Genomic DNA, 71,037 nt, shown 5'->3' with positions numbered 1-71,037 from the left:
TAATGATGTCCTAGTTAGATTATAGCTTGGGGTTCCTCTTATTTTAGACTAAAGATAAAATAAAAATCAAAATGAAATGGATGTTAAAGGGGTTTTCCACCCCTATCGGCAAGTCGAATAGTGCTTTATGCACACAGGATTCTTCCCTTCTGGCTGTTCTCAGTAGTTGTCACGTCATCACAAGGTTGCAATTTGTATACTTCTGGCCACCTTCCGACTAGACGTCTCTGGTGTGGCTCAATGCACTTGTATTAAGTGAGCCTGCATATGTCTAGTCGACACTTCATCACATACAAATGCAAATCACATACATCCAGTGACGCATCCAGTGCCAGCACCCGAGAATCGTGGCAGTGCACGTGATGTGAGGATTCACAAATTTAAAGTTGAAAAAAAAAATGTAGTATACAAAATACTTTAGCACACTCCAGTGAGACTGATGCAAAGAGGGTGTTTAATACAATACATACAGTAGTCACAAACGTTTCAGTCTGCAAGGACCTTCATCAGTGTGCTGTAAATAAGCAAGGTAGGGTATATGTGGTTAACCCTTAAGGGTATGTGCACATGTCAGGATTTCTTGCAGAAATTTACCTGACAAAAACCGGACATTTGTGCCAGAAATCCGCATGCGTTTTTTTCGCGGTTTTTCATGCGTTTTGATGCGTTTTTTGTGCGGTTTTCCCAAATGCATAGAATAGCGGGAAAAAACGCAGAAAATCCGCAATATTAATGGAACATGCTGCTTTTTTTTTACCGTGATGTGTTTTTTTCGCAGGAAAAAAACGCATCATGTACACAAAACATGCAGACTGCTTTCTAAATGATAGGATGCATAATTTATGCGTTTTTATAGAGTTTTTATCGCGAAAAAATGTGAAAAAACCTGAACGTGTGCACATAGCCTAAGAGAATTTGCATCAATAGATAAAGTAAATGGGAGATCATGTTAAGATGGTGGGCCAGACGCTGGCCAGTCTGAAGATATACATGCAAGCCAGGGACGGCTACGAGGTGTGAGAGAGACGTGGAATCCACCGGACTTGTGGTGGATTCCGCGTCTCTCTCTCTCTCTCACCTCTTAGCCTTCCCTGGCTTGCATGAATATCTTCAGACTTGCCAGCATCTGGCCCACGATCTTAACAAGATCTCCCATTTACTTTATTGATGCTAATTCTCTTAAGGCTTAACCCACATATACGGTACCCTACCTCGCTTATTTATAGCACACTGATGAAGGTTCATGCAGACCGAAACGTTTGTGACTACTGTATGTATTAAACACCCTCTTTGCATCAGACTCACTGGAGTGTGCTAAAGTATTTTGTATACCACTATTTAAGGTTTGGGAACCTACTTCGAGGCACCTCCACCCTAGGCTGTGCTGAACATTTTCTTTTCTGAAAAAAAAAATGTAGACACATGGCGCATTTTATAATGGCCATAAGCACCTTACCAATTATGAGCGTCTTCATGCAATTTCATGTCACCTCAAAATATTTTGTAAGAAATGCATAAAATGTATTTTTGTGGTTAAACGTCTATTTCAAGCAGAGCTTAAACGGCACAGACCCTACTTAAAAAAAAAAAGGCTCATGAAGTGGAAAGTTCATACATGCCACTATGTAGATCTAATTGCAAATACCGTATATACTTGAGTATAAGCGGACCCCAGTTATAAACAGAGACCCCTAATTATGCCACAAAAAAACGGGAAAACTTAATGACTCGAGTATAAGCCTAGGGTAGGAAATGCAGCAGCTACTGGTAAATTTCAAAAATAAAAATAGATACCAATAAAAGTACCGTATATACTTGAGTATAAGCCGAGATTTTCAGCCCAAATTTTTGGGCTGAAAGTGCCCCTCTCGGCTTATACTCGAGTCAAGGTGGGTGGCAGGGTCGGCGGGTGAGGGGGAGAGGGCGCTGAGGCATACTTACCTGCTTCCAGCGATCCTGGCGCTCCCCCTGCCGTCCCACGGTCTTCGTTGCTGCAGTTCTTCCCCTCTTCAGCGGTCACGTGGGACCGCTCATAAGAGAAATGAGTAAGCGTCTCCACCTCCCATAGGGGTGGAGCCACATAGTCATTTCTCTAATCAGCGGTGCCGGTGACCGCTGATAGAGAAAGAGGCTGCGGCACCGAAGACAGCTGTCCGGGAGAAGGAGCCGGACGCCGGGAGCAGGTAAGTATCGCATATTTACCTGTCCCCGTTCCAGCCGCCGGGCGCCGCTCTGTCTTCCCGGCGTCGCTCTGTCTTCCCGGCGTCTCTCCCCTCTGACTGTTCAGGTCAGAGGGCGCGATGACGCATATAGTGTGCGTGGCGCCCTCTGCCTGATCAGTCAGTGTGGAGAGACGCTGGGACCGGACGCCGGGAGCTGCAAGCAAGAGAGGTGAGTATGTGTTTTTGTTTTTTTTTATTGCAGCAGCAATGGCAGAGCTTTCAATGGAGCATCTATGGGGAAATATGAACGGTGCAGAGCACTATATGGGGCACAGCTATGGGGAGATATGGACGGTGCAGAGCACTATATGGCACAGCCATGGGGAGATATGAACGGTGCAGAGCACTATATGGCAGCTATGGGGAGATATGAACGGTGCAGAGCACTATATGGCAGCTATGGGGAGATATGAAAGGTGCAGAGCACTACATGGCACAGCTATGGGGAGATATGAACGGTGCAGAGCACTATATGGCACAGCTATGGGGAGATATGAACGGTGCAGAGCACTATATGGCACAGCTATGGGGAGATATGAACGGTGCAGAGCACTATATGGCACAGCTATGGGGAGATATGAACGGTGCAGAGCACTATATGGCACAGCTATGGGGAGATATGAACGGTGCAGAGCACTATATGGCAGCTATGGGGAGATATGAACGGTGCAGAGCACTATATGGCACAGCTATGGAGAGATATGAACGGTGCAGAGCACTATATGGCACAGCTATGGGGAGATATGAACGGTGCAGAGCACTATATGGCACAGCTATGGGGAGATATGAACGGTGCAGAGCACTATATGGCACAGCTATGGGGAGATATGAACGGTGCAGAGCACTATATGGCACAGCTATGGGGAGATATGAACGGTGCAGAGCACTATATGGCACAGATATGGGGAAATATGAACGGTGCAGAGCACTATATGGCACAGCTATGGGGAGATATGAATGGTGCAGAGCACTATATGGCAGCTATGGGGAGATATGAATGGTGCAGAGCACTATATGGCACAGCTATGGGGAGATATGAACGGTGCAGAGCACTATATGGCACAGCTATGGGGAGATATGAACGGTGCAGAGCACTATATGGCACAGCTATGGGGAAATAATGAACGGTGCAGAGCACTATATGGCACAGCTATGGGGAAATAATGATTTATTTTTGAAATTCACCGGTAAATGCTGCATTTCCACCCTAGGCTTATACTCGAGTCAATAAGTTTTCCCAGTTTTTTGTGGCAAAATTAGGGGGGTCTGCTTATACTCGAGTATATACGGTAAAATAAATTGAGACATCAGTAGGTTGTGTTTTTGAATATCCATATTGAATCAGGAGCCCCATATAATGCTCCAGTTTATGATGGGCCCCATAAGATGCTCCATTCAAAATATGCCCCATATAATGATCCATACAGTTTAAGATGGGTCCCATAAGATGCTCCATATTAAAATATACCCCATATAATGCTGCATAAAGGTTAATAATGGCCCCATAAGATGCTCCATAGAAACATTTGCCCCATACAATGCTGCATAAAGGTTGATTATGACCCCATAAGATGCTCCATAGAAACATTTGCTCCATACAATGCTGCATAAAGGTTGATGGCCCCATAACATGCTCCATAGATTATCCCCCATACAATGCTGCATAATGGTTGATGGCCCCATAAGATGCTCCATAAATTATGCCCCATAGGCTGTTGCTGCGATAAAAAAAAAATCACATACTCCCCTCTCATCGCTCAGGCCCCCGGCACTTGCACTATTCACCTGCCGCCGTGCGCCGCTGTGTCCTCCGCAGTGACTGTTCAGGCAGAGGGTGGCGCGCACTAACACGTCATCGTGCCCTCTGACCTGAACAGTCACAGCCAGAGGACGCGGAAGACGGAGTGGCGCCCGGCGATGGAACGGGGAGAGGTAAATATTGTGCAATGCTCACCCTCCCCGTTATACTCACCGGCTCCTGGCGCGGTCCCTGCATCTCCAATGGTCTCCGGCAGCTTGTTCTGGTGTTCAGCGGTCACTGGTTCCACTCATTAACGTAATGAATATGCGCCTCCACCCCTATGGAAGTGGAGTCCATATTCATTACTTTAATGAGCGGTACCACGTGACCGCTGAACACAGGAAGAGCTGCCGGCGCCCAGAGACCATTGGAGATGCCTGCTCAAGAAAACGGTCCCTGGGAATCTGCTCGGGGGCCTGATAAAAGGTCATTGAGGGCCGTAAATGGCCCTGGGGCCTGAGGTTCCCCACCTCTGGTTGAGATGGCTGTCTCATTGAAGAGTAGTTCCACATCATCTGGTAGTTTGTGCGGTATGATGAAGGGCACCTGTTCCCCGAAACGCGTCACTGAAACTCCAAATAAAGTATAATATTTCACTGCAGCTGTTCAATTAATCTTCTGTGTGCCGTGCAGAATTAACATCTCAAATGTATATCCATCATTAGTGCCTTCAAGGTTTTTTTTAACTATATACCATAGCACTGCTGTCGCATTGAAAACATCAGTGGGGCTCAGTAGATCCCATTGACTTACCATAGGGTCCTTGGATTCTATTATGGTTTGCATGACTGAAGCTCCCGAAAGGGATGAAAATAATTGCCTAATGCATTAACTTCTGCTGGCAGATTACTTCTAAATATGAAGTCGTTTTGATCTGTTCTGATTATTAAAGGGAACCTGTCCCCCCCCCCCCTTCCCCTCCTGGCATTTGTAACTAAAAGAGCCACCTTGTGCAGCACTAATGCACACGCCGTAATAAACAATTTTAAAATGTGCCCCCTCATACCGTGAATCCGTCCGGGAGGCAGGACTTTCCTTTATAATCAGACGCATCACATCGGTCATTCATACCCCCTTGGCGCCGGGCGCCGCCTCCTCGGTGTTGTTTGAATCTGTCCCGGAGCCTGCGCTGTTATGTTATCCCTTGGGCATGTGCAGTTAGCACTGCCTGTCTTCTGACATCATTTGATGTCAGGCTGACTGTGCCTGTGCGGCCGCACTGCCCGAGATCCCGCCTTGCAGTGTCTTCTGATTTATTCACACTGCGGGGCTGGGATTCATGGGCATGCGCAGTGCATATCTTCGCCTCTCACTCATCTCCCTCCACCTTCTTCAGACTGTGCGGCGTCAGCTGATCCCTAATCGCCGCTGTGCTGCGTCTGATTAGGAAGGAAGTCCCGCCTCCTGGACGGTTTCACGGTATGAGGGGGCACATTTTATAAGTGTTTGTTTATTTTGGCGTGTGCAAGGAACATAACTAAAAGAGCCACCTTCTCCAAATGTAGCATTAGTGCTGCACAAGGTGGCTCTTTTAGTTACAAACACTGGGGGAGTGGGGGGGCGATTGTGACAGGTTCCCTTTAAAGGAAAACCAATACATGAGTATATGACAGATATATAATCGTACTCTTTTGCTCTTTCGCAGGTTGGCTTGCGGAATCATTGCCCGCTCCGCAGGCCTTTTTGAGAATGCAAAAAAAATTTGTTCTTGTGATGGCATAACCATATGGGAAGAACGAGACCGTCCTATAGCTGGCCCAGAACGGAAAAAAGACCATGCTAATTACGCACACTTGTAGTGCCATCTGCAGTACCTAGCTAGCTGGAAGTCTAATCACATTGGCCTCAGTTTATTTTTGCCTTTCCACCTGTTTTTGTTTACTTTTGTGTTTTTTCTTTTTTTTTTTTCTCTCTTTTTGTACCCAATTTTCTTATACTATTTGTGCTTTTTTTTAAAGTCTGTTATATGTGCTCACGGGTTTTTTTTTGGTTTTTTTTCTTGTTTTACTTGTTTTGTTTTTCTCCCTATGGGTGAAGTTTAGCAATTCCATCATTTTTTTTTCTTTTTGCCTGGTTCATCAGTAACAACTTTTTAAAAAGTTGCAAAATTTGATGCAACTCCACTCCAGTCCCCGCTCTCCTTCCCGATGCATTTTTTATGATTTTGCCAGTATTTTGGCTCAATTTTTGTAAAACGTGCCACTTTTTTGCATGAAGTCGGAAAAACAGTTCAAGACAAAAAAGAACATTTTTGCTTTTGTGCTAAACTAATGAGCCATTATGCCATTTTAAAAGGTATAAAAAATTTTGACTTTAAAAAAAGAAACAAAAAAAAACACAATTGATGAATCAGGGCCATCATGATCCTTCTATTTCTTTCCAAAAAATCAGAATCTAGCACACATGGTAGCCATTAAACAAGTTTCCCCACCAGCTTATTTTGTACTTGCTAATTACATCTGTGCCTTTTTTTATCTGCACTTGTGGCATAAAAAAGAGAGTTTGCTTTAAGACTTGTTTTCATGGGACGTATTTGCATCTGATAGGCTACGTTCACATTTGCGTTGTGCAATGTTGCGTCGGAGACGCAACGCACAACGCAAACAAAAACGCAACAAAACGCACGCTAAAACGCAGCGTTTTGCGACGCATGCGTCCTTTTTTGCCGAAATTTGGACGCAAAAAAATGCAATTTGCTGCGTTTTCTGCGCCAACGCTTGCGGCAAAAAACCCCGCATGCGTCGCAGAACGCAGCACAACACATGTCCATGCGCCCCCCATGTTAAATATAGGGGCGCATGACGCATGCGTCGCCGCTGCTGCGCCCGACGCAACCACGCAAAACGTTAATGTGAACGTAGCCTTATCCAGTTGGTAAATCTACTGTCTTTTTCCGGAACTGGAGTAACATATGAAGTAATCTCTCATTCACACGCTGCAGGGAAAAGTTGTAATGAACCAGCGCTGCCGATTTGACATTTGCAATATGTCAATTTACGCTGCGGTTGTTTCCTGTGGATTTCGTCAGTATATCTGCACAACAGTAACCACAGCGATGACTGAACAATTTCATGCTGGTGTAGTTGCTGAAATAGTCCTAAATTTTCATTGCAAAAGTCCGACATCAATTACTCTGTGAAAAAAAAAAAGGCAACTAGGTAAATGGGGACCAACAGAAGGATCTATGAATCTAATGTACTTTTAGGTTATTTTTTTTTCCGCTGGTAATTTACTGCTTATTTTATGCCTCAGAAAATCTAGTAAGTGAGCTAGAAAATCTGTCATCAGAGATCATGAAGTTTATAGCTTTTCTGTGCTGTAAGCACTCAGATCTTGTTTTATGTTTTTTTGCTTTAAAACCAAAGAGTAACACTGATCTGAAGACGATTTGCTCATTTCTTAGGATGGGTCTCTACATTTGAGATTATTATTAATGCAGTGCATTCATATTTGAATCTAAAAAATATTGATTTGTAAATTTATAAGAAATTCTAAGCGAGTATATTTCTTGAAAATTTGTAATAAACATTATGAAAATACCTTTCAGAGTGAATGTTATCAACAGCCACTGAAGAGAACCATGTAACAAATAAATTCTTCAAAATTTGATTGTGATATTTAGAAATGCAAAGAAGGCACAAAAGACAATGCAAGAAAGAGTCCAGTAGGGGGGACCCTACCCTAATGCCTAAATAATTTATGTCACTTTAAGGGTATATCATTAAATATCCTAAATCTACATGTGTGGTCACAGCAACATTTCTGGTAAAAAGAAGAAATGGCCAATTCTCATAGTACATACAGAGAGTAATGCATAGTAATGTTAAAACCTCATGGCCGTATGTTGTAGTAAATAAGGTGGTAGAGGTAAAAAAGGAATATGAACTATATACATATATGTAGGTTAGAACCTGAATGAAAAGAAAGAATCCTTAATAATGTGAGTAATGACACTGCTCAAAGCATATGTGTCTTTAGAAATATAATATGCAGCCAGGTCAAGGTGATAACATAAAGAATTATGGCAAATTACCTCAATATCCTTTCCAGACCATGTAAAGAGGGAATAGGGAAGGCAAGGAGTTCCCCCTCCACTCCAATGCACGTTTCGCCCACAGCTTCGTCCGGTGTACACACCCGATTTTTGTTTGGAAGTAATGGTCAGTGTTTTGGTATTTGTATACATAGGCTCTCTGACTGAGCGCTCCACCCCTCAGCCTCTGGCAGTTGTAAATACAGCAGGATTTTACCTTTCCATATCAATAAAGACACAAAAGAGAATAGTAAAACCAAAAACACTCAGTTTGAAAAAATGTTGCAGTAATCCGCAAGTGCTAGTAAAAGATGTAAAAAACAGGGTATTTGGTTGATACGTTTTTTGCAAAAAATGTATACTAAGCTGCTCTACCAATCTTCACGGTATACCCTTATCAGAGCAGTCCTAACTAATGTATGCAATCCCTATCTGATGTATTTAAAAACCTGATCATCTGTATATAACCTGTGTGAACAGGGTTCAGAGAGGAAAAATCCATGTGTGCATACAGGGTAGAACAGCTTTTGTGCAGATAGCCCAAGAGGAGTGGTGGAACTCCCCAGTCTTGTAGACACAAGAGAACAATTATGGAAACAGGAACACATGGGCTACTTGCACAGTGAACAAGTCTGTATGATCATGTTCACACACCACCAAGAAACCTGAAGACACAAAAGAGAATAGTAAAACCAAAAACACTCAGTTTGAAAAAATGTTGCAGTAATCCGCAAGTGCTAGTAAAAGATGTAAAAAACAGGGTATTTGGTTGATACGTTTTTTGCAAAAAATGTATACTAAGCTGCTCTACCAATCTTCACGGTATACCCTTATCAGAGCAGTCCTAACTAATGTATGCAATCCCTATCTGATGTATTTAAAAACCTGATCATCTGTATATAACCTGTGTGAACAGGGTTCAGAGAGGAAAAATCCATGTGTGCATACAGGGTAGAACAGCTTTTGTGCAGATAGCCCAAGAGGAGTGGTGGAACTCCCCAGTCTTGTAGACACAAGAGAACAATTATGGAAACAGGAACACATGGGCTACTTGCACAGTGAACAAGTCTGTATGATCATGTTCACACACCACCAAGAAACCTGAAGACACAAAAGAGAATAGTAAAACCAAAAACACTCAGTTTGAAAAAATGTTGCAGTAATCCGCAAGTGCTAGTAAAAGATGTAAAAAACAGGGTATTTGGTTGATACGTTTTTTGCAAAAAATGTATACTAAGCTGCTCTACCAATCTTCACGGTATACCCTTATCAGAGCAGTCCTAACTAATGTATGCAATCCCTATCTGATGTATTTAAAAACCTGACTGGGTTATATACAGATGATCAGGTTTTTAAATACATCAGATAGGGATTGCATACATTAGTTAGGACTGCTCTGATAAGGGTATACCGTGAAGATTGGTAGAGCAGCTTAGTATACATTTTTTGCAAAAAACGTATCAACCAAATACCCTGTTTTTTACATCTTTTACTAGCACTTGCGGATTACTGCAACATTTTTTCAAACTGAGTGTTTTTGGTTTTACTATTCTCTTTTGTGTCTTCAGGTTTCTTGGTGGTGTGTGAACATGATCATACAGACTTGTTCACTGTGCAAGTAGCCCATGTGTTCCTCTTTCCATATCAATGTAGGCTATCAGTCCATCAGAAGAGTCCCTATAGAATAGATCCCAGCAACGAGAATCGTCTTATTGCGGTGCCTAGGATACATGAATTGGCCAATTTATGCGCTAAGTATTCTCATTTTTTTCTAGAGCAGTAATACAATTCAAATTTCATGTTTGCATGCTACAGCGGTACACCATGCTACTTTATTTTGTTAGAAATGTATCAGTGACTGACATAGCCGCCCTTCTTTTCAATAATGGTCATAAGCCCCAGCCATACAGTCTCTTTCTTAATCTGTTGACCATCAACTTTTTGGGCATCACCAACCACATCCTTCCAAACACAGAGGGGACTGAATGGCTTTATCATAAGTCTTCCATTTAAGAAGGGCCCACTAGTTCTCAATAAGGTTTAGGTCTTCACCATACGGGGCAATATCATTATTCTTTCATCTTTAAGGCCTTGATTGGCACTAAGTAGCGGAGCCATTGATGCGGAGATGGAGCATTGTCCTGCATAAAGATCATGGTTTTCTTGAAAGATTATTATTTATTTATATAGCACCATTGATTCCATGGTGCTGTACATGGAGTGGTTACATACAAATTACAGACATCACTTACAGTAAGGCTGCTTTCACACTAGCGTCGGCACGGAGCCGTCGCTATGCGTCGGCCCGACGAGCGTTGTGAAAATAATGCCCGACGTGGGCAGTGGAAGCAGTCTTACGACGCTTCCGCTGCCCCATTGTAAGGTCCAGGGAGGAGGGGGCGGAGTTTCGGCCGCGCATGCACGGATGAAAATGGCGGACACGATGCGCAAAAAAAGTTACATGTAACATTTTTTTGTGCCGACGGTCCGCCAAAACACGGTGCAACTGTCGCACGACTATTGCGACGTGTGGCCATACGTTGCAATGTGTCACTAATGTTAGTCTATGGGGAAAAAACGCATCCTGCAGACAACTTTGCAGGATGCGTTTTTTCTCCTAAACGACGCATTGTGACGTATAGCCAAAAACCAGGGCTGTGGAGTCGGTAAGCCACAGTTGCAACTCCGACTCCTGGATTTTATCAGGTTCCGACTCCGGCTCCTTCATAAATGGCCAATTCGTAACAATAAATTTACTGTTGTCAAATATTAACATCGTGCTTATTCAGTTTCTCACCATCATATAAGTAATCAGACCACTTAGAGCAAAAACTATATTTATTAGAATACAATTAGAATATAGCAAATAACTTTTATAAACTCTTGTAAGTAAATATGCAATAAACACTGTTATGCAGTTAATAAGAAGAAATCTATAAATTTGTCCTCAGAAAAAGTATTGCCTCTGTCAGATCCTCCTTCATGGATGCCCTCAAATCTGATCTAATTATTTTGAGAGCGGAGAACACCCTCTCTACACTAACTTGGGTTGGTGGCAAAGCAGTAACCACTCGGGCAACATCTGACAATGTCAGGATACAGAGGAATCGCATGTTGCACTGTTATTTTTGATGAACGGTCAAATTTCTCAATTTCTTTTAGTGCACATGAGAAATTCTGCTGAAATGTACTGGCTGTGTTCTTTGATTGGGATGACTCTTCTATGCGGGAATTTTTCTAAATTAAATTCTTCATCAGTTGATGAGGGTGAAGATGTGGCAGGACGACCAAATTCTTCTTGTTCCTCCTGACTGTTCTGCAACCATTTCATCCTTACTATTTCAAACAAAGCTTCTTTTCCTTTAGTTAGCTGTTGATCATCTAGAAGAATCCGATGCATTGGGTCTACATAAACAGCTGCCAAAAGAATGTTATTTTGTAATAGTACCTCCTCTCTCCGTTTCATTGATGTAGCAATGCCACTTGCAATTAACCCTCCTCTTTGGGACAGGCAAAACATCAGGTTCTTCCACTCCTTTAAGAAAATACCTGGAGTTAAGTCCTCTGCTTGTAATTTTTTAGTCACTGTAAATGGGTGCTCTAGCAATTTTTCCAGAGCTGGGCACGGGTTCATTGGTTTGGATGTAGTCATTCTCATCCACTGCTTTCAATACTTCTGGATGAAAGCGCTCTAAATGTCTCTTTAGATTAGAAGCTCTGGTAGGAGCATTTTTATCTTTGCCTGAATATGCACTGATCTTGGCTTCACAGCATTTGTTTTCGTCTGGATCATTTGTCATACACTGACAGACATAATGTTTTCTATCTTGAGTGATGGTGAAATGTTCAAATACAGCTGACTTAATGTGATGCTTCTTTGACATTCTCAGGTTTTTAATTCTGCATTCACAATCCAAATGACAATTGTTTTTCCTAAAAACAATTGTACAAAATTATTGCCAGGTCGTACAACTGATATAGTGATCAGTAATACTGTTATTCCTCATGTACTCACAGTTAACTGATGCAAAGTTTGTCGAAAGGATAATACTTCTTACAGTCTTCCTCTTCTGAGTAGCAGCTGTGAGATGCTTGGAAGACGCACTGTTCTGTCCTCACTAGATGAGGCAGGCTCATACGTAGCTATACAGTCAGCTAAACCGCTATACCGGGATCCAATAAGGAGACTGTGGTTGAGTCTGTGCTTTATTAAACGTAGTGGTATATTGATGCGGTGAAACTGAACAATGATATACATAGTATCAGTGCATGGTATAAAACAGATACATACTACACATGATATACATTATGCATAACATTTAGAAGGCTAGTAACTGAACTGGGAGTACAACTGGCTAGGCTAGGCTAGGCTAATATGGAGCAGAAATATCTATAGGAAGCATAAAGACATACCGGCAATGCAATCGCAAGGGGGATGAAGTGAAGCGTCTTTCCTTGAAGGCAGACTGAGGAAAGTGAAAGGAAAAAATGTAGGGAAATGGAGGCTGAGCTACCATAATGCATTGCAAAGGAGGATGAGAATCAGACATGGATAATACAAACACAGAAGATTGAACTGTCAACATAACTCTGACCGCTAGAGGGAGCCAAAGCACTAAAAACAAATAAAGATATGAACATCTATACTGAGAAACCTGCAATTATGCAAACAGATAATCAGGGTAACAATATTAGATGGCGGAGACAGAACACTCCCCGTCTGGCATCAACGGATGTCACTACTCCTTTCTTCCGAAGGCAACAATAGGACCAGTTCAGATACCGGTCTGGAAAATGTCTTAGGTTCATTCCCTTTGGTCATCCTTAGCTCAACTTTGCGGATGTTGCCGTCCTTGCTCGGGAACGTTGCGGTAACTAGGCCAAGTGGCCACTGGTTCCGGTGAATCTGACAGTCTTTCACAAGAACAAGGTCACCTATGTTCAGATTAGGTTTAGTAGATTGCCACTTCGTCCGTGGCTGCAGGGTAGACAAATATTGTTTGCGCCACCTGTCCCAGAAAGTATTTGCAAGACTTTGCACCTGTCTCCATTGGCGCTTGTAGAGGTCCTTCGCGTCGAATCCTCCTGGAGGGGCACTGGACAGTCCTGTTTTCTGGGTAAGTAAAGTAGCTGGAGTCAATAACAAAGGCTCCTCAGGGTCGTTAGGAACTGGAACTAGGGGTCTTGCATTGATTATAGCTGCAGCTTCAGCCATGAAGGTGATTAGGCTTTCGTGGGTAAGCCTCGCTGCTCCTTTACATTTTTCCATGTCACGAGTTCTGGTGGTCCTGAATGAGCGAGCTATACGAGTCAGGCAGGTAATGGCTGGAGTAAGTGACTTCCAACTTGAGAATCTGTTGAACCTGCAAGATCCAAGCTGGATAACAGAGGTCATTGTATGTAGTATAGACACCTGAGGGCGGATTTCAGCATCTGAGTCCTCTCCTACAAGTTCGAAGGTGTCTGGAAAACATTCCTCAATGTACAATAGTTTTGGTCCAGAGAGCCACGTTGTGTTTCCTAGTCGACTTGCGTCAACTGCTCTAGTTGCATGATCTGCGGGATTCTGGTCTGTGGGTATGTAATGCCACTGCTGTGGGTGAACTGATCTCCTGATTCGTAGCACTCTGTTATTGACAAACGTAGAATCGCCTGGTTTCGTTGTGGATATATCCCAGGACTACTTTGCTGTCTGAGTAGAACTTGGCCTGTGTCAGGTCGATATCCATTTCGGATGCAATGAACTCCGCTAACTCAACGGCTAAGACTGCGGCACAAAGCTCTAACCTGGGTATAGTGTTCTCTGGTTGTGGTGCGAGTTTGGCCTTTCCCATAATGAAACCAATGTGGCACTGACATTTGGAGTCTACAGTTTTGAGGTAGGCAACAGCGGCAATTGCTTTGACAGAAGCATCTGCAAATATGTACAGTCTTTGGCTCTGTATCTCAGTAGAAGGCACAGGGGTGTATGGTCTTGGCACATGCAGGTTGGAGAGTGCTGCTAACGAGTTCTTCCACTCTTCCCACTGGATCCTCTTGTCAGGTGGCAGAGGTGCATCCCAGTCAGATGTTTCCCTAGTTAAGTCTCTTAGTAGGGCCTTGCCTTGTATAGTAACAGGAGCTGCAAAACCCAAGGGATCGTACAGACTGTTGATGGTAGACAGGACGCCTCTACGTGTGAAAGGCCTTTCTTCCTGGCTGACCTGAAAGGTGAAAGTGTCTGATTGTAGATTCCAGAGAAGCCCGAGGCTACGTTGCATTGGTGCGGGGTCTGACCCCAGGTCCAGGTCTAAGACCATTACATAGGTCCTGAGAAGGGAACGCTTCCATGAGTTCTTGGCTGTTTGAGGCTATTTTATGAAGCCTAAGGTTCGAGCAGGCAAGCATGTCCTGGGCTCTCCTGAGAAGACTGATGGCAGTCTCATTTGAAGCCATGGCTTTTAGACAGTCGTCGACATAAAAGTCATTTTCTATGAATTGTCTGACATCTGCTCCGTATTCTGGTTCTCCTTCCTGAGCTGACCTTTTGAGTCCGTAAATGGCGACTGCAGGTGAAGGACTGTTGCCAAAGATGTGCACTCTCATGCGATACTCCGTGACTTCTTTAGTAGGATCATTGTCTCTGTACCAGAAGAATCTTAGGAAGTTCCTGTCTCTCTCTCTCACAAGGAAACAATGGAACATTTGCTGGATGTCAGCGATGAAGGCAATGGAATCCTTACGGAAGCGCATAAGTACACCCAATAGTTTGTTATTGAGGTCTGGTCCTGTCAGTAGAACGTCATTCAGGGAGACATCATTAAATTTAGCACTGGACTCAAACACGACTCTGATCTGGCCTGGTTTCTTAGGGTGGTATACTCCGAACATGGGTAGGAACCAGCATTCTTCAGAGTCTTTGAGAGTGGGAGCTAGTTCTGCGTGACAGTTTTCAAAAATCTTTGACATGAAGGAGAAAAAGTGATCTTTCATCTCTGGTTTCTTTTGCAGATTACGTTTGAGAGAGGAGAAACGTTGTAATGCCTGATTTCTGTTGTTCGGTAGACGTGGTCTGTGGGTTTTGAAGGGAAGAGGTGCGACCCAGCTGTTGGTCTCATCTTTAACGAGTCCCTTGTCCATTACCGACATTGCCACTTGGTTGTCCTGCTTAGTTCTCTGGAAGACTGTGCACCCTAACTGATCCTCATAGCTTCTCGACACTATATTGCTGTCGTGAGTAAAGTCTAATAAATGATCAGGTAGTTGGATGCTGTGTGGCAGTTCCCTGACAAGGAACTCATTGTTACAAGGTTGAAACAGAGATGGACGTCCTTTCTCCAATGTATTTGTCAGCATGCTTGTCACAGAAGATGGGGCGTGCATGCGTCCCAAGCATACATTGCCAATTATGACCCATCCTAGGTCTATGCCTATGCCTTTGGGCATAGGGAGCATTGTGAAGTCCATTGATATGACGTCTCACTTTATGAACCTGTAGGATATCTCTCCCCAACAGCAGAATTATCTGGGCCTGATGGTCGAGTTCCGGTATAAGGTGTGCTATTCGTTTTAAGTGAGCGTGATGGATTGCTACATCTGGTGCAGGGATTTCAGATCTGTTGTCTGGGATCTGGTTACATTCGATGATCGTAGGTAGCGGTAGGCAGAATTGTCCGTCTAAAGACTCGATCTGGTAGTCAGTAGCTTTCTTGCCTGCTGTTGTCACTGTACCTGCACACGTCTTTAAGGAGTAGGGAGTGCTTGGCCCTTTGATGTTGAATAGGTCAAAGAACGTTGATCTAGCCAAGGATCGATTACTTTGATCATCCAAGATAGCATACAGTCTTACAGCTTGGTCTCTATGGCCCTTCGGGTATACTTTGACGAGGCATATATTTGAACAGGACCTACTGTCTATTGTCCCTTTGCAGACCTCGGTACATTGTGAAGTGATCTCTGGCGTAGCTGTATCAGTGCTCCTTTCCTCCCCGCCATGTTCACTGTCAGCTGGCGTGTTTTGTGTACTCCATGGAGCTGGGCCAGGGTGTAGAGCGGTGTTATGATCTGTGGTGCCACATTCTGTGCATTTTACACTGACCTTGCAATCCTTGGCGAGATGAGCTGTGGACGAGCAGCACTTGTAGCAGATACCGTTTTCTTTCAGGAAGCTTCTGCGATCTGGCATAGATTTTCCTCTGAAGGCTTTGCATTTCAGGAGAGGATGAGGCTTCTGATGAAGTGGGCACTGCTTGTCAGGGTCCTGCACCTTTGTCTCTGATTGGGAGCAGCCAGCAGACCTGTAATTAGAATCTGGAGGAGAAACATAAGTCTTGTGTACTGCCACAGATGTTCTGCGTGGATTTGCAGGTGGTGATGGTGTGGCATATGGTATTGCAAAGTCAAAGCTGGGATCGTTTCTAATTCTTGCTTGTTGGTGTATGAAGTCTACAAAAACGGAGAAGGGAGGGAATGGAACGCTGTGTTTGTATTTGTACGTGGAACCATGTGTGAGCCACCTCTCCTGTAGATTGTAGGGCAACTTCTGGACTATAGGGTTAACACCTCTGGCTGTGTCGAGAAATGCAAGTCCCTGTAGGTCGTCCTCGTATTTGGGAACTTGGACTTCCTTAGCAGGTCGCTTAGCTCTCTAAGTTTCTGGAGACCTTTGTTAGATATTTTAGGAAAGTCATCGATTCTTTTGAACAAGGCTCTTTCTATTACTTCTGCTGAGCCGTAACACTCATCCAGCCTTTTCCAGATCTCTTTGAGGCCAGTCTCAGGGCGGTTTATATTAATGTCTCTGATCCTTACTGCGTGTTTGACTGACTCTTCTCCCAGGTATTTGACTAACAGGTCTATCTCTTCCCTGTGTTGTAGCCCCAAGTCTCTAATGACATTTTGGAAGGAAGCTTTCCAAGCTCTGTAGCCTTCAGCTCGGTCAGTGAATTTCATGAGTCCCTTGGCAACCAGTTCACGTCGTGTGAAGAACTTGGCAAATTCTGTCGTGAACCGGTTGTCAGCAGAGTATACTGGTGATGGGTCGCCCTGATAGTGATGTGAGGTGCGTTCGTACCTGTTAGTGTCCTCAGGGTGGCGCCAGCCGGTGTCGTATTGCTTCGGCCTGATGTACGGTGTCAGCAGGGTGATCCACGTTGGTTACCTGATGAGGGGCAAGGTAGTCATTAGCAGAGTTGTTTTGCCTCACATTTTCGAGTTTGTTTCTGTCCTGAGCCTCGTGACGACTCTCGCTCACTTCACTGGAGGTGTCGTATTCTGGTTTTGGTACAGGTTCAGGGTTAGTTTAGATCAGGAAGTTCATTAACATACTGAGATGTGCGTTGTGGTGAGTCTTGCAGTGGAAACTCCAGACTCGACGTACTGCTTTGGCTATGCAGCTTGGGATTTTGCGCGGTTTCTAGCGATTCTGCTTCGGCGAGGGCTGCGGCAGCTTCCCTTTTTGCTGCTAGGCTTTCTAAGGCGGCATCCACAAGTGCCTTCTCTAACTGCGACCTTCTCTCTTGATCGGCTCTCTCTAAGCGCGACCTTCTCTCTTCGTCATCTAGGCGTGCTTTTTCTAATTTAAGTTGCATCTCTTGGTCAGCAAAGCTCGCTAGTATTTTGGCGGCTTCAGCATTTGCGCGGGCAATGGCGACAGCGCTGCTGATGGATGTTGTCTTTGAGGAGACGGAAGTAACAGATCTTGTCCTATACGATTTGTGAGACATGGTGTCTTGGAAAGTGCTTGGCTGTGCAGAGATTGCTGTAGCTGTATTTAGTCTCTGAGTAGCCGGTGACTTGAATCCCACTAGTTGGATGGTTGCTGTTTCACTGTTCTATCCTCACTAGATGAGGCAGGCTCATACGTAGCTATACAGTCAGCTAAACCGCTATACCGGGATCCAATAAGGAGACTGTGGTTGAGTCTGTGCTTTATTAAACGTAGTGGTATATTGATGCGGTGAAACTGAACAATGATATACATAGTATCAGTGCATGGTATAAAACAGATACATACTACACATGATATACATTATGCATAACATTTAGAAGGCTAGTAACTGAACTGGGAGTACAACTGGCTAGGCTAGGCTAATATGGAGCAGAAATATCTATAGGAAGCATAAAGACATACCAGCAATGCAATCGCAAGGGGGATGAAGTGAAGCGTCTTTCCTTGAAGGCAGACTGAGGAAAGTGAAAGGAAAAAATGGAGGGAAATGGAGGCTGAGCTACCATAATGCATTGCAAAGGAGGAGGAGAATCAGACATGGATAATACAAACACAGAAGATTTAACTGTCAACATAACTCTGACCGCTAGAGGGAGCCAAAGCACTAAAAACAAATAAAGATATGAACATCTATACTGAGAAACCTGCAATTACGCAAACAGATAATCAGGGTAACAATATTAGATGGCGGGAGACAGAACACGCACACCAAACATCTAGTCTAGAGAGTCTACTAAGAATTTGTAACACATTTTCACTTTCATACATTGTAAGTAGGGGGGTTGGGGCAGCATGAGGTTAACCAAGTATAAGATTAGATAAGGGCAGTGGAGAACAGTGACACACAAGAAGAAATGTCTCTATCTCCAGCAGAACTGCTTATCACTGTTGTTCATAGTTTGATAGAACATATATATTTGAGTAACATTTATAAAATTCATATGAAAGTTCAGTTATGAAATATTAATAATTTTTTATTAAAGTCGGAGTCGGTACATTTCTACTGACTCCGACTCCAACCAAAACTAACTCCGACTCCACAGCCCTGCCAAAAACGCTAGTGTGAAAGTAGCCTAAGCAAACTAACAATGACAGACTGATACAGAGGGAGGAGGACCCTGCCCTTACGGGCTTACATTCTACAGGATGGTGAAGGAGACAATAGGTTGGGGGGGTTGCAGCAGCTCTGGTGTTGGCGAGGGGGTAGCTCCAGTGGTGGTGAGGAAGCAGCAGTGTAATCGCAGGTTATTATTATAGCGCCATTTATTCCATGGCGCTTCACATGTGAGGAGGGGTATGCATAATAAAAACAAGTACAATAATCTTGAACAATACAAGTCACAACTGGTACAGGAGGAGAGAGGACCCTGCCCGCGAGGGCTCACAATCTACAAGGCATGGGTGAGGATAGAGCTGGTCGTGCAGTGGTTTGGTCGATCGGTGGTTACTGCAGGTTGTAAGCTTGCTGGAAGAGGTAGGTGTTCAGGTTCTTTTTGAAGGTTTCAATGGTAGTTGAGAGTCTGATATGTTGTGGTAGAGAGTTCAAGAGTAGGGGTGATGCGCGAGAGAAATCTTGTATGTGATTGTGGGAAGAGGAGATAAGAGGGGAGTAGAGAAGGAGATCTTGTGAGGATCGGAGGTTGCGTGCAGGAAAGTACCGGGACACGAGGTCACAGATGTATGGAGGAGCCAGGTTGTGGATGGCTTTGTATGTCATGGTTAGGCTTTTGTACTGGAGTCTCTGGGTAATGGGGAGCCAGTGAAGAGATTGACAGAGGGGAGAGGCCGGGGAATAGCGGGGGACAGGTGGATTTGTCGGGCAGCTGAGTTTAGAATAGATTGGAGGGGTGCGAGAGTGTTAGAGGGGAGGCCACAGAGCAGGAGGTTACAGTAGTCGAGGTGGGAGATGATGAGGGCATGGACTAGGGTTTTTGCAGATTCTTGGTTTAGGAATGTACGGATCCGTGAAATATTGTTGAATTGAAGGGGGCAAGAAGTGGAAAGGGCTTGGATATGCGGTTTGAAGGAGAGATCAGCATCAAGGATTACCCCGAGGCAGCGAGCTTGTGGGACTGGGGAAAGTGGGCAGCCGTTGTAGGCTTTCTTGAAGCGGTGGGTTTTCAGGTTCCGTCTGAAGGATCCGAATGTGGTTGATAGTCGGACGTGTTGGGGCACAGAATTCCAGAGGATGGGGGATATTCAGGAGAAGCCTTGGAGGCGATTAGGTGAGGATCGAATACGTGTGGAGGAGACAAGGAGGTCTTAGGAGGACCGAAGATTACGTGAGGGGAGATTAGGTCAGAGATATATGGAGGAGACCGGTTATAGATGGCTTTGTAGGTCATTATTAGTCATTTGAACTGGATACGCTGAAGAAATGGGAGCCAGTGAAGAGATTTGCAGAGGGGAGAAGCAGTGGAGTAGGAGAGAGATGAATTAGTTGGGCAGCACAGTTAAGGATGTACTGGAGAGGTGCGAGAGTGTTAGCAGGGAGGAAAACAGAAAAGGATGTTGCAGTAGTCGAGGTGGGAAATGATGAGGGCATGCACAAGCATTTTTTAGTAGATTGAGGGTTGAGGACAGATTCTGGAGATATTTTTGAAGCTGGAGGCGACAAGAGGTGGAAAGAGCTTGGATGTTCAATTTTAAGGACAGGACAGAGTCAAGGGTTACTCCGAGGCAGCGGACTTCCGGTACGGGGGAAAGCGCAATGTCGTTATTGCGATTGATCAGGTAAGGAAGATCTGTGAGATGGAGGAAAGATGATGAGTTCAGATTTGTGCACATTGAGTTTGAGGAAGCGAGAGGAGAAGGAGCATATGGCTGTTAGACACTCCGGAATTCTGGACAGCAGAGAGGTGACGTCTGGGCCAGAGAGGTAGATCTGAGTGTCATCAGCATACAGGTCCTTCTCAAAAAATTAGCATATAGTGTTAAATTTCATTATTTACCATAATGTAATGATTACAATTAAACTTTCATATATTATAGATTCATTATCCACCAACTGAAATTTGTCAGGTCTTTTATTGTTTTAATACTGATGATTTTGGCATACAACTCCTGATAACCCAAAAAACCTGTCTCAATAAATTAGCATATTTCACCCCTCCAATCAAATAAAAGTGTTTTTTTAATAACAAACAAAAAAAACATCAAATAATAATGTTCAGTTATGCACTCAATACTTGGTCGGGAATCCTTTGGCAGAAATGACTGCTCAATGCGGCGTGGCATGGAGGCAATCAGCCTGTGACACTGCTGAGATGTTATGGAGGCCCAGGATGCTTCAATAGCGGCCTTAAGCTCATCCAGAGTGTTGGGTCTTGCGTCTCTCAACTTTCTCTTCACAATATCCCACAGATTCTCTATGGGGTTCAGGTCAGGAGAGTTGGCAGGCCAATTGAGCACAGTAATACCATGGTCAGTAAACCATTTACCAGTGGTTTTGGCACTGTGAGCAGGTGCCAGGTCGTGCTGAAAAATGAAATCTTCATCTCCATAAAGCATTTCAGCCGATGGAAGCATGAAGTGCTCCAAAATCTCCTGATAGCTAGCTTCATTGACTCTGCCCTTGATGAAACACAGTGGACCAACACCAGCAGCTGACATGGCACCCCACACCATCACTGACTGTGGGTACTTGACACTGGACTTCAGGCATTTTGGCATTTCCTTCTCCCCAGTCTTCCTCCAGACTCTGGCACCTTGATTTCCGAATGACATGCAAAATTTGCTTTCATCAGAAAAAAGTACTTGGGACCACTTAGCAACAGTCCAGTGCTGCTTCTCTGTAGCCCAGGTCAGGCGCCTCTGCCGCTGTTTATGGTTCAAAAGTGGCTTTACCTGGGGAATGCGGCACCTGTAGCCCATTTCCTGCACACGCCTGTGCATGGTGGCTCTGGATGTTTCCACACCAGACTCAGTCCACTGCTTCCTCAGGTTCCCCAAGGTCTGGAATTGGTCCTTCTCCACAATCTTCCTCAGGGTCCGGTCTCCTCTTCTCGTTGTACAGCGTTTTCTGCCACATTGTTTCCTTCCAACAGACTTACCATTGAGGTGCCTTGATACAGCACTCTGGGAACAGCCTATTTGTTGAGAAATTTCTTTCTGGGTCTTACCCTCTTGCTTGAGGGTGTCAATGATGGCCTTCTTGACATCTGTCAGGTTGCTAGTCTTACCCATGATGGGGGTATTGAGTAATGAACCAGGCAGGGAGTTTATAAAAGCCTCAGGTATCTTTTGCATGTGTTTAGAGTTAATTAGTTGATTCAGAAGATTAGGGTAATAGGTCGTTTAGAGAACCTTTTCTTGATATGCTAATTTATTGAGACAGGTTTTTTGGGTTATCAGGAGTTGTATGCCAAAATCATCAGTATTAAAACAATAAAAGACCTGACAAATTTCAGTTGGTGGATAATGAATCTATAATATATGAAAGTTTAATTGTAATCATTACATTATGGTAAATAATGAAATTTAACACTATATGCTAATTTTTTGAGAAGGACCTGTACAGGTGGTACTGGAATCCATGGGACTTTGAGTTGTCCCAGGCCAAATGTATAGATTCAGAAGAGTAAGGGTCCTAGAACAGAGCCTTGGGGGACTTCAACAGAGAGAGGGTGGGATGAGGAGGTAGTTGTGGGAGACGCTGAATGTGCTGTTGGAAAGGTATGAGGAGATCCAGGATAGGGCGAGGTCTTTGAATCCAAAGGAGGAGAGGATCTATAGTAGGAGGCAGTGGTCAACTGTGTCGAAAGCAGAAGACAGGTCTAGAAAGAGGAGTATAGCGTATTGTCCGTTAGCTTTGGCTGTAAGTAAGTCATTGGTAATTTTGGTCAGGGCAGTCTCAGTGGAATGATGGGGATGGAAACCAGATTGTAGATTGTCAAAGGGCAAGTTAGATGAGAGGTAGTAGGAAAGTTCAGCGTGGACACGCTGCTCCAGGAGTTTGGAAGCGAAAGGGAGCAGCGATATTGGGCGATAGCTGGACATAGCGGTTGGGTCTAGGGTTGGCTTTTTAAGGATATGTGTGATTGTGGCATGTTTGAAAGCAGAAAGGAAGGTATCAGAAGTTAGTGATAGGTTGAAGAGATGGGTTAGGGATGGGTTAAGTGTTGGTGAGGTTGGGGAGGAGATGGGATGGGGTCTAGTGCACAAGTGGTGATTTGTGATTTGGAGAGGAGGCAATTAAGCTCCCCTTCAGTAATGTTGGACAGGGAGGTTATGGGGTTTGGGCATTGGTCTGGTATACAAAGGGGTTGTGGTGGTTGAACAATAAAGACTTGCCTTGGTTGGTCGATTTTTATTTTTGAAGTGTATGGCAAAGTACTCAGCAGGGATGTGGGAGGTTGGAAGGGACAGTAGTGGGCGGAGGAGTGAGTTAAAAGTTTTGAATAACTTTGTGGTTGGAGGATAGGGAAGATACAAGGGTTGTGAAGTAAGCCTATTTAGCAGAGGTGAGTGCAGATTTGAAAGAGAGCGTTGCCTGTTTGAATGCAGTGAATTCATCTTGCAAATTTTTCTTCCAACACCGCTCTGCAACCCTGGACACTTGCTAAAGATGCAGGCTTTGTTCTGTACCACTGCTGGAATAAGTCTTCTAAAAACTAGCAATAGGTTTTAACTGGGGAGGGTCCACGCTCTCATTGGCGTACCCGTGACTTGATCGCAGGGCTCTGATGAGTTTTCATGACAGCCTGGGATCTGCCAATGATTCCTTGGCGTGTCCTTGTGATCTTCCGTGAATGCTGGCGTTCTTGGGGGATTGTGAGTTTTCCCTATCGCAGCTTCAAGTCCCCTAGGGAGGGATTATTAAATACAGGAAAAAGTTTTAAAAGATAAAAAAATAAAACCACAATTTAATTACCCTATTCTGCCCCATTAAAAAAAATAAAAACACTTGGCATCACTGCATCTGTGAAAGTCAGATCTATCAAAATATAAAGTAATCCAATTGGTAAACAAAAAATGAAATCAAAATTATGTTTTTTGGCCACTGCAACATTGCAATAAAAAGCGAGAAAAGCATTGTATCTACCCCAAAATGGTATCACTATAAACAGCGACTCAGGGTGCAATAATTAAGCCCTCACACAGACCCATAACCCCAAAAATGAAAATGTTACAGGCCTTGGAAAATGGTGACAAAAGCACAAAAAAAAAAGTTTTCTTACAAATTTTTTTTCCACCACTTACATAAAAAAACAACCTATACAGGTTTGTTATATGTATTCGTACTGACCTGGAGAATCACATTGCCTGGTCAGGTTTACAGTATAGCGAAAAAGGTAAATAAAAAAAATCTTTTAATGGTTTCAAAAGCTGTAAATCAGCCAGAAATGACCTGACCGTTCTTCAGGCTGCTTCCGCTTTCGAGCCGCCATTATTTTATACATAACTTGTAGTTTTTATTTTAGAAAAACACGGTTGGAATTTTCATGAAGCGTCTTCAAATCGCAAAAGCTCAGCCGGTCCACTGGCACCCAAACGTATGTTAGGTTACGTTCACATTAGCGTTCCGCTAATGTGCGTCGCTGTTGCGTCGGCGACGCAGCGGCGACGCGCCCCTATGTTTAACATAGGGGACGCGTGCGTTTTTTTGGTTGCGTTTTTCGACACGTGCGTTGTTTCCGACGCTAGCGTCGGACGCAAGAAAATGCAACAAGTTGCATTTTTCGTGCGTCCGATTTTCGTCAAAAAACGACGCACGCGTCACAAAACGCAGCGTTTTTTGTGCGTCGAGCGTTGCGTCGCCGGCGCGCAACGCTAATGTGAACGTAGCCTAAGGCTATGTGCACACGTTCAGGATTTTTCGCAGAAAATTCCTGAGAAAAAACGGACATTTTCTTCCAAGAAATCCGCAATAAATCTGCATGCGGTTTTGCCACGGTTTTTTACGGACATTTCCCAATGCATTTTGTAGCGGGAAATCCGCAAAAAATCCCGCAAAATTAATGAACATGCTGCGTTTTTTACCGCGATGCGCTTTTTTTGTGGGAAAACGCATCATGTGCACAAAACATGCGGAATTCATTCTAAATAATGGGATGCTTATTGTATGCTTTTTTTTTTTTTTGCGGTTTTACAGCGTTTTTATCGGGGAAAAAACAGCAACGTGTGCACACAGCCTAAGGGTTCGTGCAGACACCCGTACATATCTGACGAGTGACAGCCGTGGTTTTGACGGATAGCACCGGTATCCATGTTATTCTGTGAGGCCGTGCATATCCATTTTTGTTTTTTTCCTTGAAGTGGTCTAAAGGGGGAAAAAAAAGTCGCAGCATGCGCGATTTACCTCAGAAAATTGGATGGCGCTCGCCATTCTCTGGGTCTGTAAAAAAAAAAAAAAATTCACGGACTGACAACGCAGCCACTATCACTACTTACACATTAATATGAACCTTTTTGTGTGAAAAAAATTACAGAAAACTATTTATTTTTTATCCTATTTTACCTCAAAAAAATGAAGTGAACAAAGTCTCCCTGAGCTTCCACGCAGCACCAACAACTGAGAGACGAAAACTGAGGAGACAAATTAGTTCACGGATGATTTTTTGTTTTTTTTGTCCCACCGCAAGTGTGAGGTAACAAATGTGCCGTCACGGGGCCGAGACGAGACGAGACGAGACGAGCGAGTATCGCGATAACACACAGCAAGCATTTCCTCTTCCTGACATTTGCGCGTGCGCGGACGTCATCCTGCACTGAGTACATCGGACTCTCTGCCGCCATCTTTTCCTCAAGTCAGCTACGAAAATGAGGGACGCCATTAAGATTTTCGTCGGTAATGTGGATGACAGGACCACGCAGGAGGAGCTGACTGAGCTCTTCCAGAAGTACGGCGCAGTGGTGAGCTGCGCCGTCATGAAGCAATACGCCTTCGTTCACATGCGGGCGTTGGACAGCGCCACAAAGGCGATCGAAGAGCTGAACGGTCGCGAGCTCCACGGCAAGAAATTGGTGGTCGAGCTATCGAAGCCCCGACCCCAGAACACCTGGAAGATATTCATAGGCAATGTCGGCAGCGACTGCGAAGCCTCCACACTCCGAGCTTTGTTCGAAACGTATGGGAAAGTGGTAGAGTGCGATGTGGTGAAAGGTAATAACGGCCGGAGGAGGAGGAAGGAGTGTGTGTGAGGAAAGTAAAATGGCCGCCCGCGCGCTGGGTGACATAAGATGGCGGCCGCTTGTCTGACTGAATCGTTCGTCGTTTGTAGTCGCCTTCTCCCCGCGTTTCTGTGATGCTGCGTCTATTTAACCCCTTCTAGTTTGGACCGTGCCCAGAAGAAGATGGCTGAGGGACACACGAGCCCTGTTGTTTACCGTATTCCTCGATCGACAAACGTTTAGTCGTCGAGGCGCGCGTAACGTCATCCTGTGAGGAATTGACGTTCCGCCGTTGTGTAGTGCGTCTGACTCAAATTATCGCTGTTAATAGTTTCTGGAGATGCGTGTAACGGCATCCTGTGCGTAAGGATATATTTCGAGGTCATGTAATGCGTCCTTATCGCCGTTAATCCACTTTGTGCTTTATGTGGGGACATCGCGGGGTGTCGTCGCAGTCACCTCTGCTTTTCGTTCCTGCAATGTGGGGAGCTGCGCCGTTAATTTCCCCATTCACTTCGATCAGTGCCGTTTATGCGTTACTTTTGCTCCCTGTGAAGTGCGATGGATCCGGAGGTTTCCCCGAAATAATGTTCCCGTCTAGTGCGGGGCAAGTAGTAGTCCGTTGGTGTAGTGTTAGTGTGGTCCGAAGGCCGGCTTAGGCTACTTTCACACTAGCGTCGTACGACGTACGTCGCAATGCGTCGTTTTGGTGAAAAAAAAACGCATCCTGCAAAGTTGGCTGCAGGATGCGTTTTTTTTCCCCATAGACTAATATTAGCGACGCGTTGCCACACGTCGTGTTGTGGCGGACCGTCGGAACAAAAAAAGTTACATGTAACTTTTTTTTTTTGTGCGTCGTGTCCGCCATTTTCGACCACGCATGCGTGGCCAGAACTCCGCCCCCTCCTTCCCGCTGCTCACAATGGGGCAGCGAATGCGTTGTTATAATGCATCCGCTGCCCCCGTTGTGCTGTGTTGTCACAGGATGCGTCGGTACGTCGGCCCAACGCACTGCGACGGGCCGACGCTAGTGTGAAAGTAGCCTTATACACATCAGGCAATGTTCATATGGAGTTTTTTTATTTTTGGAGTAATAAAACGTTTTATTTCAGGGTAAGTTCATACTAGGCATTTTTTCAGTGAACTTACCCTTAGAAGTTTGCTATTTTTTAAGGGTTTTTTAAATTATTGGACAAATTTCATAGTGATCCATTTAAAGGGTATCTGTCACCCCCACCCACCCCCAGGACATACTTGACCTATTAATATGGGCATACAGGTAGTAGAAACGTTACATTAGTCCTACTTGTAATGCCTCATATTAATGGTCTTATGCAGAAATGTTATATTCAGTCTTTATGCTACCTATTTCTTCCAGGCTCTAGGGCCTCCTTTCCTTATTGTAATACTACCTTTCCTCCCATGCATATCAGTTATGGCCCCGTAATCCTGCACTTCCTCAGAATTAGCTGTCATCCTCCCTTCTATGGGTGCTACATTCAGGGATCTTCTGTGTAGGTGAGTTTGTGACCTCCGCTCCAATGAGCATGCCAATAAGATGCTCTCCCCACTTCCTCCCTACATAGTCATCGCTAGGAACCATGTGTACATACATAGCGATGACTATGCAGGGAGCAAGTGCATAGGAGAGCATCCTATCAATACGCACACCAGAGGTCACTGGAGCAGAGGTAAGACTAGATTAACATTTCTACTACCTGCCCATAGTAATAGCTGAAAAGTGTCCCAGGGGGTAACAGATTCCCTTTAATGCAAGTATATTGGTAATTAGTTCTAGATTATGGCACTAAATATATAGGGATGTAGAATTAAATTTACTTTGACTTTAGACTGCCTCTTTAATAATAATAATCGTCACCTAAACAGTAGGATTTTGGAACAGAACATCTCCAGAAACTTGAGTGAAAATGGCCTTAGGCTGTTTATTGTATGTGAACACTTCAAAAATTCTTGGAAAACTTTTTTCTATTTTTGTCTATGGTAAATCATTTCTCCGTTAATTACTTAATTTTTTCCTAAAAAAAATAAATAAAAAAAATGTACGTATCACTGAGGCAGATTAATCTTGAAATCTGTTTAAAAAAAGCCTACTAGGAAAAATGCAAAGTTTTGTCCACCTTTTAAACCCCCCTCCCCCCCCCCCCCTTCCCATTTGAACACAGCCTAATAGGATGAGTAAAGAATAGAACTGAGCAGATCGATTCGCATAACCCTGCTTTGGTGCCTAGTTCAGTAGTCCATGGCTTTTGGGTGGGAGCCATGAGAACCTCATCTTACTGCTGGCGTTCATGGCTCCTCCTTTGATTAGCCGGCCTGGCCCCATGTCTTCTGTGTGTGTATTGCTGTAGTTATGACTTTGTGCCATTCCTACTAACCAGAAGTGGAGCTGGGGATGCTGGCAGATTGGAGCCCTGGGACCCAGCTCCTGTCCAGTTGCCAAAGACTACTCACATTGCCACTGAACCAGGGTCCAGCGAATCGATTTGCTTATCTTTAGTAAATACTTTTACGATACCTGCATTTTGCGATACATACTCTGCATACGTATTTGTATGGTTGGAGTGTCATCTCTATTAAGAGCGCCACTGTCTTTGCAGGCTCTTGTTCAATATTGCATCTTGTGTGGAGAGATGTGGTTTGCATGTCAGGGAAGGGAGGGTACAGTTTTCTAGTTAACCATTCAGTGCCCAAATATTTATTAGAACGCATGCATGCAACATCTTTGGGCCTGTACAATAGCCTCGATAATTGCCTTCCCGATGTGCAATCAGCTGCATATCCCCACGCCAGATGTTGGCGTTTTAGCGCAAAGTGGCACATTTTATTGGTTTTCTCAGCTATTCATGGCATGTCTACAGGATGTTTATAAATGACTCATAGGTGAACATCACAGACGTTTGAGCTGCAGCGACATTATCTCGAGCCATTGGAAATGGATAGTTGGCTTCACATGCGCAGCTTTCTATTCATTCTGTGGGATTTCTGAAAATTGCAACATAATGCGAGATCGCTTAAAGCAGTGTTTCTCAACTCCAGTCCTCAAGACCCCACAACAGGTCGTGTTTTCAGGATTTCCTTAAGCTTTAGTCACACTAAACGACTTACCAACGATCACGACCAGCGATACGACCTGGCCGTGATTGTTGGTAAGTCGTTGTGTGGTCGCTGGGGAGCTGTCACACAGACGGCTCTCTCCAGCGACCAACGATCAGGGGAACGACTTCGGCATCGTTGAAACTGTCTTCAACTAAGGCGAAGTCCCCCTGCAGCACCCGGGTAACCAGGGTAAACATCGGGTTACTAAGTGCAGGGCCGCGCTTAGTAACCCGATATTTACCCTGGTTACCATTGTAAAAGTAAAAAAAAAACCCACTACATACTCACATTCTGATGTCACGTCCCCCGCTGGCGTCCACAGGGTTAAAACTGCTTTCGGCAAGAGCGCTGCTAATGCACGCGCTGCTGCCGAGCGCTTCCCTGCACTGACTGTGTCAGCGCTGGCAGTAACAGTGTGTGCTCTGCTTTACGGCAGAAAGTCAGTGCAGTGAAGCTGACAGTGCAGTGCATTAGCAGCGCTCCTGCCAAAAGCAGTTTTTTTTTTACTTTTACAATGGTAACCAGTGTAAATATCGGGTTACTAAGCGCGGCCCCCCTCCCCCGACTCAATACAGTTATGGCGCGCAATTTATAAAAGTAAATATTTCAGCATTATTAGGGAGCAAAAACATAAGAGCCACCTTCCCAGAATGCAGCCTTAATGGGGGGGAACACGTTCCATTTAAGTTACCATATTCTGTGGAAAAATATTTAGAATTGAGTCCTCAGCGTATGCAGCATCAACAGTAAAAAGATCTAATGTTACAAATAATAAAAAAACGTTATTCTCACCCTCCGACGTCTCACTCTGTCCTCGGCAGTGCAAGCGGCAGGTTCCGGTGCTAAGGATGGTATGCGAGAAGGACCTGCCATGACGTCACGGTCATGTGACTGCGACGTCATCACAGGTCCTGCGCTCATACCAACCCTGAGACCGGAAGCTGCCGCGTGCACCGCACACAGGCGACAGAACTACAAGGGGCCCTGGGAGGTGAGTATATGTTTATTTTTTAACCTGTTACATACCTGGCTGGGCAATATACTACGTGACTGGCCAATATACTACTTGACTGTGCAGTATACTACGTCGCTCTGTGCAGTATACTACGTCGCTGTGCAATATACTACGTCGCTGTGCAATATACTACGTCACTGGGCTATATACTACGTGGCTGGGCAATATACTACGTGGGCTGTGCAATATACTACGTGGACATGCATATTCTAGAATACCAGATGCGTTCGAATCGGGCCACCATCTAGTAGCCAATATCTGCCTACAGTATTAAATAGCGAAGGTCTGTCCACATTAGTTTCTTTAATTTGCTTTTTGATGGTCAGAAAAGCACACTGCATTTGTTCGCTTAGCACTATACAATGGCTCAATGTGTGCATCCATCCACTCTGCCATTTGTGTCAGGCGTTTGTGTCAGGCGTTATCTTCATAATCTTTCTCTGCAGCACATGGCCCTATGTAAACAGGGACATGTTCTACTGAGTACATTGAAAGCCTAAGGGTACCGTCACACTATACGATTTACCTACGATCACGACCAGCGATATGACCTGGCCGTGATCGTAGGTAAATCGTAGTGTGGTCGCTGGGGAGCTGTCACACAGACAGCTCTCCAGCGACCAACGATGCCGAGGTAACCAGGGTAAACATCGAGTTACTAAGCGCAGGACCGCGCTTAGTAACCCGATGTTTACCCTGGTTACCAGCGTAAAAAACAAACAAACAGCACATACTTACATTCCGGTGTCCGTCAGGTCCCTTGCCGTCTGCTTCCCGCACTCAGTGACTGCCGGCCGTAAAGTGAAAGTGAAAGCACAGCGGTGACGTCACCGCTGTGCTCTGCTTTCACTTTACGGCCGGCAGTCACTGAGTGCGGGAAGCAGACGGCAAGGGACCTGACGGACACCAGAATGTAAGTATGTGCTGTTTGTTTTTTTTTTTTTTTAGTTTTACGCTTGTAACCAGGGTAAACATCGGGTTACTAAGCGCGGCCCTGCGCTTAGTAACCCGATGTTTACCCTGGTTACAAGCGAACGCATCGCTAGATCGCATCGCTAGATCGGTGTCACACACACCGATCTAGCGATGCCAGCGGGAGATCCAGCGACGAAAGAAAGTTCTAAACGATCTGCTACGACGTACGATTCTCAGCAGGATCCCTGATCGCTGCTGCGTGTCAGACACAGCGATATCGTAACGATATCGCTGGAACGTCACGAATCGTACCGTCGTAGCGATCGAAATGGCAGTGTGTGACGGTACCCTAAGGGTATGTTCACGCTATGCGGTTTTTACTGCGGAACCGCAGCGATTTTGCCGCTGCGGGTCCGCAGCTGTTTTCCATGCAGGGTGCAGTACAATGTTACCCTATGGAAAACAAAAACCGCTGTGCCCACATTGCGGAAAATCCCGAAAAAAACCGCGCTGAATTGCTGCGGGAAAAAAGGACCATGCCACTTCTTTGTGCAGAATCGCAGCGATTCTGCACCCATAGAAATGCATTGATCCGCTTACTTCCCACATGGGGCTGTCCACACCATGCGGGAAGTAAGCTGATAATGTGCAGGTTATACCCGGGGTGGAGGAGAGGAGACTCTCCTCCAGGCCCCGGGAACCATATTTGAGTTAAAAAAAAAAAAAAAAAAATTAAAATAAAAAAAATCATGATATACTCACCTCTGAAGTCTCAGCGCTGCACGCGGCCGTCCGGTCTCAGGTTTGCTATGCGACCAGGACCTGCGGTGACGTCGCGGTCATATGACCGTGACGTCACGAAGGTCCTGGTCGCACAGCATCTTTGGAACCGGACCGCCGCCTGCAGCGCCGAGGAGATCGGGACGTCAGTGGGTGAGTATATAATTATTTTATTATTTTTAACATTACTATTGATGCTGCATATTGCTGCATATGCAGCATCAATAGTAGGGGTAAAATCCCGCAGCGGAACCTGCAGGACAAACCGCAATAAATCTGCAGGGATAACCGCAGCGGGTTTGCCCTGCAGATTTATCAAATCCGCTGCGGGAGAACCCGCAGGACAGGACACAAAGTGTGAATGTGGCCTAAAGGTACCGTCACACTAAGCGACGCTGCAGCGATACCGACAACGATGTCGATCGCTGCAGCGTCGCTGGAGAGCTGTCACACAGACAGCTCTCCAGCGACCAACGATCCTGAAGTCCCCGGGTAACCAGGATAAACATCGGGTTACTAAGTGCAGGGCCGCGCTTAGTAACCCGATGTTTACCCTGGTTACCGTTGTAAATGTAAAAAAACAAACACTACATACTTACATTCCCGGTGTCTGGTCATGTCCCTCGCCTTCAGCTTCCAGCACTGACTTAGCGCCGGCCGTAAAGTACAGCGGTGACGTCACCGCTGTGCTTTGCTTTACGGCTGGCCGGCGCTCACCAGTCAGTGCGGGAAGCTGAAGGCGAGGGACCTGACCAGACACCGGGAATGTAAGTATGTAGTGTTTGTTTTTTTACATTTACAACGGTAACCAGGGTAAACATCGGGTTACTAAGCGCGGCCCTGCGCTTAGCAACCCGATGTTTATCCTGGTTACCAGTGACGACATCGCTGAATCAGCGTCACACACGCCGATTCAGCGATGTCAGCGGGAGATGCAGCGACAAAATAAAGTGCTGGACTTTCCCCAGCGACCAACGATCTCCCAGCAGGGGCCTGATCGTTGGTCGCTGTCACACAGAACGATTTAGTTAACGATATCGTTGCTACGTCACAAAAAGCAACGATATCGTTAACAATATCGTTCAGTGTGACGGTACCTTAAGCGCACTGAATGATCTATTGTTGATTGTTCTGGGAACATATTTAATGCGATCTGCCTGTCCAAACTGACTATTGCGTAGTGCAAACCCGGCCTTGGTCTCTGCAAATGTGCATTGCTGGCTCAGTTGGATGCCCGCCAACACAGCTTATACCGCAGTAGAACCCAATAACCCCTATTTTAAGTCAGTGGGGTCTGTGAGTTTCCACCAATGTCTGATGTGACAGATCTGGCTATGTGGATATAAGAGCAACTGGATTTAACACTGATTATTATACAATTATACTTAATATTAAGTAGGAGGATATTATACAGTGCGACTCCTTTGGTTAATTTGAGGCTTTGAGATTGTTCACTGTGGGTCATTTCTCCAGTATTGTGCATTTTATTTCATTCTCTGAATGGCATTTGATCTAAGGATCTATAGCATACATTTGAAAATATTACGATGTAGGCATTTAATAAGTTCTAAAAGATGTATAACATATTTTTTTTCTCCTCTCCTTGTATGCTACTTCATCAGACTTTGCGTTCGTTCACATGGAAAAAGAAAGCGACGCTAGGGAAGCTATCGACAAACTGAATGGCAGAGAGTTAAGAGGCAAACGGATTAATGTGGAGATGTCCAGTAAGGCTAATAAGCCTATGAGTGGTAACGGTAGCTCTCATAGTGGTCGCTCACGTAGATCTCATGAATACCAAGATGCACCGCAGAGCCGCGCTGAGGCATATAACCGCAGGAGAGCAACAGAAGCGACTTACGCATCCTATGCCCTGAAATCGCCATATGAGCGTTATGGTGGAGATTCTGAGCAATATGATGCTTACGACAGCAGAGCGCGTCCACCTTCCCCGATGTACTACTCGCGAGACAGGAGTCCCATGCGGAGGTCGCCCACAAGAGCATACTATGAGGGAGCATTGACTTCCACTGCACTTGCACAGAAGTATCGTACTCCAGCAACAGACTATGCTTCATATTCATCCGCCTATGGGGTCCAGACAACTCCGTCATTGTCGTCCGCCTATAGTAGTCAGACTTCGGCGTTGGCTTCTGCCTATGCTGCTCGTGCCGCTACTGCTGTGAATCAGACTGGGTATGAGAGTCAGACCGCTGCATATGGTGCAGACGCCGCTACATATATTGCCCAGGCAGCTGCAGCTTATCGACAACAAGCTCTAACCACAGGATACGCTGCACAGATTCCTGCAATGGCGTCGTCCTACACCACCCAGACTGCAGCCAACCCTTATGCATCCGTTTCCACCACTACTCCCTATGCGCCGGCTACTGCATATCGTCAGCAGCAAGGTACCGCCTATGACCCCTCCCAAATCTCAGGTCTTGGGATACAGGCTGCTTATTCATCCCTTCAGGCTACAAATGATGCACTCCTGTATGAGCGCACCGCTCTTTCACCCCCACGAAGCGCTACCTCAGATAGCTTCAAGAAAATGGCAGATGCTTATAAAAGGTAAGTAAAATCAAACAAGCTAGTCTGGGTTGAAATTCAGTACATAAGACCCAAAGAGGTGAAATAAGGAGTGTGTCATTTTTGCCCTTAGCAGGGAATGGACATTTTGTTTACTTTTATTTAGCCAGCCCAAGATAAATTATTGCTAGGTTTAGAAGCCAGTTAGGAGCCTGCAATGATATTCTATAGGCTGGATTCATTCTAAAACTGGGAAAGGCTTTGCACATCACTTGCAATGAAGTCGGGCTAGAACTCCCCTTAGTATTATGAGCAGTAGCCTTTTTTCTCACTGTTCTACACTACTTCCATCATTTCTCCAGTGACCACAGAAAGGCCCCTTTATTTCCCTGTAGTCAATCACCTCATAAAGCAAACTGGGTGTCTACTTCTAACTTTTTAGACGTTAGACTCTTGCTTAAACCATTCCCAAATTTTTTTTTCCCTCACCCACTGTCCCGCTTCAGTGCGTTCTCTGGACATCTGCCTACTGGGTATTTATATTTTGTAATAGTGAGGAAAGTTATAATTTCCTTAGTTTAATTTCCTTGGCCCCAATAAAATAAAGCTTATACCCACTTCCCATGCTGGAGCTGTTCCCACGGCTTCGGCATTCTCTCGCCAAGGTTCTTGTGTGGTTGTTGTCACATGACCCCTGCGCTCAGTCAGCGCTGGCGTCACTGTCCCCGCCTTCGAACGATTTGAACATGAAGAGGAAGTCTGGACTGCAGCTGATCTGACTACCTTTTCTTGTTCAATTCGACAAGGCGGGGATAGTGATGCCAGCAATCAGTAGGCGGCGGGGTCATTTGTCTCAAAAAGCACACGGATGCCCTGGGGAAATTAAAGGGAACCTGTCAGGCGCCGGCTCATTTGAAAACAGCGCTGAGGAGGCGGCGCCAAGAGGACATGAGTGATGGCGGTGCTGCGTTTGCAGCAGGGGGGGGGAGACCTGCCTCCAGGACTGATTCAAGGTATTTGGGACTAATTATAAAATGGACTATTTCTGAAGTTACAGCACCAATAACTAAAAGAGCCACCTTGTCAGAATACAGCATTAGTGCTACACAAGGTGGCTCTTTTAGTTACGAACGCCTGGGGGGGTGACAGGTTCCCTTTAAGTGCTGACACCGTGGGATTGGCACGGGAAGTGAGAGTGAGCTTTTTTTTCTTTTATTTAAGTGGCCCAAGCATGGGGTATGACAAGGGGTTGTCGTAGTAATGTAAAACCTATTTAATTATTAGAGGATGGAGTAAGTAATTGTGGCAGATGATGACGTCACAGAAGAGGGCCAAAATAGTCTAACAAGTTGTTCCACTGTGTGTCCATTCTGTACTGTTAAGTCACAGCTAGGAAGTTTTATGCTGACCACCTTTGTTACCTAACAGCTAATCATTAATGAAACAGAAAGAGCTGTGTCCCAAAGCCAGAAGTGGTTCATCCCAGTGCAATTAATAGATAATGGAAAACCAAGAATAAGGTGCTTTAAACAGGGAAACTCAATAAAACATATACAGTTTATTTAGGTCTAATTAAAAAGTATAGGTGAAAGAATAAAATAAGCAATACAAAAAGTCAAAGTACACAGACACAAAATAAATGGTGGATGAGAAAAGAAAAACCAGCATGTATACATGTAAATATCTAAAAACACAATTTGCAATACACAATGTGGAGCTAAGGAGTCGCTGGTGAAAATGCATATGTTGTTCAGAATATTGATCAAAAATTGTTCTTTAATACAAGGGGACCAAGATTAGTAATAGTAATGGTCACTGTGAGTCATAAAATTGCCCTGCAAACCAGCGAATTCAACGAAGTGCAGTGGCTCACCCACCAAGTGCCTGACGCGCGTTTCACAGATGCTTCGTCAGGGGCTTACCAACTATTTCTTTCATGTGTCTGTACTTTTGGCATTTATTGCTTATTTTGTTCTTTCATGTATGCTTTTTAATGAGACCTAAATAAAATGTATGTTTTATTGTTTCCCTGCTTAACACTTCTTTTCTTGGTTTTCTAGCATCTAATCAGTGTAGCGTTGTGCAGCCTTATAACGAGTTTTCAGATTTTAATTACTGAGCTTTAGCTGCAGACTAGTGGATAACTTTGCATTGTTCACAACTAGGTGCAGATTATCGACTGATCACTATTGTAAAACCCTGCTACTGTTTGGTAGTAGTACTGTTTAACTGCATAATATAACTTTCTCGTTAATAGCTTTGGAGGACAGAGGGGCTCGATGTTTCTGATACAGTGCTCCAAATCCCCTTCACATATATAGGTAAATAATTGACTTATCCAACTTACTAATACTATTTAACCAGTACTTAAAGGGTCATTCACAAATAAAATACATTGATCCCTGAGATGGGAATATCTGCCTCTATGGGTACACTGGAAACAGACAGTCTGTGCTATGCTTTTTCTATAATTCTTCACTTAGGCTACGTTCACATTTGCGTTGTTGGGCGCAACCAACAACGCAAATACACAACGCTGCATTTTGCGACGCATGCGTTGTCATAAGACCCTATTGATCAAGACTTTCGGCGTAGGGAAACGCTACAAGTAGCGTCCTCTGCACCCTGTCTTGTGTGTCTATATGACGCATGCGTCGTAAAACGCAGTATAACGCATACCGACGCATGTCCATGCGCCCCCCCATGTTAAAGAGGGGCGCATGCGTCGGTATGCGTCAACGACGCTGCGCCCAGTAACGCAAATGTGAACGTAGCCTTATGAGAGATTTAGAAATGGCGTAACGCTGCCTGCCATGTTTCCAGAGTTTCCAACTGTGAACAGCACATAGTGATTAGATATTCCTCTTTTAGGAAGATGAAATACCTATTTAACTTTAATACAAAGATTTTTTTTCTGGTATTATTCCTTAAATAATTGGGGGTGGATGGGATAGTGCTAGGGTGATACTTTTACGTATCTTACATTTTGTGAAGAGATGAAAGGCTTAACGCACACAGTGAAAAATGAGAGGTTCTGGCTGGCTGCAGCCACCGATATGAAATGTTGAAACGCTTCCTTCATGCTTTCATTTTTAATACAGACCTACACACATATTTCCCAGCTACAGCTATTGCCAAAAGTTATGGATGAGGAGCATTGAAATAAATTGGTTACTGGACTAATCAGTTTTTTTTATGTGCAGCAAAGGATGTGAGAACCTGGCTTTACACATCACTGTGACAACATCAAGCTGGTGAAGGCACCATTATTTTAATAACAGTATGCAGTAAACCTCCTTCTAGTGGTAGCTGCAGGCTGACAGAATTATATCACGCATGTTGTCTTTGTATATGCTGGGAGTTTGGAGTTCTGTAGTAGAAAAAATGAACTCTGCCACCTTACAAAAAAATATATAGGTACTAATCCACACCTAGTTTTGAACCCATTTTATTTGAACACTAGACAAGGAGAAGCTGATATTTACATATAAAAACATAATGTCCGTTTCAAACTGCTGTGCCTGACTAGCAGCTAAACACTCCTCTGGTACAGGAGGACTCTTAATGATATTTAGCAGCAGTGTAAGCACATAACCTCTGCACTCTGAATCTTCATGAAAACACCAGTCTTCAGGTAAAACTTGACTATAGGAAATCTCCAGTTTCCTGTGCCACATACTTTTAGAGGCATTGATGCAGATATTTTTGTAGACCTTCTAATCGTTTCAGTCTTCCGGATACTGTACTCTGTCCTAGTGACAATGCCACATGTAGTAACATCAAGAACTGAAGCAATGCTGAAAACACATTTAGGCCCAACGTTCACACATTCAGTATTTGTAAGCCAAAACCATGAGTGGAACAATCACAGGAAAAGTGTAATAGAAACAAGTTACCACTTCTGCACTTTTCACCCAATGCTGGTTTTGGCTTACAAATACTTATGTAAAATAATGAACGTTTGAACGTAGGCTCTGGGTGTACTTTTTAAAAAAAAAAACAACTCATTTTGTGTTTCGACCGCAGGATCGACCCTGACCGCCGTTACTCTGAACTATCTGATTATCGCCGTTTAGCACAGAAGCCACAGGATTCCTTCCGCCGATCGCCGCCCAAAGCTCAAATGGATTTTCGCCACACCGCCGAAACACAATCTGACTATACTCAATATGCGGCTTATAATGATTATCTAAGTGCAGCACAAGCACCCAACTATTCGCGACGTGTGTAACAACAGCATTCCTGGAGTGATGTCTGAGAAGTGTTTTTAGAATATAGGGTGATTGTTAAAATGATATTCCTCAGGTGTACGGCATATTGTAACAGAAAAGTCACTATTGGCTTTCGTTCAAGTGATCTAATTTGTTGGGATGGGCACTGACCCGTTTCGTTACAGCCCTTTCACTTTTTCTTTCTTTGTGTAGGTATCTTCTGCAATCCAAAAGTCCTTTTGTTTCATAACAAACTAGGTATAGATGTCATTAAGGCTTTCTTGATGTTCTATCTTTTACATAAGGAGAAACATTCTCACTTTATTTTCACATGTCAGATATATAGGAACTTGGGTGTTTTTGTTACTCACAATTATATATTCTAAGCTTGTGCCTGATACTTGACATGGTGTAAGGGAGGGAAAGGTTTGCTATGAAACCGGTAAAAATTGCATACAACTACGCACTGCTCTTCAGTAATATGAAATGTTTTGATCAAAAGAGAATGTTTGAGCCATGTGTTTGATTTCTTTAACTCGCCTTCTTGTGGCGCAAGACAAAGCCAATTTCCATGTACCAAGAAGTTGTTGACACCTTGAGACCAAACGGCTGTTTGCTGCAATAGAAGCCAAATTTCTATTATCTGCGTTGGCTACACACTTAGCATATTTTGTTATGTAAATGCTATGTATTGGGATCCGTATATAGCTTTAGTGCTAACTGTATTTTCCATGCAGGACGTACTGATCATTTATTGATTTATATTTTAGTTTGAAGCTCTCCTGTTGTATTTTTCCTAAACAAATGCAATTAAACTTTCCATGTTTGATTTTAATTTTTCTAGAATTATTTATTAACATTCAGTCTTCCCTCTTCAGATTACAGCCATTTTGCCTAAAGGTTAAGCTGGTGATATGTAGACTACTAATGAAGCAGTCTAGAATATACATATTTTATGGTCTCTGAACCCCTTCACTTGATTATCTTTGGTGTTTTGCATGTTCTGTAAAGTGTACTCTACTTGTCTGCCTCTCTTTACTTTTTATATTGCTCATGATCTGCTGCTACTTATTGGGATGATGGCTTATTTGGAAGTATATAATAAACTAAGAGACCATAAATAAACAGTCATGGAAGCTGAACTGGGATCTTCATTATATCTGTGTGACAGGAGCTGTATAATCATCATCATTAGTAACACTGATACAAATGTATGTGTCTCTTCTCCACCCACTAACAGAAAAGTGTGTAGAACAGTGTGCAGTTTATGGCCGGCGTCACACTAGCAAGTTTTACGGACGTATGAGCGCAGAAAATACGCATTGCAGACGGCCCAATGATTCATTATGGCCCAGCTCCTATCTGCTGTATTTTACGGATTCGTATTATACGGTCTTGTACGGCCGTAGAAAATCGCAGCATGCTGCGTTTGTCATTGTATTGCGCAAAAAAAAGCCAATGAAAGTCTATGGGGGCGAGAAAAATACGGATTACAACGGACCAGCAGTGTGACTTCCGAGAAATACGTAGCGGTGTTCTCTAGAAAAGCCTGCAATTCAGTGCGGTGTACAGTCAAATCACACTGACAGAATAGAATAAATGTGTACACATAGAATAGGTATATATATAAATATTTCAGTGAGACACATATATATTTATATTTCATACAGCGCTCGATAGCAGAAAAGCCGGTAATTCAATTGCCGGCTTTTCCTATCTCCTTCACAAACCCGACAGGATATGAGACATGGTTTACATACAGTAAACCATCTCATATCCCTTCTTTTATTACATATTCCTCTTTAGTAATGTAACAAGTGTCTCTGTGTAAAATTTGGGGGCTCTAGCTATTAAATTAAAGGGTTAAATCTTGGAAAAAATTGGTGTGGGCTCCCGCGCAATTTTCTCCGCCAGAGTGGGAAAGCCAGTGACTGAGGGCAGATATTAATAGCCTAGAGAGGGACCATGGTTATAGGACCCATAAAAAAACATCTGCCCCCAGCCACCCCAGAAAAGGCACACCTGGAAGATGCGCCTATTCTGGCACTTAGCCTCTCTCTTCCCACTCCCGTGTAGAGGTGGGATATGGGGTAATAAAGGGTTAATGTCACCTTGCTATTGTAAGGTGACATTAAGCCAGATTAATGATGGAGAGGCGTCAATTATGACACCTATACATTATTAATCCAATAGTGCGAAATGGTTAATAAAATACATTATTAAAATGTATTTTAATGAAATACACAGGGTGTTTTAATATTTTATTATACTCTTAATCTACCTGAAGACCCTTGTCACCTGAAACAAAGTGAAAAAAACAAACAATATTCCATACCTTCCGTCGTTAAGTCTTGTCCCACGCTGTAAATCCATCTGAAGGGGTTAAATCATTTTACACCCAGGAGCTTTGCTAATGCAGCTGTGCTCCTGTCTGTAAAACTTGGTGAATGAATGGAATGCAGGGAAATGTACTGTAGTTACCTCGAGTCACGGCGATGCACCCTCTGCTGGATGAACTCAAGCCTGGGAACGTTTCAGAATATTTTCCTACGCTCGAGTTCATATGAGTTCATCCAGCAGAGGGCGCAAAATAAGATGTAGAATAATTCACTGGGAACCATCTATACAAGGAACAAATAGCGATATTCATCTCTGACATCCTATATTTTGTATGTAGTTATGGGAACGAATATAATTTTACTATAATGAGGGCCAATTCGTTTCAATTAAGGTGTCCCAACATTTGGTGTATAACCTAATGGAAACTATAAATTCATTATAGATAAACGGATACATATGATGATTTTATTCAGTCACCATGACAGCACAACGAGAGAGAGGGGATCCGCCCTTCAGGGACAGGAAACCTACAGACATAAAAAGGGCGGCACCTCTCTCCCACGTCAGTTTGGTTTCCTGTCCCTGACAGCGGAACCTCTTGCAGACAGGCCCTGACAAGAGGGTCGAAGTAAGAAGACTCCCCACTCCTGGCGGCCCGGTACAGGTAGCGGGGGTCCCCTACCTCGGCCCGTCCAGGGGGCAGGAAGCACCACACGGCAGGGGCACTGCGCGGTGTAGGTGACAGCAGGAGGAAGCAGCCTCTGATAGGCTAGCTTCTCAGGCAACCGCACATACCTATGGAGGTGCTTGGCTACTCAGGGTCCCGGGAGTCACGCTGGTCCGGGCGGGGACGCGGCATTGGTCCGGGGGGTTTGCTGGCGTCCTGGTCCGCGTGTCGGCTTGGCGCCGCCGCCGCGTCCTGAAGGGGGCGTGTCCGGATGACGCGGCGGGCGGCGCGGCCGGATGACGCGGCTGAGCATGCGCAGTAGCGTCATCTCCGGCTAATGGCGGCGCCCAGCTGCGGGATCAGTCTGGACTTCAGGGAGGGGTAGCGCAGCACAGCGGCAGACGGTTTAATGGCCACCTGGGATTCCCTGCTGGCCCCCATCCGGGGGTGGTACCTTGGGGGTATTTAATGCGGCAAGCTGGGATAATCAGAGTTCCTCACCCATTCCATAATGGAGTCGCTAGAAGGAACTACCAGCCAGCAGGAGCCGCAGCAGCTGTCAGATAAGCCTCGTAGAAGCTCCCAGCGTCGGTCTAGTGGCAGTAGCCGCGCTGGTGGAGCTAAGGAGGCACGGATCTCTATACCAAAATCCTCAGCCCGTAAAGATTTGCCGGCTTCGAAGGATCCCCCATCTACGGTACCACTCATTACTGGACGGGGTAAGTGAGCTTCGTGAAAGTCCACTTAGTGATGGTTGTGTTCCCCTTGTCTTTTTTCCTCTATCAGGGGAGGAAAAGTTTGTCCAAAGCCAAACATAGGCAGTGTGCCGAATGTGCAGAGCCGCTTCCAGATGGACATTTGAGGAAGTTATGTAAAATATGTATTCAACGTTTACTGGAGGAGGAGGCGCCTGATCTAACCTCTACAATAAGAGAGATGGTGAGACAGGAAATTAAAGGTGCCGAGAGATCCAAATCTCGGGGGGCAGAAGCTAAAAGGTCATCCCCTTTATCTGAGGTAGATTCGGGTGAGCTGAGCTCAGGGTCTCTTCCGTCCACTTCCTCCTCTGAGGATCAGGAGTCTGCTCGAGCCTGTTTGTCCCTAGAAAGGGTTAACCATCTGGTCAAAGCAGTTAACAGCACAATGGGGATAGAAGATACCCAATCGGAATGTTCCATTCAGGATGTTATGTTCAGGGGTATTGAGCGAAAATCCCGAAGAGCCTTTCCAGTGATTGACAAGATCAAATCGTTAATCTCAAAAGAATGGAAGAAACCAGAAAGGAAGGGGTCGCTTCCGCCAGCCTTTAAAAGACGGTATCCCTTTGAAGAAGCGGCTTCGTCCTCATGGGATAAAGTCCCGAAGTTGGATGCAGCAGTCGCTAAGGCATGCAAAAAGTCGTCTCTCCCCTTCGACGACTTGGGAAATTTGAAAGACCCGTTAGATAGGAAAGCCGACATCTTCCTTAAGGGAGCTTGGGAGACTTCAGCGGGGTCTCTGAGGCCAGCCATTGCAGCCACTTGTACCGCTCGATCCTTGATGGTTTGGTTGGGTCACCTCGAAGATCAGCTCAGAGATAAAGTCCCTAGGTCGGAAATATTGTCCTCTATGTCCACAATCCAGGATGCCGCAGCCTTCCTCTCAGATGCTTCAGCAGATTCGGTCAGGTTGGCCGCCAGGTCCTCGGCATTATCCAATGCAGCCAGGAGAGCACTATGGATAAAATGCTGGCCAGGGGACTTACAAGCTAGAACAAAATTATGTAGCATTCCTTGTGAAGGGGCTCACTTGTTCGGACCAGTCCTAGACGAGCTATTGGAAAAAGCAGGGGATAGTAAAAAACGCTTTCCCTTCCTAGGAAGACCCTTCTACAGACGGGACTATAATAGAGGATGGTCCAACCGCAGAAGACCATATAGAGACTCCAACAGAGAATCTACTAGATATGACAACAGCAGAAGAAGGGGTAGAGGATTTATGTTTAATCCTTCACGAGAGGTTAAGAAACCACAATGACTAGCGGACCAGGTGGGGGGTAGGCTTTCGGCCTTCTACCCAGCCTGGGTGCAGATTACAAACAATCCATGGATTCTAGGCATTGTGGAGAAAGGCCTAACCTTAGACTTCCACCATACTCCTCGAGACAAATTTATGTTAACACCTGTTCGTTCCTCCTCTACAGAGCAGTTGGCACTAGAGTCTGAGGTCCGGGAGCTCCAACAGAAGAATGTTCTAGTCAGAGTCCCTGCAGGCGAGGAAGGTAGGGGGTTTTATTCCCCTCTGTTCCTGGTCAAAAAACCTGATGGTTCATATCGCACCATTATTAATTTAAAAGGCCTGAATAATTTTCTGTTCATACCCTCCTTCAAAATGGAGTCGGTCAAGACAGCAATAAAATTACTCTTTCACCACTGTTTTATGGTTGTCTTAGATCTCAAAGACGCCTATTACCATGTACCAATTCATATTGATCATCAGAGATTTCTTAGGGTGGCGGTCTCACTAGCTGGCACAGTAGAACACTTTCAATATCAGGCACTTCCGTTCGGAGTCGCAGTTGCACCCAGGGTGTTCACAAAAATCATGGTGGAGGTTATGGCGCACTTGCATGAACAGGATATATTAATAGTCCCGTACCTGGATGATTTGCTAATTGTGGGTCATTCTGAGTCGCATTGCTCAGACCAACTACAGAAAGTTATGGATGCGTTACACAAATTGGGCTGGATGATCAATATAAAAAAATCGCGCCTTCAGCCCCTAAAAGTACAAGAATTCCTGGGATATGTTATAGACTCTAGTCAGCAGGAATGTCGCCTGCCGGACACAAAAGTTGCTAAGATTAAGCATTTGGTCACCAGGGCAATAAATAATCCCTTAGTATCAGTCAGGGGTGCGATGTCAATCTTGGGCTCTCTTACGTCCTGCATCCCGGCAGTTCTCTGGGCACAGTTCCACACGAGGGCTTTACAGTGGGACGTGTTACACAATTCCCGTCGCCTAAATGCTCACCTCGACAGTAAATTCACACTTTCTGCGGAGACTGTACATTCGCTTGGTTGGTGGACTCACACTTCGAATTTACACAGGGGGGTCCCTTGGATAAATCACATATCTAGGGTGCTGACTACGGACGCTAGCCCCAAAGGGTGGGGGGCTCACTTAGGGGAGGATTGGGTTCAGGGACTATGGTCTCTGTCTGAACAGGACTCTTCCTCCAACTTGAAAGAACTGTTGGCAGTAAAACATGCCTTAAATAGATTCCTTGTACCCCTACAGGGTCGACACGTCAGGCTTTTGTCAGACAATCGGGTAACTGTGGCCTACATTAATCGTCAAGGTGGCACGCGATCCAGTACATTGATGGAGGTCGCAAATCATATCTTTCAGGTGGCCGAAGTACATCTTCTCTCCCTGACGGCGCTTCATATAAAAGGAAGTATCAACACCAAAGCCGACTATCTAAGCCGCAACATGCTCAGACAGGGGGAGTGGTCGTTAAATCCAGCTATTTTCAGTCAGATCATCCAGTTATGGGGTTGTCCGGAGATAGACCTTTTTGCCAACAGAGGGAACAAAAAATTACATCAATTCTGCTCCCTAAATCCAAAAGACAACCCATACGCTGTGGACGCTCTGCTGATATCTTGGCACTTCAGGCTCGCGTATGCTTTTCCCCCTCTAAATCTAATTCCCCTAGTCCTGAGGAAGATTCGGGAGGACAAGGCCCGGGTAATCTTGGTAGCTCCATTTTGGCCCAAGAGGGCTTGGTTTCCTTGGCTGAGAAAGATGTCTGTCTGCCAACCATGGATTCTTCCAGAGCTACCAGATCTGCTCTCCCAGGGACCAATCCTCCATCCTCAAGTAGCCAACTTACACCTAGCGGCATGGAACTTGAGAGGTCCTTACTGAGGGGGAAAGGATTCTCTCAGAATCTGGTTAATACTCTCCTTAAAAGTAGAAAACCATCTACAACGGGCATTTATGTGAGAGTATGGAGAAAATTTTTATCTTTTTCAGGGGCTCAAATTGACCAAGAACCATGTATTAACCAGGTTCTTGAATTTTTACTAAAAGGCCTGGAAATGGGCTTGGCCACAAGTACTCTTAGAGTTCAGGTTTCAGCGCTGGGAGCGTTATATAATCTTAATTTAGCCAGTAATCACTGGATTGCTAGATTCTTTAAAGCAGTCACCAGGTCTAGACCAATTATTAAACAAAGGTTAGTCCCATGGGACCTAAATTTGGTACTCTCAGCCCTGACGCAAGCCCCATTCGAGCCCATTGATACTATTCCTGTGAAGATCCTGTCAATCAAAACAGCCCTGTTAGTTGCTCTCACATCTGCTAGGAGGGTTAGTGATCTGCAGGCACTCTCCAGACATCCACCATACATGCAAGTTAGGGAGGATAGGGTCATATTAAAACCCGATCCCCTATATCTGCCTAAAGTTGCGTCTAAATTTCACAGGGTTCAGGAGGTAGTCCTTCCCTCCTTTTGCTCCAATCCTACTAACGATAAAGAACGTAAATTCCATTGCTTAGATGTGAGGAGATGCCTCCTTAGATATATTACAGTTTCAGATTCCTGGAAAAAAGATAACTCTTTATTTGTAGCCTATCAAGGGGTAAGGAAAGGTCTTAGAGTATCTAAAAACACTCTAGCCAGATGGATTAGGGAGGCAATCTCTCTCGCTTATACCGCAGGTGGCAACGAAGTTCCAGATGGTATAAAGGCACACTCCACGCGAGCCATGGCATCTTCCTGGGCGGAGAGGTCAGAAGTGTCAATCGAAGACATATGTAAGGCGGCCACATGGTCTTCCCCTTCTACCTTTCTTAGACATTACAGATTAGATCTGGGTAGTTCCTCAGACCTTACGTTTGGGAGAAGAGTGCTAGAAGCTATTATCCCCCCCTAAAACCTTTCGTCTCTGAAAGTCTCTTGTTGTGCTGTCATGGCGACTGAATAAATACGTACGCTACTCACCTGGTAGCAGTGTTTTTTCAGGAGCCATGACAGCACCCTTAGATTCCCTACCCTATGTTTTGGATAATTCAACACCCTGTTAATCTTGAGTTAAAGTTTATATTCACTTGCATAATAAAAAGTATTTTTGTATATACTGCATCTGTGTTACTAACCAAGGTGGTCCTCTCATGCTCTGGAAACAACTGACGTGGGAGAGAGGTGCCGCCCTTTTTATGTCTGTAGGTTTCCTGTCCCTGAAGGGCGGATCCCCTCTCTCTCGTTGTGCTGTCATGGCTCCTGAAAAAACACTGCTACCAGGTGAGTAGCGTACGTATTTTAGATCTGTCATGAGACAAATAAAGCTTACAACAAAATTGATAGTGGTTCTGGATCCGTATTTATGTATGGATGTTGGTTCTGGTGCCGTATTGATGGTGGTTGTGGAGCCGTACTGATGGTGGTTCTTGTGTCGTATTCTTGTTCTGGTGATGTATTAATGTTGTGATGGTTGTTCTGGTGCTATATTCATTTACTATTGATGACTCTGGTAATGTACTCATGTAGTGAGAATGGTTCTGTATACATCACCAGAACCATCATCGGTACATGAATACAAAATCATCATCAGTACATAAAAAGAACCCTAGAGCCCTCAAATCGTATATAACTACAGCACCAGAACTAATCAGTAAATAAATAAGTCACTAGAACCACTATCTTTACATGAATACGGCACCTGAACCAACATCAGTACATGAAAACATCACTAGACCCTCAATCAATACATCACGAGAATCATATTCTGTAAATACAACACCAAAACATGTATTTGTCACGAGAACCACCATTAGTACATTAATACCTCACCAGATCTATCATCGGTGCATCACCAGAACCTCAATCAGTACATGAATACATCATGAGAACCACTGTCCGTATATACAACACCAGTACCATCATCAGTGCATTATATACGTCTCCAGAACCACCATCACTACATACATATCCAAGCTTAGTACACTTAATCAATTTAATGTCCTCTCAGGCCCATATACATTTGTATCATAAATCTAAAATATCAAGTATGTCCTTAACAAATGGTAAGGAAATGCTGGGAGTTATCAGACCGCAGACCATACAGGAACCACAGTACTAATGAGACCTAGTTGGTATAAAAAAAAAAACATGTACATCCAGGTACCTTATAGGCGACATCTTTTCTGATTGAGTTGTTTCTTTTAGTCTCCATCTTATCCTTTCACAACCACAGCTTTTCTCTGCAGACTTCACTCTTTTGCAGCACATCCTAACAGTGTCCCTAAAAAAAAAAAAACTAAGTCATTATTATGTCCTCTGCATAAAAATCTGTCCATACTAAGCCCTAAATAAGCTTCCAATGATATACGGTCTCCACAATGTCCGACTTCATGATCTATAACCACCCCAAAGTCTACCATTATCATATATAACTGCCACACCGTCCACCCTTATGAACTACGGCCTATTCCATGATTGTTCCTGTTCCACTGTTTTCCCTTACACTCTAGATCTCCATAATTTCTCCCCGCCTTGCTAACCTCTCTCCATACTGTGCCCCCATTTCATACTGCTCCATATCCATTCTGTGCTCCCTTTTAACACTATGCCCTTATACTGCACCACATTGTCCGCTACAGACATCGAACACTATCCTCCTACATTGTATGATGGTCACGGCAGCAGTCCAGACAGTATGATATAAACAACAGCCCCCATTATACACTGTCTACCACAGCCCCCCAATATGCAGTATGCTGTCCACCACTGACCCCTAAACAATATGGTCACCAACACCTCCTCTACAGAATAGTGTCCAACAGTCCCCATAGAGTATGGTTGCCACAGCTCCCTTTACAGTATGATGTACCCTACAATCTCCTATACATTGATGCCCCCCACATATATATATATATATATATATATATATATATATATATATATATATATATATATATATAGTATAATGCCCCTCATGTCCCCACAGCCAGCCACGATAAATATTTAAAAAAATTATGCTCACTTCATCCAGGCACCCATCCAGCAAAACTCTGACTCCTATCCTGTACAGCCGTGGGTGCTGAATGACGCGATGGCATCACTGCATTGCGCCATCCAACGTCCCTTGCATGTGCCATCTCTAAGGGTATGTGCACACGTTCAACCGCAAAAAACGGTGCAACAGTTTTTTGCGGTTTCTTTTGCGTTTTTCCGCGATAAAAACTCTAACACATACATTATGCATCCTATCATTTAGAATGCATTCTGCATGTTTTGTGCACATGATGCGTTTTTTTTCTGCAAAAAAAACGCATCACGGTAAAAAAAAAAAAAGCATGTTCATTAATTTTGCGGATTTTCTGCGTTTTTCCCGCTATTCTATGCATTTGGAAAAAACGCATGCAGATTTCTGGCCGAAATGTCCGTTTTTTGTCAGGAAAATTTCTGCAAGAAATCCTGACGTGTGCACATACCCTTAAAGAACGCAGGCCGAAAGTAGCCTGTGTTCTGCTCGAGTTACAGGCGGAGCAGTGAGCGAATTACAGCTCCTCTGCTCGTGTTCCGAGCTCCCAAGCTCACTACAGTTGTATTTGCATCTGACAGATGTGAATACAGTTGAGATCAGGTAGGGGTGACGCTTCGGCCGTCACTGCTGATTACCTGTGGCAAAACGGAAGTTGAAGGCATTCAGTTGTTTTAAAATTCCCAAAGTACGCCCCCCTCAGGGAGGCAGGAGATAGCACCTAGGCAGCTTCCTACCCTTTATCCTGACCCTGGATATATGCTCGTTAGGACGATGAGGAATGAAGCGCGCTCCAAATACTGCATCAAAAAAATCCTGTTAAGAGTAGCATCACTGTGATGGAAAAATAAGTGGACCAAGCCCATATTGTGGATACCTAGGACCTGAGCTGACTAAAAATACAAAAAAAAGTTTACACATAAATCATACCACTGATTTTCCCAGTGGAGGATTGTAAGTAAAATGATGAATGACAGATGGAATCAAATGTATAAATACTTTCAGAAGCAGAAACTAGGTATAAAACAAACATCCGAATACACGCTAGATGTTGACATCCTGATAGTTTTCTGGTTGTGTTCCTCAGTGAGTCTCCAATGCACTTTTTCCCCAAAAACTCTTCGGGAGGATGATGAGCGAAGGTGTTATCTGAGCATGCTTGTGTGCTGAATGTCTTCAGCATGCTCGAATAATATATTCGAGTCCCTGCGGCTGCATGTCTCGCGTATGTTCGACAACCACAACACGTAAAAATTGTTAGGCAATCCCTCCATGTGTTGCGAGTGTCGAACAGTCGTGAGACATGCAGGCGAAGAGATTCGAACATATTATTCGAGGACACCGAAGTCACTCAGCACACGAGCATATTTGCTCATCAGTGTTAATTAATCCCCATAATCGATTATTGGAGCCATGAAAATCATGGAATACATTAGCTGAAAAATTGGGAGAACAAGATAAGAGAACATCCATTCTGATAACGCTAAATTTCCTATACAATTAAAAGTTTGTCTACTGGGCTGAATTGGAACAGAGGAGCCTGCGGTCGGTGGGTGCAGTGTGGAAACCGCGTATTTCTATATAGTACAGCCGTACATGTATGCACTAATGGGATCCGATTACATGAGGTGATAGATATTCGCCATCTTTCAGTTAGGCTACTTTCACACATCAGGTTTTCAGTGTCGGGCTAAATCCGGCGCAGATTGTGAAAAACTGATGCGACGGATCCGGCTAGCATATCTAGATTATTGGATAAAAAAAAAATTTGGAGCATGCTCAGTTTAAAAAAACGGATCAGGCCGCCGGATCCGCCACCTTCCGGCTCCCATAGGCTTCCATTTTAGGAAGCGCCGGATCGGCTTTTTTGCCGGAGACAAAAACGTTGCTATGGACGTTTTTTCAAGAAACCGGAAGCGGCAGGTTTGCCGGAGCTGGCGAAAACCGGACAAAACGCAATGTCATCCGCTGCAATCCAGCACTAACACAAGTCTATGGGGAAAAAAAAAAACTGGATCCGGCGGCAACATTCGCCTGATCTGTTTTTTTGAAAATTAGCTGGATTTAGCCTGACACTGAAAACCTGATGTGTGTAAGTAGCCTAAGGCTGTGTGCACACGTTGCAGCTTCTTTGCGTTTTTTTCCTGATAAAAACGCTATAAAACCGCATACAATAAGCATCCCATCATTTAGAATGAATTCCGCATGGTTTGTGCACATGATGTGGTTTTTTTTCTGTGAAAAAAAACGCAGCATGTTCATTAATTTTGCGGATTTCCCACTACAAAATGCATTGGGAAATCTCCGGAAAAAAAATGCGGCAAAAACGAATGCGGATTCCTTGCAGAAAATTTCAGGTTTTTCTCAAGAATTTTCTGCGAGAAATCCTGAACGTGTGCACATAGCCTACACCAACGCCCAATGTCTTCGTCTACCTCCCGTGTGTTGAGGGACAGAAACTAAAGAGACAAATTTGACCACGGACATGTTTTGTTTTATTTCCCCCCACCCCATGTGTGAGGTAATAATGTGTGGTCACGGGGCCGGAAGCGTGGAGCACATATCGCGATAACAGCCAGCAGCAGCACTCTTCCCCCTCCCATCTGCGCGGACGTTGTCCTGTAGTGATCAGCACATCGGAGCCGCCGCCGCCATCATTCTCTCTTTCCCTCAGCTGCAAAAATGAGGGACACCGTTAAGATTTTCGTCGGTAATGTGGAATACCGGACCACGCAGGGGGAGCTGACCGAAATCTTCCAGAAGTACGGCACAGTGGTGAGCTGCGCCGTCATGAATCGGTACGCTTTTGTTCACATGCGGGCGTCGGACAGCGCCACGAAGGCGATCGAAGAGCTGAACGGTCGCGAGCTCCACGGCAAGAAATTGGTGGTCGAGCTATCGAAGCCCCGACCCCAGAACACCTGGAAGATATTCATAGGCAATGTCGGCACCGAATGCGAAGCCTCCGAACTCCGAGCTTTGTTCGAAACGTATGGGAAAGTGGTAGAGTGCGATGTGGTGAAAGGTAATAACGGCCGGAGGAGGAGGAAGGAGTGTGTGTGAGGAAAGTAAAATGGCCGCCCGCGCGCTGGGTGACATAAGATGGCGGCCGCTTGTCTGACTGAATCGTTTGTAGTCGCCTTCTCCCCGCGTTTCTGTGATGCTGCGTCTGTTTAGTTTGGCCCGTGCCCAGAAGAAGATGGCTGAGGGACACACAAGCCCAGTTGTTTACCGTATTCCTCGATCGACAGCTCAGGCGTCGAGAAGCGCGTAACGTCATCCTGTGAGGAATTGATGTCTCGACGTTGTGTAGTGCGTCCGACTCAAATTATCGCCATTAATACAGTTTCTTTCTGGAGATGCGTGTAACGTCATCCTGTGCGTAAGGATATATTTCGACGTCATGTTATGCGTCCTTATCGCCGTTAATCCACTTTTCGCTTTATGTGCGCAAGTCGCGGGGTGTCGTCGTAGTCACCTCTGCTTTTCATTCCTGCAATGCGGGGAGCTGCGCCGTTAATTTCCCCATTCGTATCGATCAGCGCAGTTTCTGCGTTATTCCTTGATCAGCGCAGTTTCTGCATTGTTCTTGCTCTTGTGAGGTTCGGTTTGATCTGGAGATTTGTTCCCCGGCTAGCGCGGGGCGAGTAGTAGTAATCCGATGGTGTAAGTTTAGCGTAGTCTGAAGGCCGACTATACACATCAGATAATGTTCACACAGTTTTATTTTTTCAAGGAGGAAACAATTCTTTTTAGAGAATTTTTTTTTTTATTCCTGTTCATATGGAATAATCTGAGATCAAAAACGAAAGCACCTTCCCCAAGCGGAAATAACTTAAAGGGAACCTGTCACCCCGAAAATCGCGGGTGAGGTAAGCCCACCGGCATCAGGGGCTTATCTACAGCATTCTGTAATGCTGTAGATCAGGGGTCCCCAACTCCAGTCCTCAAGGCCCACCAACATGTCATGTTTTCAGGATTTCCTTAGTCTTGCCCAGGTAATAATTGCATCACCTGTGCAATGCAAAGGAAATCCTGAAAACATGACCTGTTGGTGGGCCTTGAGGACTGGAGTTGGGGACCCCTGCTGTAGATGAGCCCCCTATGTAACCTGAAAGAAGAGAAAAAGAGGTTAGATTATACTCACCCAGGGACGGTCCCGCTGCTGGTCCGGTCGGATGGGTGTCTCAGGTCCGCTGCAGCGCCTCCCATCTTCATTCCAAGACGTCCTCTTCTGATCTTCGGCTACGGCGCAGGCGTACTTTGTCTGCCCTGTTGAGGGCAGAGCAAAGTACTGCAGTGCGCAGGCGCCGGAAAGTCAGAGGGCCTACTTTGCTCTGCCCTCAACAGGGCAGACAAAGTACGCCGGAGCCGTGGCTGAAGATCAGAAGAGGACGTCTTGGAATGAAGATGGGAAGTGCCGCAGCGGACCAGAGACGCCCATCCGACCGGACCAGCAGCGGGACCGCCCCTGGGTGAGTATAATATAACGTCTTTTTCTCCTCTTTCAGGTTACATCGGGGGCTTATCTACTGTACAGCATTACAGAATGCATTACAGAATGCTGTAGATAAGCCCCTGATGCCAGTGGGCTTACCTCACCCGCGATTTTCGGGGTGACAGGTTCCCTTTACGGAAATCTTTATTTTTAGGGAATTTTTCTTTCCTGTCAAGATTTATCTTTTACTCCAAACCCTTCAAATTTTTGTTTTTGTGGTCTTTTGATTGGACAGTTTGATGCAGATTCCTTTAGGATCCATTTTGGGCATCACGCACCCCACCAGGTTTTTATCAGGACCTCTTAGGCTTCTTTCACACTAGCGTCGGAATCTCCCCGTCGCAATGCGTCGGGGAGAGATTCCGACGCTAGCGTTTGCTGCATTGCACAATGGGTGCAGCGGATGCATTTTTCCGGCGCATCCGCTGCCCCATTGTAAGGTGCGGGGAGGTGGGGGCGGTGTTCCGGCCGCGCATGCGCGGTCGGAAAAAGCAGTCCGTCGGGAGAAAAAAACGTTACATGTAGGTTTTTTTTCTCCCGACGGTCCGCCAAAGCACGACGCATCCGTCGCAAGACTGATGCGGAGTGTGCCAATCCGTCGCAAATGCGTCGTCAATAGAAGTCTATGGGGAAAAACGCATTCTGCAAGCACTTTTGCAGGATGCGTTTTTTCTGCAAAACGACGCATTGTGACGGATTTAAAAAAATGCTAGTGTGAAAGTAGCCTTAAGGAAACAAAGGCTTTAAAAAAAAAAAAAAAACCTCCTCATGAGCATTAAAGTGGATTTTCTATAGAAATAAGGAGAGCATTTTTTCATTTGTCTATGGTAAATTCCCGTTGCTGATCTGATGAGGATTTATGTTTTTAAGCACTTTTTTTTTTTTTCCCCCATAAGATGGAAAGACTCCCAGTGGGGAAAAATGGTGACATGTTGCATCTCTGAGGTAGATTCCACTTGAAATCTGCTTTAAACTTCATACATTAAATCAAAGGGGCTGAAATAAAAAAACAATGTAAAACCACGTCGATTAAAAAGAGAATTTGTCCACTGAAATGCAATGTTTCTTGAAGCACTTTCTGCTTTAAGAGCGCAAAGGTTTTGTCCACCTCCAAAATTAAACTCCTGAACACAGCCTAATAGGATGAGTAAAGAATAGAGCTGAGCGGATCGATTCGCACGGCCCTGCTGTGGCCCCAGAGTCAGTAGTCCATGGCTTTTGGATGTGAGCCCTGAGAACCTCATCTTACCTGCTGGTGTTCATGGCTCCTCCTTTGATTAGCCGGCCTGGCACAACGTCTTGTGTGTATTGCTGTAGATATGACTTTGCACCATGCCTATTAACAAGAAGTGGAGCTGGGGATGCTGGCAGATAGGAGCTTGGTCGCAGGGCTTAGGTCAAGTTGCCAAAGACTACTGAACCAGGGTCCAGCGACTAGATTCGCTCATCTGTAGTAAATACATTTACGATGCATGCATTTTGCGTTATATATTCTCCATACGTATTTGTATTGTTGAAGTTTCATCTCTGTTAAGAGCACCACGGTCTTCGCAGCCCCATGTTCAATATTGCATCTTGTGTGGAGAGATGTGGTTTGCATGCCAGAGAGGTTACAGTTTTCTTGTTAATCATGCAACGCCCAAATATTTATTAGAATGTATGCATGCATGCAACATCTCGGGCCTGTACGGTTGCCTCAATAACTGCACTGCCCGGTCTCTGATCAGCTGCATCTCTCCGCATTCCGATTTAATGCTGGGTGTCGTGGCGGAAAATGGCACTTCTAACTGGTTTTTACATCTCATATTTACAGCATGTCTACAGGATATGCTATAAATGACTCCTAGGTGAAGGTCACAGGAGTGGAAGCTGCAGCTATCTTATCTTGAGCAATTGAGAATGAATAGTTGGCCGCACATGCGCTGCTTTCTATTCCCTTCTGCGTGAATTTTGAAAATTGCATCTTGATGTGAGATCGCTGTGGATACACTGTAAATGTCTGAGAAGGAATAACCCTTATGAAGGCAACCTGTTTACAGCTTTTACTTATTGCTCCAAAAATACAACAGTGTAGCACTTTAAAAGGAAAGACAATTATGAGAAATCACAATTAGTAGGCATATGTAAATGAGGCTGGAAGTGCAGTGGGGAGTGATGATGCACTTCTGTCTCGTCTCTGTATTCCCAACTTAGTGCCGCACTCTGGATGAAAGGTTGTTGGATCTATTACATCATGTCTATGCATAGGAGATGCACAGTTTGGTCTTTTCAATGCATCTGTGAAGTATCTGCTGCACGGGTGCCTGCAACACCAGTGACTTCTCCATCAACCAGAGGAGGATGGCACCAAGCAATGAATAGAGGTGCTGGAAATGCATGGACAGGCCCCAGTGCACTTGCAGCCTCATTTACATATATCTTCCAGCAGTGAGACAGCCTTTTGAAGAACACTTTGGGGTCATAAAGATGTCCATTGTCTTATATTAAGACATTTGCAAATTGTTACTGACAGGTTCGATTTAAAGGGATCCTGTCAGGTCCCCCAAGAACCACAAGAAGTTGCGTCTGCATATGTAGACACTGTCCAACAGTCCCTGTGTTATATTACATACTTTTTCTAAAGATCTGTTTGTGTATTTCTAAAGTTTGTTTTTGATATGTAAATAAGAGCTTCGACTAGTTGGAAGGGCGTCTGTGTCCCCAGACTAGTCTGCCCACTACGCGTGTTACCACTACCGTATGGTCTTGACAACATAACTTACAAGAGCCAGCGACATTGCAAGCACCATACTTAACTTGCGCATTCTTGCAGCTTTCTCCCCGCTCACCTTTGATCCTCTGAAGCCGAGTGTGTGTCCCAGCTTCAGAGAGGCACACTGCATATGATTGGAAGTGCAGAGACTTTCAATCATGTGCAGTGCACCTCTCTGAAGCTGGGACACATACACCCGGCTTCAGAGGATCAATGGTGAGCGGGGAAGAAGCCGGGTAAGTATGGTGCTTGCAATGTCGCTGGCACTTCTAAGTCATGTTATCACGTCAACAGGGGCGTAATATACATGCTATGGTGGCCAACTTGTCTAAGGACAGTTACACCCTCTCAATTAGTCAAATCCCTCATTTACATATCATAAACGTACTTTACAAATACTGTTTCTAAAGATCTGTTTACGCATGTAATATAGCTCAGGGACTGTTAGGCAGTGTGCCTACATATGCAGATGCAACTGCTGGGAGCATTGGGGACCTGACAGATTCCCTTTCAAGAAAAAATATTTTTATGACCTTTCCTCCTTTTAATGAAAGTGGAACGATCCCTGGGTAACAAGTTAGTCAACGTGTCATACAGTTCAGTCAGCTTCAATATTTTTGTTATTCTACTTGTTCACATCCAAAATGAAAGTAACTCTAAGGCTGTGTGCACACGTTGCGTATTTTTCGCGGTTTTTCCCGATTAAAAACGCTATAAAACTGGAAAAAAAAAACGCATACAATAAGCATCCCATCATTTGAATGAATTCTGCATGTTTTGTGCACATGATGCGTTTTTTTTTCCGCGAAAAAAACGCGTCGCGGTAAAAAACGCAGCATGTTCATTAATTTTGCGGATTTCCCACTACAAAATGCATTGGGAAGTGTCCGGGAAAAAACGCGGCAAAAATGCATGCTCTTTTCTTGCGGATTTCTTGCAGAAAATGTCCGTTTTTTTCCCTCAGGAATTTTCTGCGAGAAATCCTGAACGTGTGCACATAGCCTTAGGATGCGATCAATTGACTTAAGGTACCTTCACACATAACGATATCGTTAACGATATCGTTGCTTTTTGTGACGTAGCAACGATATCGTTAAGGAAATAGTTGTGTGACAGCGACCAACGATCAGGCCCCTGCTGTGCCATCGTTGGTCGCTGAACAAAGTCCAGAACTTTATTTCGTCGCTGGATCTCCCGCGGACATCGCTGGATCGGCGTGTGTGACACCGATCCAGCGATGTCTTCACTGGTAACCAGGGTAAACATCGGGTTACTAAGCGCAGTGCCGCGCTTAGTAACCCGATGTTTACCCTGGTTACCATCCTAAAAGTAAAAAAAACAAACACTACATACTTACCTACCGCTGTCTGTCCCTGGCGCTGTGCTCTGCACTCCTCCTGTACTGGCTGTGAGCGTCGGTCAGCCGGAAAGCAGAGCGGTGACGTCACCGCTCTGCTTTCTGGCCGCTGTGCTCACAGCCAGTACAGGAGGAGAGCAGAGAAGTAGAGCGCCGGGGACAGACAGCGTTAGGTAAGTATGTAGTGTTTGTTTTTTTTACTTTTAGGATGGTAACCAGGGTAAACATCGGGTTACTAAGCGCGGCTCTGCGCTTAGTAACCCGATGTTTACCCTGGTTACCGGCATCGTTGGTCGCTGGAGAGCTGTCTGTGTGACAGCTCTCCAGCGACCAAACAGCGACACTGCAGCGATCCGGATCGTTGTCGGTATCGCTGCAGCGTCGCTTAATGTGAAGGGGCCTTTATAGCCAGCCAACATCTGCCTGTAGTATTAAATGGTGAATCTCTGTCCACATCAGTTTAATTAATTTGATTATGTGCACACGTTCAGGAATTCATGCAGAAAATTCTGTGGAAATCCGGACATTTCTGCCAGATTTCCGCATGAAATCCGCATGTGTTTTTTTTGCGTGGTTCTTCCCAGACATTTCCCAATGCATTAGACAGTGGGAAATCCGCGAAAAAACCGCAAAATTAATGAACAGGTTCATTATTTTTCCGCAATGCGTTTTTTCATGCGGAAAAACGCACATCATGTGCACAAAAATTGCGGATTCCATTATAAATGATGGGATGCTTAATGTATGCAGATTATTTGCGGTTTTATAGCTAACATTTTCGTGGGCTGTTATTTTGCAAACCAAGACTAAGGCCATGTTCACACAGTGCGTTTTTTACTGCGGAACCGCAGCGGTTTTGCCGCTGCGGTTCCGCAGCTGTTTTCCATGCAGAGTACATAACAATGTAACCCTATGGAAAACAGTCACTGCTGTGCACATGATCCGGAATTTCGTTTAAAAAGCCGCGCAGAATAGCTGCGGCAAAAAAGGAGCATGTCACTTCTTTTTCCTGAACCGCAGCGGTTCTGCACCCATAGACCTCCATTGTGAGGTCAAAACCGCAGTAAAACCCGCAGATCAAAAATATATCTGCGGGTTTTACTGCGATTTGATGTGCAGAACCGCTGCAGCAGGAAGTGTGGGGGAGCGGGCGGAAGTGCGTGGGCGGAGTGTGGCTGCCCCCCCCCCGTGCTCCGATGCCCCCCCCCCCCCCCCGTGCTCCGATGCCCCCCCCCCACCCGTGCTCCGATGGCCCCCCCCCCCCCCCCCAGTGCTCCGATGCCCCCCCCCCCCCCCCCCCCCCGTGCCCTAATCTCCCCCCTGTGCCCTAATCTCCCCCCCTTATACTGTCCCGGTGTCCGTCCGGCCGTCTTCTCCCTGGGCGCCGCCATCTTGCAAAAGGGCGGGCGCATGCGCAGTGCGCCCGCCGAATCTGCCGGCCGGCAGATTCGCTCCAAAGTGCATTTTGATCACTGAGATATAACCTATCTCAGTGATCAAAATAAAAAAATAGTAAATGACACCCCCCCCCCCCCCCCCCACTTTGTCACCCCCATTGGTAGGGACAATAAAAAAATTAAGAATTTTTTTTTTTTTTTTTCACTAGGGTTAGAAAACTGCATAAAAAAAAGGATCAAAAAAGGACCTGCGTTTTCTGCCAAGAGCTGCAGTTTTTTAAAAAAAGTCCTGAAAAAAAAAGGATGGAAATCCTGAACGTGTGAACATACCCTAAAAGTAGTATTCTATTCACTGTTTCCGCCCATGATGCTTTTCTATAGTGTCCCTGCAAAAAAGTGTTCCTTGTTGTACAGGTATTTTTTTTAATATACAATGGATTTCTATGTTCAACATATGCATCCACCCTGACTGCAGTGTCAGACGTATGCGTCACCGTCCCACCCCCGACGATTGTGCAGTGTAAACATCCGCTGATTCCCCCTCAACAAGCGAGCAAAACGCTCATTTGTCTGGTGAATTACCATAATCTTTTGGTTTGCTGTAAAGGTAATTGTTCTCGGCAGCACATGGCCCTACATAAACAGGATGTGCTACTGAGAATATTGACAGCCTTTGCACACCGAACGATCTACTGCTTATTGTTTTGGGAACATATTTAATGCGATCTACCTGTCCAAACTGGCTATTGCGTAGTGTAAACACAGCTTTGGTCTCTGCAAATGTACATTGCTGGCTCTGTATATGGCGCTGATATTTCCACCATCACAACTTATACCGCAATAGAACCCAGTAGCCCCTATTTAAAGTCAGTGGGGTCTGTGAGTTTCCACCAGTTAACAGATCTGGCTATGCAGATAAGAGCAACTAGATTTAACGCTGTTTATCATTATTCGGTTACACTTAACATTAAGTAGAAGGATATTATACAGTCCGACTCCTTTGGTTAATTTGGGGCTTGGAGATTGTTCACTATGGTTCGTTTCTCCAGTATTGTGCATTTTATTTCATTCTCTGAATGGTATTTGATCTATGACATACTTTTGAAAATATTACGACGTAGGTATTAAGTTCTGAAAGATGTATAACATATTTTTTCTTCCTCTCCTTGTATGCTACTTCATCAGACTTTGCGTTCGTACACATGGAAAAAGAAAGCGACGCTAGGGAAGCTATCGTCAGACTGAATGGCAGAGATTTAAGAGGCAGACGGATTAATGTGGAGATGTCCAGTAAGGCTACAAGCGGTAACGATAGCGGTCGCTCACGTAGGTCTTATGAATACCGAGATGCACCACAGAGCCGCACTGAGGCATATAACCGCAGGAGAGCAACCGAAGCGACTTACGCGTCCTATGCCCTGAAATCGCCATATGAGCATTATATTGGAGATTCTGAGCGATATGATGCTTACGACAGCAGAGCGCGTCCACCTTCCCCGATGTACTACTCGCGAGACCGGAGTCCCCTACGGAGGTCGCCCACAAGAGCATACTATGAGGGAGCATTGACTTCCACTGCACTTGCACAGAAGTACCGTACTCCAGCAACAGACTATGCTTCATATTCATCCGCCTATGGGGTCCAGACAACTCCGTCATTGTCGTCCGCCTATAGTAGTCAGACTTCGGCGTTGGCTTCTGCCTATGCTGCTCGTGCCGCTACTGCTGTGAATCAGACCGGATATGAGAGTCAGACCGCTGCATATGGTGCAGACGCCGCTACATATAATGCCCAGGTAGCTGCAGCTTATCGACAACAAGCTCTAACCACAGGATACGCTGCACAGATTCCTGCATTGGCGTCGTCCTACACCACCCAGACTGCAGCCAACCCTTATGGATCCGTTTCCACCACTACTCCCTATGCGCCGGCTACTGCATATCGTCAGCAGCAAGGTACCGCCTATGACCCCTCCCAAATCTCAGGTCTTGGGACACAGGCTGCTTATTCATCCCTTCAGGCTACAAATGATGCGCTCATGTATGAGCGCACCGCTCTTTCACCGCCACGAAGCGCTACCTCAGATAGCTTCAAGAAAACGGCAGATGCTTATAAAAGGTAAGTAAAGCAAGCTAGTCTGGGTTAAAATTACCATTACATAAGATCCAAAGAGGTGAATCGGGATGTGTCCTTTTTGCCCTTAGCAGGAAATGGGCATTTTGTTTTTCTTTTATTAAGCTAGTCCAAGGCAAATTATTGCTAGGTTTAGAAGCCAGTTACCAAAGTTAGAAGCCTGTGGTGACATGCTATAGGCTGTAGTCCCTATAAAACTGGGAAAGGCTTTACAGGGAACCTGTCAGCAGGATTGTGCACAGTAACCTATAGACAGTGTCAGGTCGATGCATTTATACTGATTAAAATGATACCTTGGTTGATGAAATCCATCTTGTGGTTGTTTTTTAATCTTTATTTTCAGTTTTGAGTTGATGTGCTCAGGGGCGGCCTGTGGGGGTCTTCATGTGGTGCTCTGATTAGGTATTCATAATGCAGACTGCTGACAGGTCACTGATCCATCACTGACCTGCCCTCTAGTTTTCATAATGAATATCTGTACATACTGAAGAAAAAAAACAAACTTTTCTGCAGGCAGGTGCCAGCCGTAGCACCTGTGCTGCAGCATAATCACATGTTTAGTGTCCAGTTAATAAATATTCTTGATGTTATTGAGCAACTGTAAAAAAAAAAAAAACTATTTGAAAATGGCGCCTACGCAGTAGCAGCTGTCGGTGTGCATAGAGATCCGATGGCTATTATTGCGCAGGCGCCGGGATGCCATCTTGCTCGAGAAGAAAAGCAAAAATCCTCCAAGATGACGATCGCCGAGAGCTGCTACTGCACTGGCGGCTCCTATTTGGAGGAAAATGGGTTTTTTTGTTTGTTTTTTTTCCAGCAAGATTTTTTTTCCTTTATACTTCCTCAATAACATCAAGAATACTTACTAACTGAACACTGAACATGTGATTATGCTGCAGCGCAGGTTCCACATCTGGCACATGCATGCAGAAGCATTGGGGTTTTTTTTCTACAGTATGTACAGATATTCATTTTGCAAACTAGGAGGCAGGTCACTGAGGGTCCAGTCCTGACACTGTAGGTTACTGTGCACAATCCTGCTGATGGGTTCCCTTTAAACATCACTTGCAATGTAGTTGGGCTATAACTCCCCTTGGTAATATGAGCAGTACCCTTCTTTCCCTCTGTCCTACACTACCTCTGTCATTTCTCCAGTGACCACAGAAAGGCCCTCCCTCTCCCTCACACTTCCTGATATCCCTCTGCAGTGCCTTCTGTATGGACAGCTGACTATTGGATATTTTATATTCTGCAGTATATTGTGTAAAAGTGAGGAAAGTTATCATTTCCTTAGTGCATTGTTACTCTACAGAAAGTAGTATAAATCCTTTGGGTCTGTAAGGTTAGCTCTTTCAGTATCAAAAAAGGATATGACTTTTTTGCCTTGTGTGTTTTAGGGTCTATTGTTAATAAAGAAGGGAGTAAGTCATTGTCACTGATGGTGACGTGACTGAAGAGTGCCAATATGAATATCAAAAGTTGTTCCACCGTCTGGCTGTTCTCTGTACAGTTCAGTTAGGCTTCTTTCACACATCCGTTTTTCGCCATCAGGCGCAATCCAGCGAATTGTGAAAAAAAACAGATCCGGCGAATGATGCCGCCGAATCCGTTTTTTTCCCCATAGACTTGTATTAGCCCCGGATTGCGCCTGATGGCCTTCTGTTTCATCCGTTTTTCGCCGGGTCCGGGAAAAATTCTCAAGCGGTCTCACGAGACTGCTACACCATCACAGGTCATTGCCGCAAGGCATTACCGGGAACGGGAGCAACGCGAAGAGCGGGAAGGCTGCAGGGGCCGCTGGAAGGTGAGAATATCACAATTTTTTTTTCTTTACATTATATCTTTATCCCGGATTCGGAAGAAAAGCTGATCTGGCGCATCAGTTTTTACACTAATTGCGCCGGATCCAGCAATCCGTCCCGCCGCCGGATTATGCCTGACAGCGTGGGGCGGATGTGTGAAAGTAGCCTTACAGATAGGAAGTTGTATGTTGGCAACCTTTGTTACTTAGCATCTAATCAAGTGTAGCGTTGTTATAAGGATGTAGGAGTTTTCAGATTTTAACAAATGAGCTTTTGCTGCAGTCTAGTGGATAACTTTGCATTGTTCACAACTAGGTGCAGATATCACCAGATCATCACTATTGTAAAACCCTGCTACTGTTTGGTAGTAGTACTGTTTAACTGCATAATATAACTTTCTCGTTAATAGCTTTGGAGGACAGAGGGGCTCGATGTTTCTGATACAGTGCTCCAAATCCCCTTCACATATATAGGTAAATAATTGACTTATCCAACTTACTAATACTATGTTACCAGTAGTTAAAGGGTTAAGTAATCCATTAAGCTCTGAGATGGGAATATCTGCTTCTATGGGACACTGGAAACGGTCAATCAGGAGATTCCGAAATAGCGTAGAGCTGCCTGCCATGTTTCAGGAGTCGCCACCTCCTGTGATCAGCACATAATGATTAGATATTCCTATCTTTGGAAGTTTGAATACCCCTTTAATGTTACCAGAAAAAAAATCTCTGTATATTGTTCCTTAAGTTCTGAATTGGGGGTGAACTTTTTCTTACATTCTGTGAAGAGATGAAAGATTCAATACACACTGTGGAGGGAAAAGAGGTTCTGGCTTCCTATAGCCACCGATAAGAAATGTTAAAATGCTTTCTGCATGCATTTATTTTTTTAGTTTAATACAGACCTACACACATCTTTTCCAGGGCTAGAGCTATTGTCTAAAGTTATAAATGAGGAGGATTGAAATAAATTGATTACTGGACTTTTCAGTTGCTTTTTATTTGCAGCGAGGGTTGTGAGAACCTGGTTTTACACGTCACTGTGACAACATCAAGCTGGTGAAGGCACCATTAATTTAACAGCATGCAGTAAGCTCCTAGTGCGATCTGCAGGCCAACAATTAGATCACGGATGTTGTCTTTTTATATGCTGGGCGTTTGGAGCTCTGTAGTAGAAAAAATAAACTCCGCCACCTTTCAAAATATGTAGTAACTAATCATCACCTAATTTTGACCCCTTTTTATTGGAAAATAAGGAATGAGAAGCTGCTGGTCACATAAAAAAAAATCCAGTTGTCTGTCAACTGCTGTGCCCATTGATCCTGAATCACTCCTCTGTTAGAGGAGAACTCTTAATGATATTTAGCAGCAATGTAAGCACATGATCTCTGCACTCTGAATCATGAAAATACCAACAGTCTCCAGGAAAAAGTTGATCTACGGAGACCTCGAGTTTACTGTGCCACACACTTTATTAGAGGCTTTCTTGCAGAGATCTTTGTATACCTTCTAATCGTTTCAGTCGTCCGTATGCTGTACTTAATTTGTCACAATGCCACATGTAGTAACGTCAGGACTTGAAGCAATGCTGAAATGCATTTAGGCCACGTTCACACATTCAGTATTTGTAAGCCAAAGTTGGGAGTAGAACAATCTGAGGAAAAGTATAATGGATGCCCGTGCACCACTTTTTTTTACATTTTTCACCCTGGTTTTGGCTTACAAATGCTTATGTCAAATACTCACCAAACACTGAACGTGTGAACATGGCCTTAAAGTGCAAGCAGTTTTTTTTTTTTAAATGTACAAGTGAGGGAGACATCTTTTCTAGTTACTACTTATGTGGTTTATGGTGCGCAATTTTTTTTATTTTTTTTTTGTAGTATTAAACCTCCTTTTGTGTTTCGACCGCAGGATCGCCCCCTGACCGCCGTTTCTCTGAACTATCTGATTATCGCCGTCGCCGTTTAGCACAGAAGCTACAGGATTCTTTTCGCCGATTGCCACCCAAGGCTCAAATGGATTTTCTTCACACAGCTGAAACACAATCTGACTATACTCAATATGCGGCTTGTAATGATTATCTAAGAGCAGCACAAGCACCCAGTTTTTCCATGACACATGTAACAGCATCTCTGGGGTCGTGTCTGACAAGTGTTTAGAACAATGTCCCTCAAGTGCATGGAATATTGTAACAAAAAGTCACTGTTGCCTTTCGCAACTAGTCAGGTTTCTAGTAATCTAATTAGTTTTGATGGGCACTGACATTTTTTTTACAGCTAGTGATGAGCGAATATACTAGTTACTCGAGATTTCTCAAGCACGCTCGGGGGTCCTCCGAGTATTTTGTTTAGTGCTCGGAGATTTAGTTTTTCTTGACGCAGCTGAATGATTTACATCTGTTAGCCAGCATAGGTACATGTGGGGGTTGCTAGGGAATCCCCACATGTACTTATGCTGGCTAACAGATGTAAATCATTCAGCTGCGGCAAGAAAAACTAAATCTCCGAGCACTAAAAAATACTCGGAGGACCCCCGAGCGTGCTCGAGAAATCTCGAGTAACCAGTATATTCGCTCATCACTAGTTCCAGCCCTTTCACTACTTTTTTCTTTCTGTGTGTACATATGTGTACAAACTAGGTATAGATATGGCATTAAGGCTTTCTTGATCAGTTCTCAATGTTTTTTCTTTTATATGAGGGGAACCATTATCTCACTTTATTTTCACACATTAGGGATAAGGGGGCTTGGGTGTTTGTTAATTCACAGTTATATATTCTAAGCTTTTGCCTGTAGTTTAACATGGTGTAAAGGAGGGAAAGTTTTGCCACGAAACAGGTAAAAATTGCATACAACTATACAGTGCTCCCCAGTAATATGAAATATTTATCACAAAAAGAGTTTGAGCTATCTTTGTTTTTGTTGTTTTTGTTTTTTTTTAACTAAACCTTGTGGCGCAAGATGAACCCAATTTGTATGAAACCAAGAAGTTGTTAACACCTTCCTTGAGACCAAACAGCTGTCTGCTGCAATAGGAGCCAAATTTTTATTATCTGCGTTGGGTGCAAAATTATATATTTTTATGTAAATGCTAATAGTATTTCGATCCATATATAATTTTAGTGCTAACTGTAAAATCCATGCAAGACTTTCTGGTCATTTATGAATTTATATTTTATTTTCAAGTTCTCCTGTTGTATTTTTCCTAAACAAAAATAATTAAACTTTCCATGGTTGATTTTGATTTTTGTAGAATTATTTATTAACCTTCATTCTTTCCTCTTCAGATCACAGCCACTTAAACTTTAGGTTAAACTGGTAATATGTAGATTAGGCCAGTTTCACACTAGCGTTTTTGTACGAAGCGTACACCTGCTTACTGCTTTCCTTAATATCCTCGTGCGTCTTGCGTACTTATATTGAACATTGTGTACACAGGGACATGCGCTGTATGCGGATACGACCCCGTGCTTCGTTTTGACGTGCCCACCGAACGCAACATGTTGTGTTTGGCGGAATCTCAAAACGACGCACGGGGATGCATCCGCATAGAACGCATGCCCCTGCTTACACAATGTTAAATATAGGTACGTAAGACACATGCGGATCTGTACGCTGCGTACAGAAACGCTAGTGTGAAACCGGCCTTACTAATTAAGTAGTCTAGAAAAGACATGTCATGGTGCCTGAACCCCTTCACTTGATTATCATTGGTACTTGCCTTTTCTGCCTCGCTTTAGATTTTATATTGCTCATATTTCACCCTGCATTTTCTTCCTCTACATCAGCACAGCAGCACCTGATCTACTACCTCCTGGAATGATGCCTTATTTGGAAGTATATAGCAAAACTAAGATACCATGGAAGCTGAACTGGGATCTTCATTATATCTGTGTGACAGGAGCTGTGTAATCATCATCAGTAACACTGATATGAATTTCTGTGCCCCTTTTCTGCTCAGTAAGCAATAAGTGTGTAGAACAGTGTGCAATTTATAACAGGAACTTCTGTTAAGGCTGCTATCACAGGATCAGTATTTGGTCAGTATTTTACATCAGTATTTGTAAGCCAAAACCAGGAGTGGAACAAATAGAGGAAAAGTATAATAGAAACATATGCACCACTTCTGTATTTATCACCCACTCCTGGTTTTGGCTTACAAATACAGATGTAAAATACTGACAATACTGCTAGTGTGACGGCAGCCTAACTGAGATTGTGAATCCTGGGGGGAAAACATAGGCTATATATATTCTACAAAATCACATGACCCAAATGAAGCAAGCCAAGGAGTCTTCACGTACAAAAGAGCAAAGTCCTGTAATAATTACTGAGCTGTATGTATGGTGTTCAGTTGGGTAATAAAAAGTGAGGGATATTGTATGCATGTGAATAGAAGTGGAAGTTAATGTGTGAAAGATTTGGTTAAATATTACCATTTTTGGATTATGCTAATTTTTTATATTAATATTTAATACAATAATATGAGAACCAACTTCAGTAATACCATAAAGAATAAATAACTATTAGCACATATGGTATAGATATATAACCAAAACTAAGGTATAAATCTAGGGAAAATTTTTATACCTGGAAAGATTAAGAAAGTCACTGGATCGCTGCCATGGTGTGAATCGGGTACTAGGTAGCATATCTACAAGGAAGGAAGGAAAATAAAATGAATCCAGCTTAGTAAATCAATCCAAAAAAATTGTGTATAAAACCTAACCTTTATTCCATCATATAAAGGTCCAAAAACGGAGAAGGTAAGACAGAGGGCATCAAAAATAGAAAAAGATCTTTTCCATCCCTACTACCCTTATTTTTGGACTTTTTTTTTTTTTTTTTTATATCCTTCCTACCTTGCAAGCTTCCTCTCGGCACACAAAAATACTTTCAGAAGATGGAGAACAGCAAGTTTTACAGAGTCTGTGAGGACTGTTGAGCAAAGCGGGGGATGCATTTTAAGTGTGTGGCTGCAGATTATAATAATAATAATAATAATTTTATTTATATAGCGCCAACATATTCCGCAGCGCTTTACAAATTATAGAGGGGACTTGTACAGACAATAGACATTACAGAAATACAGTTCAAAACAGATACCAGGAGGAGTGAGGGCCCTGCTCGCAAGCTTACAAACTATGGGGAAAAGGGGAGACACGAGAGGTGGATGGTAACAATTGCTTTAGTTATTCGGACCAGCTATAGTGTAAGGCTCAGGTGTTCATGTAAAGCTGCATGAACCAGTTACCTGCCTAAGTATGTAGCAGTACAGACACAGAGGGCTAATACTGCATAAAGTGTATGAGAACATGATGCGAGGAACCTTTTTTTTTTTTTTTATTATAAATAGGCCACACAGGGATCGTTAGGTTAATGCATTGAGGCGGTAGGCCAGTCTGAACAAATGAGTTTTTAGGGCACGCTTAAAACTGTGGGGATTGGGGATTAATCGTATTAACCTAGGTAGTGCATTCCAAAGAATCGGCGCAGCACGTGTAAAGTCTTGGAGACGGGAGTGGGAGGTTCTGATTATTGAGGATGCTAACCTGAGGTCATTAGCGGAGCGGAGGGCACGAGTAGGGTGGTAGACTGAGACCAGGGAGGAGATGTAGGGTGGTGCTGAGCCATGGAGTGCTTTGTGGATGAGGGTAGTAGTTTTGTACTGGATTCTGGAGTGGATGGGTAGCCAGTGTAATGACTGGCACAGATTAGTGCATAGTTAAAATATAATATAGTTTAGCATAAAAGCATAGTTTGTTGGTTTCCTTTCTAGTTTTCCATTGCCTGTTGCTTTTATCTACCGTTTATCCCCATTTACTATGTGCTCCATGAACAATGCTTCCAGGTGTGCATCTTGTGAAATGTATGCATGCCATGAACATCTGTTTGAGGGTAAATATATTTGTGCTCAGTGAATCTAAACATGCAGCTTGCAACTCTCGGTAGCATTGCAAACCTGGTGAGACGTTTAGAGCTCACTGAGGGAGCATGCTCTGGCTGGGCCAATAATATGGAGGTGGGGAAGATACAAGACCCATAAGTGGGTAGCTGGCTAACAGAAGAAGGTAAGGGAGAAAGTGTCAGGGTGCCTAGTCCTGATCTGGCACAACCTAGTAAGTAAGCCTCCTCAGTCGGCTACAGGCACTATGGTAGGGACAGGCTGCACCTCAAAGGGTGCAGCTGCGCTGGGGGAAAAAACCATAAGACTATTGAGTAGCTTGTAAACTTAGATCTGGGTGGAGGGAGGGTAGTTATGTAAATAATGGCATAGATAAGACAGTAAAGGTACAGTCACATTAAGCAACGCTGCAGCGATATAGACAACGATGCCGATCGCTGCAGCGTCGCTGTTTAGTCGCTGGAGAGCTGTCACACAGACAGCTCTCCAGCGACCAACGATGCCGAGGTCTTCGGTAACCAGGGTAAACATCGGGTTACTAAGCGCAGGGCCGCACTTGGTAACCCGATATTTACCCTGGTTACCATTGTAAATGTAAAAAAAACCAAACACTACAAACTTACATTCTGGTGTCTGTCGCGTCCCTCGCCGTCAGCTTCCCGCACTGACTGTGAGGGCCGGCCGTAAAGCAGAGCACAGCGAGTGATTCAGCGACGAAATAAAGTTCTGGCCTTCTAGCTCCGACCAGCGATGGCACAGCAGGATCCTGATCGCTGCTGCGTGTCAAACACAACGATATCGCTATCCAGGACGCTACAACGTCACGGATCGCTATCGTTAAGTTGTTCAGTGTGAAGGTACCTTTAGGATCAATGAGGATTGGGGAGGGCTAAGATGTGCAAGGAAAGCAGGTATGTGATTAGGAGGAATGTTCTAACGGTATGTGTCCACCTTCCGTAATGATGGCGCTTTGGATGGAGCGGAAAACTGGTGCCGCCCCCTCCTGTACGCGCAGTGATTCTGGATGTGTTCATTGCACACATCTGGAATCTCCGCACCCCATTCATAGGGCCCTGTGATTTACCTTGCGGCAACGGAGTGTCGCCACAAGGTAAACAGACATGCTGCAATCTAAAGACGCACCGCATGTCCGGAAACGCAGGGATGCCGGGTGCGTGTTCGCACACATAGTGGAGACGGGATTTCATAAAATCCTCTCCACTATGCTGTAACAGCTGGATGCTGCGGTTGTACACAGCGTTCAATCCGCAGCTAATCCGGCCCGTGGACACATACCCTAAGGGCCCATATTCACTTGCGTGAGACTCGGATGAGTCTCGCACGGCAATACCTGGCACTCATCTGGGGCTCGCGCAAGTGAGTATGAGCCCTTATAGTGTGCTGGCAAATGCAAAAAGTCTTGCAAGCAAAATTAATGAACTGTAGACTCCTATATCAGCCACAGATTACGTTGTGGTGGGCATTACGGATACTTGGCTGGACGAAAGCCATGACTGGGTGACACACATAGAGGGTTACACTACATTCAGAAAGGACAAGAAAGACCCTTTTTTTTTTTTTTTTTTTTTTAAAGTCCGACTTGAGACCTCTAATTTGCTGGATCTGGTCCTATCAAATAGACCAGGTTCTATTTCGGATCTACTGGTCAGGGAGCATTTGGGATGCAGTAACCATAAAATGATAAGTTTCAATGTAATATTCAATAAAACATTTCAAAGAGGAAATGCAAAAACTTGGAACTTTAGGGAAACTGATTTTAACAAATTAAGGGAAGAGCTTAATTGTGTAGACTTGGACCATGTCATGGTAACTGAAGATACTGAACGGGGCACGTATTAGGTGCCGGGATTCTTCCGCTGTGCAGGATGAATCCCAAGCCTTATCTGCCTCTGCGTTCTCCCATTCAGGCCCGGCCACTTGGATTGTTGCTTAGCACATACATCGGTCCCAGCATTTGGCACTACTTTGTAGTGTCCATGTGGTTACTGCTGGCTCTCCAGCTAAAGTCTATGGTAGCCAGTGGTATACAGAGGCAGCCCTACCCTCTGGAGTCTAAGTCCAGAATTCATCTTGCTGAGCAAGATGTGGCGACGTCTCATTGGTGCTCGGACGCTGACTGCTCTGATGATGTGGCAGCTCTGGATTGGCCCACGGGCGACGCCCCGTGCAACTAGGCGTGAGGGGTTGGGGTGGAGCCTAGCGCATAAAAGGCTTCCAGCGGTGCACATGGCCGGGCTAGCATCAATTGTGTTTTGGTGTGTGAGGGTGGATACGCTACTCCTCTCCTTGTTTGTGAGTTGCTCTTGTACCATTGTCTAGGCAGGTAGGGTGGGAAACCCCACTTGGCTTAGCATTTGTTTCCGTTGTATATGCAGTTAGCACAAGCTGAGTTACACAGCAAGTCCCACCTTAGCCTAGACTTCCCTGGGAGAGCGATGGGGTACCACACCTAGCGTCATATTTGCTTCTTATCCTGTGACGTTTTGCAGAGTTTTGTACTTCGCTTACTATTTGCATATTCACTCTGTATGCTTTTGTGTGTTCATCATGGATCAATTGCGGGGCAAGCTCAACCCACGTGCTTTTCCCTGCGGGTTTAACAGGGTATTGCACACTTCCCATTTTTCAGTGCCGCTCGGTGGTTAGCTGAGCTTGGTACTTAGATTTTCTGAGCTTGTTACTCTCC

The 71,037-nt window shown here is 44.6% G+C and overlaps 4 protein-coding genes and 1 long non-coding RNA gene across 16 annotated transcripts in view; 4 read left to right on the top strand and 1 right to left on the bottom strand.

Annotated features, from left to right (window-relative positions):
* Positions 1–7,562, top strand: part of CCS (copper chaperone for superoxide dismutase) — a 19,543-nt gene extending 11,981 nt beyond the window's left edge. The window contains exon 8 of the mRNA XM_069738639.1: positions 5,669–7,562. Coding sequence (XP_069594740.1) covers positions 5,669–5,822 — 154 coding nt within the window. The 3' untranslated portion in view covers positions 5,823–7,562. The remainder of the gene's footprint in view (positions 1–5,668) is intronic.
* Positions 7,563–22,262: 14,700 nt separating this feature from the next.
* LOC138648764 (uncharacterized) lies at positions 22,263–25,363 on the bottom strand. The gene is made up of 3 exons (XR_011315186.1): positions 25,225–25,363; positions 25,066–25,101; positions 22,263–23,568 (listed from the first exon to the last, which is right to left on the bottom strand). It is a non-coding gene; the product is annotated as an uncharacterized lncRNA (long non-coding RNA).
* Positions 25,364–25,440: 77 nt separating this feature from the next.
* Positions 25,441–39,282, top strand: LOC138648761 (RNA-binding protein 14-like). 9 transcript variants are annotated; one of them, XR_011315183.1, is made up of 5 exons: positions 25,441–25,869; positions 33,327–34,278; positions 36,494–36,557; positions 37,812–37,870; positions 38,263–38,396. XR_011315183.1 is itself a non-coding variant. In XM_069738630.1 (4 exons), exons 1-3 carry the CDS (start codon positions 25,527–25,529, stop codon positions 36,555–36,557), a joined length of 1,359 nt encoding a protein of 452 aa, XP_069594731.1. In that variant the 5' UTR covers positions 25,441–25,526; the 3' UTR covers positions 38,263–39,282. The 9 variants fall into 9 exon arrangements, 6 of the variants coding, with proteins under 6 accessions (XP_069594731.1, XP_069594730.1, XP_069594733.1 ...); XR_011315185.1 differs by lacking the exon at positions 33,327–34,278; XM_069738630.1 differs by lacking the exon at positions 37,812–37,870 and having other exon boundaries at positions 38,263–39,282.
* A 2,683-nt stretch (positions 39,283–41,965) lies between these two features.
* On the top strand, positions 41,966–43,470 carry LOC138649815 (lamina-associated polypeptide 2, isoforms alpha/zeta-like). The gene is made up of 2 exons (XM_069740522.1): positions 41,966–42,151; positions 42,241–43,470. Exons 1-2 carry the CDS (start codon positions 41,966–41,968, stop codon positions 43,468–43,470), a joined length of 1,416 nt encoding a protein of 471 aa, XP_069596623.1.
* A 7,578-nt stretch (positions 43,471–51,048) lies between these two features.
* LOC138648763 (RNA-binding protein 14-like) lies at positions 51,049–65,669 on the top strand. 4 transcript variants are annotated; one of them, XM_069738635.1, is made up of 4 exons: positions 51,064–51,510; positions 59,675–60,608; positions 62,835–62,898; positions 64,339–65,669. In XM_069738635.1, exons 1-3 carry the CDS (start codon positions 51,168–51,170, stop codon positions 62,896–62,898), a joined length of 1,341 nt encoding a protein of 446 aa, XP_069594736.1. In that variant the 5' UTR covers positions 51,064–51,167; the 3' UTR covers positions 64,339–65,669. The 4 variants fall into 4 exon arrangements, with proteins under 4 accessions (XP_069594739.1, XP_069594737.1, XP_069594736.1 ...); XM_069738638.1 differs by lacking the exon at positions 59,675–60,608 and having other exon boundaries at positions 51,049–51,510; positions 64,339–64,765; XM_069738636.1 differs by lacking the exon at positions 62,835–62,898 and having other exon boundaries at positions 51,063–51,510.
* The last annotated feature ends 5,368 nt before the right edge of the window (positions 65,670–71,037 follow it).

Source organism: Ranitomeya imitator, chromosome 9 (genome assembly GCF_032444005.1).
Source record: "Ranitomeya imitator isolate aRanImi1 chromosome 9, aRanImi1.pri, whole genome shotgun sequence".
NCBI lineage: Eukaryota > Metazoa > Chordata > Amphibia > Anura > Dendrobatidae > Ranitomeya > Ranitomeya imitator.
Note: the sequence above shows the minus strand (reverse complement) of the source record. Positions and strands in the feature narration are given on the sequence as shown.

What these genes read in the sequence shown, in the direction of transcription:
- LOC138648761 (XM_069738628.1), top strand. Translation starts at nt 25,527, where the DNA reads ATGAGGGACGCCATTAAGATTTTCGTCGGTAATGTGGATGACAGGACC. An exon ending in AGAGTGCGATGTGGTGAAAG is followed by an intron (nt 25,870 to 33,326) that starts GTAATAACGGCC and finishes CTACTTCATCAG; the next exon opens with ACTTTGCGTTCGTTCACATG. An exon ending in ATGGCAGATGCTTATAAAAG is followed by an intron (nt 34,279 to 38,262) that starts GTAAGTAAAATC and finishes TTTCGACCGCAG; the next exon opens with GATCGACCCTGACCGCCGTT.
- LOC138649815 (XM_069740522.1), top strand. Translation starts at nt 41,966, where the DNA reads ATGGAGTCGCTAGAAGGAACTACCAGCCAGCAGGAGCCGCAGCAGCTG. An exon ending in CGAAGGATCCCCCATCTACG is followed by an intron (nt 42,152 to 42,240) that starts GTACCACTCATT and finishes TTCCTCTATCAG; the next exon opens with GGGAGGAAAAGTTTGTCCAA.
- LOC138648763 (XM_069738635.1), top strand. Translation starts at nt 51,168, where the DNA reads ATGAGGGACACCGTTAAGATTTTCGTCGGTAATGTGGAATACCGGACC. An exon ending in AGAGTGCGATGTGGTGAAAG is followed by an intron (nt 51,511 to 59,674) that starts GTAATAACGGCC and finishes CTACTTCATCAG; the next exon opens with ACTTTGCGTTCGTACACATG. An exon ending in ACGGCAGATGCTTATAAAAG is followed by an intron (nt 60,609 to 62,834) that starts GTAAGTAAAGCA and finishes TCTCGTTAATAG; the next exon opens with CTTTGGAGGACAGAGGGGCT.